We start from the raw sequence: 72,089 nt of genomic DNA on the forward strand, positions 1-72,089 counted from the left end.
AGCCATGAGGTGAAATGTTCCTGAAAACTTTGCCAATTGAGTTTTGATTGTGCCGTTAGTTCTTTCCACCAATCCTGAGGATTGGGAATGTTAAGCGAAGTGGAAATGCTGTATCATTGGCCCAATATTACAAATAGACTAATTATTTGTCCAGTGAAATGAGTTCCCTGGTCACTATGTAACTCAGCAGGAATTCCCCAAACAGAAATTATTCTCTCTAATAGTAATTTACCTACTATTAGAGCCATTGCTCTTCTGCAAGGAAAGGCCTCCACCCAAAGTGAGAACACACAGTCATTACAAGATATATTTATCCTTGAGATGGTGGCATTTGGACAAAGTCCGATTGCTATACCTCAAAGTGTCCCTTAGTAAAGGGAAAGTGGCCTTGTGATTCATGTAGTAGTTTCCTTAGATGATATTTTGGGCATATAACACAATCAGTATAGCTTTATGAGCCGCTGTGGGAGAAGGTTTTTAAAAGCATTGCTCTTCCCACAAAATTATCTTTTCAGGTGCCCAATGGGTTAATTGGTGTATATGCTGGAGCAGTGGCAATTGTGCTCCAATAGGTACTATGGATTTTTTTACTGGGTGCAAACCACATCTGTGAGGGAGTGTCAAAAACTCCCCCTTTTGACTGCTATATCTGTTTCTCTTCTTTCGTGGTGATTTCTTTCAAGCCTGTGGAAAGAAGTCTTTTATTGGGTTAGCAGAGTTAGTAGGTATTAGCAGGTGTGGGAGATCAAGATTTGGCCACCCTGAAATATATCTCTTTACCTCGATTGTTTTCTTTGACCGACATTTGACCTCCCCCAATAACTGCCTAAAGAATTTGACATAGTAACTCTTTCCTGCAACAGATCGTCTATCTGATGGCTGTAATATAATGTAAAATAGATGTTACAATAGGAAAGACACCAACAAGCCCATCTTATCAGAAGTTCTGTCTCTCTGGCCACATTGTCTGGATGGCCCTGCCGAGGAGTTGCCAGACAAACATTTATATTTATAAGGGAAATCTCCATTTGTAAAGGTATCTCTCTCTCTGTATTGGGAAGAGGGGGTATGACCTCATTTCTAGAAACTTATCAATGTGGAAGGCGAGGCCTTAAATCTGCATAATAACCTTACTCTTTTTTACAGAGCTTTAGTGGTGATCTGTAACTGACACCCCCCACCCCCACATCCTCCTCTGTCTTTATGTAAAGACGGTATTTAAGATCAGAATTTCTGCTATTGTGTTGAGAAAAGCAGTGTCCCTGGTTTCTCCCATGTATACATGTTATTATATTTGGTATTATTTTCTCCTGCTAACCTGTCTTGTTAATTATTTGGCCAGCCATAAGAACCTTAAGGGAAAAGGCAGAGGGGGATTCTCCCTCTTCCCCCACACAGGCATTCTCGAGGGTAGAAAGCATATCCAGCTTGGTAATATCTTGCTTATCACTTAAGTAAGACCCATCTGTAAACCAAATTAAATAGAATGCAGTCGTGGTCTTTCCTTTTGTAATGTTGGAAGCAAGATAGCAGTGATAAAATAGTGAGTAATATTTACCTATGCAGTATAACCTAAGAAGTTTTATCATTTCCTTGACAAGGCTGCCCGTGCAATTTAGCATACTTAACAAGTCTAATTAGTTTAGCATCTCCCTCTTTATAGGAAGAGATAAAATTTTCTTGAGAATTGCCCGGGCCCTTTGAAAACTCTCAAAGAAAAAAGTTATTAGACAGACTTTATTTAGGATATGAATTTTGTGGAGATTGCCAAAAATATAGAAGGGTTTTAAACACTTGGTCAGACAAGATCAAGGAGTTGCTGCTCTTGTCGCAGTGAAATCATACTTAGTTAACGAACAGCAGTTATACAGTCAAAAAGACCTTAATAGAGAGACCTCAGTCTTTTGAACATAGTAAATTACCTTAACAAAACAGATTTCTGTTCTTTAGATAAACTTAACTCAAAGGTGAAGAAAAATCTTTTTACCTAATAACCTCTATCAAGAGTAGATTAAGAGTAGAATAGGGCCGGCCCTGTGGCTTAGCAGTTGAGTGCGCATGCTCCACTGCTGGTGGCCCTGGTTCACATCCCAGGCGTGCACCGACGCACTGCTTCTCCAGCCATGCTGAGGCCACGTCCCACATACAGCAACTAGAAGGACGTGCAATTATGACGTACAAGTATCTACTGGGGCTTTGGGGGAAGAAAAAAAAAGAGTAGAATAAAATTATCCTTTTAAAAGGAAGAAGACCAAATTTGAATTTTGTACCAGCTTACTTTTGATATTAAAAATCATTTACTTAATTGGATTTAGTTTAATCTTAGCCAACTTGACAGTGTATAAAACTCCTCTGGGTTTCTCTTCAACAAACCTTCTATAACTTTTTGTTTACATTCAGAATTTGTGCCATGTGCTCCTTTTTTTTTCCTTCTAGTACTTTTCAGGGCAAATTTATCTTTCCTAACCAAACAAAAATATTTCCATTTTTCATATCTTCTTAATGAAAACACACATTTTACTCTCCTTGAATACAAACATATTTTTCTTAATTTTTTAGTAGTTTAATCACATATTAGAAATTTTTAACCCTTAGAAACATTAATTTTTAAGTAAAAACTAAGTAAGCAATTATAAAATTTCTTTTGCCATAGCATAACTTGGCTTGACAAATTTATATGGACACTTTTTATAATTTTTGGAAACATGTTACTTTATAGTACAATCTTTTAAATAAAACACAAGACATGTTTACTAATAGACCCAAAACACCTTTTAGCTTTTCTGTAATAAGCCAAAAGTAGATAAACCTATATTTAGCAATCAATGTCTAATATTTTATCTAATTTGGAAATGACCTAGATACTCAATGAATTTTTTTTTTTCTGAGGAAGATCAGCCCTGAGCTAACTTCCATGCTAATCCTCCTCTTTTTGCTGATGAAGACTGGCTTTGGGCTAACATCTGTGCCCATCTTCCCCCACTTTATATGGGACGCCGCCACAGCATGGCCTGACAAGTGGTGCATCGGTGCACACCCGGGATCTGAACCCGAGCCACCAGCAGCAGAGCGCGCGCACTTAACCGCCAAGCCACGGGGCGGCCCCTCAATAATTATTTAGATTGCCTACAAGACTTTATGAGACATTAGATAATATTAGCCATCATTTACTATTTTTGAGACTCGTTTTGTAATAGAAATAACATCAGTTTATCTGACGAATAAAGGCTGCATATCTGCATTTTATTCAATGCTGAAAACTAACAAGATTAAATAAGCTTTTATTTACCAAAGATTATTTCATATCACGTTAACTGGAAAAATATTTGGATTTAGAAACAACTTTTGTAAGTGCTTACTTCAAGTTAATTGAATAGACCTCTTGATTTTGACCATACCCTCCGGAGGTAAGATATCACGCATATATAACATACATGTAGAGACACACACATAAAGAACAGACAGATGCAACAAAGATTTTATAGCCGCTGTTTTAGAAAATTTATTAGTTTCTATCTGCAGAAAGCTTCTTAACCATTTTTTTTTCTTTCAGTCTTAGGCCCCCTGCTGTCTTAGCACTTGGGCAAGTCTCCTGGGTTCAGAGGCCAGGCCGCCCAGCCGGGAACGGTCCAGCAAACTCAATTTCCCGCTTTTATTTTATTTTGCTACAAAGTCTGAACAATTTCTAGGGACTGTGTAGCGGGTCAGGAGTGTACTGCTTGTGAGTGTTACTCACTAAAGAAAGGTCGTAATGACTCTCTTACGTACCTCGGTTTCTCCCGCCCGCAGTCTAGGTACTGCCGTGGGGGTTTGGAGCTCGGGTGACCAACCCTCCTGTGCGGGTCCCCGGACGAACCTGTGATTAATTAACATGAATGATAGTGGAATTCCCTATAGGAAAGACCGTTACACGTCGTGGTGTTCGCCTCTGACACCCCCGTTGAGATTCTCAGTTGCCTGAGAATGCCCGAAAGGCCGGGAGGAGCAATGTGCCTTTTCTACGGAGCTGAACAGATTCAGTCTCTCATTTCTCTATCAAGCAGTTTTGATCATACTTTATAAACATAATTCTTCCCAATTTTAAGCCATATTAATGTCACCCTGCCCCATTCACTCCAAAAGTTCCCCCTAGGCTCCCCAGGCCTATGAAAGTCCCTTTACATTTCTCTTTCCTAGGAATTCCTCCCTAGGTTCCTCTGACCTAGGGAATGTACCAGCACCCCCTTAAGACTGTGGGAGATCAAGATTTGGCCATCCTAAAATATATCTCTTTACCTTGATTGTTTTCTCTGAGGGACATTTGACCTCCCCCACTAACTGCCTAAAGAATTTGACATGGTGGCTCCTTCCTGGAACAGATCTATCATGATGGCTGTAAAGATAATGTAGGATAGAGGTTATAATAGGGAAGGCACCAAGACTTTTTATCAAAAACTTTGTCTCTCCCTGACCACATTATCTATAGATGACCCTGAAAAGAATTGTCCTCCTGCCCTCTGAAGTCCCAGGCCACTACCCACCCCCAACACGTTCCTCGCCTTTAGCTGCAATACTTAAGCAAGCAGCTTAGACAGAGGGGCGAGCTGCTCATTTCCGATTTCTCCCATGCATACATGTTATTAAACTTGGTATTATTTTCTCCTGCTAACCTGTCTTGTTAATTATTTGGCCAGCCATAGGAACCTTAAGGAAAAGGGCAGAAGGAGATTCTCCCTCTTCCCCCGACAAGACACCTAGCCTTAAGCCTTGAAAACAGCTCGAATAAACCCTGGACTGTCGACTTAAAATAAAGAGGTCTAGGTTTCAGGAGAACTCACTAGTGTCACCTGAAGAATGCAGTAATCTGGAGGACACAATGGGTCCCTATTGGTACCCAATGCCAGTTCAGTGTAGATTCCAGGTGGTCTCTGGTGGGTTTCTCTGAAATCCTGCCATGACTACACCAAGAAATGTCTACGTAAATCATCTGTAACCAATGTACAAATCAAAATTGGGGTGAATTTATTATAAGGCAACTTTTGAGGACCATGGCCCTGGGCCTTCCTTCCATAAGGAAGGAAGGGCACTGAAGAAGTGGAATGTACAGAGCGGTTATGTATCGTCAAAGAGCATGTATCACATAGGATTGTAATGTCCCTTTTACAATAGCCACAAGATCACCCTGCCAGGTTGCCCTGCCAGAATAGCTATTGATGGACACAACAGGGAGCAAGTCTGCTGTCTCCATGGGCGTGGCTGGTGTCAGGTCTGTTGTCTGGAGCTGGGTGGTTACAGGATGAGTGCAGCAGTATAATCCCAGCTTAGGCTGAAATGCTTATGCTTAAGGCAATGCCAATGAGGGGGAAGCTGCACCCTTATCTTAAGGGCATTTACTCTTCTCTTTGAGACATGGCAAAGCAGATACACAATGCAGCTGGCAGGCCCTTTTGGAAAAACAAACTCAGGCTGAATTAGATTTACCTCAAATGGCTTCCTCATATGCTCCAATATATCCTATTGCTTGCCATTTATTTATCAAGCTCAGGGCATGTCTTTCAAACAGAAATCATCGAGAATAGCATGAACTAGTCACTTACCAACAGATGTCACTGTGGCAACAGAATATTAACAAGTGGCCATCAAATATAACCATTTTCCCAAATATTGTATTTCACTGAATTAATCAAAAAGGGATTCTTCTTTCTTATACTCACAAATCTCAACTCTGAACTGAACACTAGAGGTAGCCAATTTTGAATAAAGACCTTTAACATCAAAGCCAGCCAATAGATCTTGTTAAAGAAAATCCAAACTTGGGAACACTTTGTTTTCCGTCACATGCAAATCCTCTCAAACTCAAGATAAGGTCCTGGTTTTGTGCAGATGGAGAAAAGCTTCTCTTCCTCTTTTTCTATTCTGATAGTCCAGGGAAGAGCCCAAAAGATCTCCTGGTGGAACATGAACAGTTCTTTACATTAGAAACGCAGGCAGTGTTTCCTAGCTTCTTTTCTATAGGCCGAGCGAGACCTGCTGACCTGACCAGAGGAGCAAACTTCTGGGCTCCAACAGTAAATAAGACTGTGTGCAGTTTACCACACCAATGAACTACAAAGATATATCAAGAAATATTTTGAACACCCACACCTAAGCTCTCCGTTTCCCTCTGTTTAATTCCATGGCTACCTGAACTGAGTTCATTCTCCATCCCCATCCCTTTCGTGATAGTTTTTATCTCCTTGAATCACCATGTTATAACATCTAAGAGAAATTTATCAAAACACTTTCTTCAAAATAGCTAGCTGAAGTATAAAAGTTGTAGAGGGTCAAGATTTTAAGATGAATGTGATGTACAGAGTAACTGTACTACAAAGTAAAAAAAAACGAATGAGAACAATAAGGAAGAAAAAATTGATAAGGAGAAGGAATATAATAGAGAGTAAAAGTAAGAAAGAGAGAAAAAAGAAGAAAGAAGGTGTAGGAAAGAGAAAGAGTCAGGAGAAGCATGAGAAATGGCAAAAAGGGGCACGAGCAGAGGGAAGACACCATGCTCAGAGCAAATGACAAGACAACTGGCTTCTGAGCAGGGCTCAGGTCTAGAGTCACTGGGCTGCGTTTGAAAACTCCACTCAGTTCTAACATCCAGAGAATGACCACGCCTCATGCAAACTCTGACGACACTGATTACCAGCGCTGTCCTCTCCCGGGACCTGCTGGAGCTTTGAGAACTGCCTCTGTCAGCAGCTCTGGGACTGACAGAGTCCCCACTAAATATTCATCAAACTAGGATGGTGGTTTTTGTTCTGAATTACTTTTTTTTAAATTTTATTTATTTATTTTTTCCCCCAAAGCACCCGTAGATATTTGTGTGTCATAGCTGCACGTCCTTCTAGTTGCTGTATGTGGGATGCAGCCTCAGCATGGCCGGAGAAGCCGTGCATCGGTGCACGCCCGGGATCTGAACCGTGATATTTTAAAAAGAATAGGGCCGGCCACATGGCTTGGCGGTTGGGTGCACCCGCTCCGCTCAGGCGGCCCAGGTTCAGATCCCGGGGACGCCCCTACGCACTGCTTTTCGGGCCATGCTGGGGCCGCGTCCTAAGTGCAACAACAGGAAGGATGTGCAGCTGTGACATACAACTATCTACTGGGGCTTTGGGGGGAAAATAAATAAATAAAAATTAAAAAATAAATAAAAAATAAAATGAATAGACACAGAGGTAAATGAAAAATCATGGAAAGTCCACACATAGACCTCTGCAAATGCAGACAACTTGATCTTGGTCAAGACAATAAATGCACTCCAACATAAAAAATAATAGTTTTTTAAGTCTTTAGTCTTTTAGTCTCTGGTCATCATCAACCATGGTGATGATACAAAAAGATTACCCTATGGAAACAAATGAACAAAGACACCAACTTTGCACCTTAGACATAAGTTTACTCAAAATCACTCATCAACTTAAATATAAAATACAAAACTGTAAAAATCATACTGGGAAACAGGAGAAAATCTTCATGATTTATAGTTTGATGATTAGTTTTCATATACAAGACAAAAAGCACAATCCATGAAGAAACTAATTGATCATGTGGACTTGGTTAAATTTAAACTGTCCAATCTGGGAAAGACAGCATTCACAGAGTGGAAATACAAACTCCTGACTAGGATAATACATTTGTAAAACACATATCTGCAGAAAGACCTGCATGCAAAATATTCAAAGAACCAATCAAATACTGCAACAAGAAAACAAACTCCCCTAATTAAAATAAATAGACCAAAATATGAATAGACAAGTTACCAAAAATATATATATACATGGGAAATAAGCAAATATAAATTGCTCAACAACAAGAAATTATTGGAAAATAAAATCCATTGTGCATTAAGAAAAAGCAAAATTAAAACACCAATGAGATACTCTACTCTTCTAGTAGAATAGCTAAAAACCAAAAACTGACAATACCAATTACTGGTGAGGATGTAGGACAATAGGAAATCTCATTCACTGCTGATGGGAATACACACAGTACAACCTCTTAAGAAGACATCTTGCTAATTCTTGTGAAGCTAAATATAGTGTCACTATATGGTGCACCAATTGTGCAGCAATGTATTTCTCCAACTACTGTGAAAATATACATCCACACACAGACCCCTAAGAACATCTAAAAAGCAGCTTTATTCACAGTGGCCAAAACCTAGAAGGAACCAATATGTCCTTTAACAAGTGAATGACACCCAAGCGTGGGACACTGAGGGAAGACACTTGAGGCACACATGGGCTACAGGCACAGGGTAAGGAAACACACAAGTTCAGACAGGGGCTAGAGGAAGAGTAAATGAAAACACTGGTTGTCTAGATAGGCTGGAGGCACAGAGAATGTAGACAAACACGAGCTGGCATGGGCTGAAGCACAGCGGACAGACACGCTCAGGGATGGAAAGGGATGCAGACACATGGAGTGAGAGAGACATGTGAGGTCTGGTATAAAATGTGGGCACAGGAGATAGAGACACTCGAGGAAAATATATGCGCTGCAGGTAATTGAGAGAACGACATGAGTTGTCTGACATGGGTTTTAGAGAGAGGGGATGGAGACTCAAATGGGTTGGCAAGGGCTACAGGAACAAGGAATGGAGACTTTTGAGAGGTGGTATGGACTGAGGGGAGAGAAAATCTTGACAAAACAAAAGGGCAGACATGGACTGCAGTCATATGAGATGGTGACACTCAACACAAGATATGAGCTTCAGGTAGAGGGATGGAGACACACAAAGGCTGGCTTGGTTGCAGATCATGGGCTGGAGACGCTATGGGGCCGACATGGCTTGCAGCACAGAATTTAGAAATACACTAGGGAAGACAAGAGATACCAGCTACATCTGTGTGTAGCCTTAAATGAATGTATGATTATGGAAGAAAGACAGGAAATCCACAATCTCAGCTTCTGTCTCAAGAATTAAAAGAGAATAACACGGACAAAAATACAGATAGGAAACAATAATAAAGATAAGAATCAATGAAATAGAAAAATACTAAAGAAATAAATCAGGCTAAAAGTTATTTTTAAAATATTAATAATGTTAATAAACCACTAACAAAACTGATTAAGGAAAAGAAAAAGAAATGAAACACAAATGACCAGTATCAGAAATCAAATAAAAAGTATTCTCTACAGAGTGCTTAGATCTTAACGAGATACATCATTTTGTGAAATACTTAGCACTATGAATTTGACAGCAAAGGTCAAAATTCACTTTATAAAAAATCCATATACTGAAACTGACACACAAAAAAACATAAAATAGGAAAACTCACATATCTACTAAATAAATTGAATTGTTAGATGGTCAAACCAACTAACCAACAAGAACAACAAACACTTTCCACAAGCAAAACTCTAGGTCTGGGATTATTAACTATTCCAGACAATAGAGGGAGGATGGAAGGAAAGGTTCAGATTCCAGATTAGACTGAACACAAAACTAATATAGATTTTATTCACATTGAATACAGTACAAAGATGATTCTTTACCACACAGGACCTCTGAAGTCATCTTTCCACTATACTACCCAATAAATTGAACCTAGAGAAGAACTGGAGAAAAAAAGCACAACACTTATAAATATATATATATATTTTTTATAATTTTATTTATTTTTTTCCCCCAAATCCCCAGTAGATAGTTGTATGTCATAGCTGCACATCTTTCTAGTTGCTGTATGTGGGACGAGGCCTCAGCATGGCTGGAGAAGCTGTGCGTCGGTGCGTGCCCAGGATCCGAACCTGGGCCACCAGCAGCGGAGCACACGCACTTAATCGCTAAGCCATGGGGCCGGCCTTATTAAATATTTTTAATACAGTAAAGAAACTGAGGTGATCTAAACAGAAGAGGAAAATGCTAATAGGTGACAATTACCATCTTCAATGTATGAGGAAGTCCAGAGAAGGCTAAATTTAAAAAGTGGATATAAAGTGAAAATTATTTAAATAACACAAAGAAAAATTTTATTATATGGCAAAGTAATATAGCAGACAATCAACCAATCAATAAAAAACCAATTAATTAATGTATATCATTGATTAGTGATATCAGAACTGATTTCTGGAGGTTGTGGAGTTTTTGTCCCTGGAAACTTCTCAGAAACCAACATTAAGCCATTTGTCCTGGATAGACTTTAGACCTTCTCCTGCTGGGGCTCAAGACCCCTTCAAGTTTCTTCTTTAATTTTAATCTCCTGCTAAATTAAATCAGAGAAGGCATGGTGAAGTCAAATATGAGTGTGGTCTGGGGGGTTCATTAGAGGAGCGGTAGAGAAACAGTAAACACACCTGGGATGCCGTAGGGTTCTGAGAAGCAGAGCAATAAGTCTGTGAAGGGCTTGAGACATATTAGGTCCTCAGTAAATAACCATTGTTATCACTAATAATTCGTTTCCAATAGTGTAGATAAAAGAAAGTTGGCTATTCTGTCAAAAAAATCTTCCTCAAAAATGTCTTAATTGACTGAAGATTAAATAATCAAAGCTGGCTTTGTTTTTAATATTCTTTCCTAGCCACATAGGGGTCGAGGGAAGCAAACAAAGTAATTGGGCAACACTTAGGAGAGTCATAAACCTTGAAGTCAGAGTAATCTTTGCTTTAGTCTCTGAAAATTCAGGAGCCTCTAGATCCAAATGCCAACACATTCAAGTTGTTGGTGAATCTTGATTAAGATTTTGATAGTTTTGGCTGTCTGCTCAAGCAAAGCATCCTTTGAAACCTAAGGTTTCTAAGCCGGTGGTTCTCAATGTGTGGCTGGTCAGCAGCATCACCTGGGAAATGGTCAGAGACGTATATTTTCGGGTCCCCCATCCTACTGGATCACAAACTCTGGGATGGGATCAGCATTCTGTGTTGTAGGGGACCTCCACACAGTTCTAATGCACACTGGAGTTCGAGAACCACTGTCTTAGGAGAAGCCAGTCCTAGGTACCACATAGGGTTAGCGTGGATTCCTCTCTCACGAGGGCTTCTCCTGAGGCCCCATGGCCAAAATAAGGATTCTTTTTTTATGGCCATAGGAAGAAGTATCGGCTCAACTCCAGGTAGCCTTCTTCAGGAATTTTTCCAATATGACCAGGAGCTCTGAAATTTGGATTCAAAAAAGAAAAAAATACAAAAAATTGGTTCAACGTTCAAGAAATTTTCCTGCTTCAGATTGAGGGTGGAGAAGTAGCTGAAATAGAGAAAAATTTCCCAGAACACTGATCTATCAGTTCTTGATGGAAACCACTGAGTTCCTTCAGTGGAACTAAACAATGACCAGGAAGGTTATGGTTAGTCTGATGTGTTACAGGAGAAAGAAACACAAAGATAAAGGAAAAAAAAAAAAATAGGAGAGAGGGAGAGTAAGGAAGGGAGATAGAAACAGCGACCATCAGTCAGAGGTGGTGAGAGGAGGGGAAAGGAATAGAAGATGCAGAGGGAGAGAAGCAGCTGCCGCTCGGTAGGAAACATACCTGTTGACACTGTGCACGTGTGGCTTTCATAGAAAGGTGTAAGGTTTCTAAAAAGCAAAGAAAATAAAAACAAATCCATCCAATTTAGTAATTTGTCCTAAATATTAATTGATCAGGTCTGATCACGCTGATGTCTTCCTTCTCCTTTATTCCATCCATGTCTCAAATTCTATGTCCTGCCCTTGTCTAAGGCTTCAGAAACACACCACAATTCAAACTATCACAAGGTGAACCTTTTAAATCATTTCAACTTCTTCTTCCTTGCCCTTCTGCACAAAATAGATGCCCTACGTGTTAGCTTACGCTTCGGTGCCTTTCAAAAAAACTTTATTCTTAAAAGTAGAGTTTGAGATTTACAGATAATTGAACAGAGAGTACATAGAGCTCCATACACTCACCGCACTTCCTCTCCCCTCTCTCCCAAGCCCCATCTCCCCTATTATTAATACCTTTTATTAGTATGATACGTTTGTTATAATGAATGAACAATATTGAAACGTAATGAACTACAGTCCCTAGTTTAAGGGTCACTCTTGGTGTTGTACAGTTTCATGGGTTTTGACTCACATATAGTGACATGTAGCCACCATTATGTACAGAACAGTCTCACTACCCTAAAAATCCTCTGAGCATATTATCAGCTCTTAGTGGCTTTTTAAAATATTAACAGTTGTCAGAAAAACGTAAATTTTTACAATGAAAAATGCTTCACAGGTGCTAAGTTTTGTTAGTCTCCCTCTTATGATCACTATTAGAAATAACGAAAAAAAATGAACTCCTATATAAATAGCAAAAATCATAGAATTTTAAAGATAAAAAAGATCTGGAAGATTAGGAAATCCCACATTCTTCAAGACCCTGCTCTCCAGTCTCTCAGCTTTGTGTGTCATTTATCTGCTGACTCCGCTGACGAGAAAGAAAGAAATCAATAAAGAAAAACAAAGCAAAAAACAAGTTTTGGTTCTAAGTAGTCCTCTTGATCCCGAGTTAATCAAGCATGGATTCTCTATTATTGCCTATTTGCATCAGGAACATAATTATTAGCTAGAGCCTAATTTGAGAACATTCATTATGAATGAAAGATGTCATATCTAAGAACAGAATGGAATTCACTAAGGCTTTATTCTTGGGACATTTGTAGAATTAAGTCAGGACATGCTGTGACAGTGATAAATAAGTTCTATATATTTTTCTTCTCCAAGACCATGGATTTCAGCCACACTTTATACCCATGTACTTTGCAACAATGAAAAACAATTAAACACTGACCTTGAATATTTTGCCCTCAGATTCATTAGTCTTTAAAGTATAAATTGAGCAATTTAAATCTAGATGAGTGAAAGACTATAGAGACTTCTAGAATGTCACGTTAGGTTTTTTAGAAGTGAAGAATTGACTTTATAAAGCATTTCTATTCCTGTCATACCTTGACAATAGTGCTACTGTGACTCTGTTTTAAAGAGGATAATGGCAGGCTTTACTTTAATTTGCACCTTTTTGTTTTAAGCACACTTACTTAATATTTCTCAGTCTCTTGAAAACTTTTATCATTAAGCTCAACCTTCATTTAAATCACCAGACCTATTTGATGAAGGTGACATGAATATTTACTTGCAAACTCCTCAGAAAATTACTAATTTAACCTTACTTCAGATGATCCATTGTAGAACTCAAACTGGATTTCCCAGGCCCTTCAAAACAGCTCATAACTCTGTGTTTGTACATTTATTTGGGAAGATATTATCTAAGGGTAATTAATCTTCCCAAATGCTTTCTTCACCTCAAACAGCAATACTTCCAAAGTTTTAATGAAAATGTGGCCGATTTGGTGAAAACCAAGTGAGTTGTTTGTTTTAGCATGCCAATGAGATTAAGAAATAAGTATTTTAATTATTGTTATTGATTACAAATATCAGAAATTAAGAAAACAAACTTCTTTGTCCAAAGACATTTCTGCAAATGAAATCATCTGAAAAACTGACAGCTAGCCTCCCGTTTTAACCACTAAACCATAAGAAATGTAATACCATGGGCAAACACTTGAGCCTTGTCACCTGCATGAGTCCCCAACGCTGTTGCCCCATCAGGGCCACAGATCAGGGAAAGGAACAGGCAGAGAGGAGACAGCTGTGCTCTCAGTGTCCTTCCTTCCTGGGTCAGAACTCGGTTCCAGCTGCTCGCTGTGTACTCTTCTGGGGGAGCAAAGAATTCTGGGGACACGAGACATCCAGTGTTAAGGATGTCATCATTCTTTTTTAAACAAATGTTAGATCATGTGACGAGCTTCTCAGGACAGGAGGAGCCGCCTCAAGGGAAGGCAGATCTTCTCTAGGAGCTGACGATCATCCAGGGAGAGCAGAGTCAAGGGATGCAGAGCGCCAGCCTGATCCCGCTCTCCCTCTGAGGGACACTTCGATCCCCACCCCCCTCCCAGCGCCCCCCCAACAGTTCCCATTGTATCCTCCGAGGCCCGCGCATGCGCAGGACCAGCGCTCTGAGCGGCAGAGGGGCCGGTGAGCTGGAGAGTGCGGGAGCGCGTGCACTGGAGGCGGGGTCCCTGGTGTGGAAGTGGCTGCCTCAGACGTTTGTGTGGGGGGATTGGCGGTTTCTGGATCCTTCCTCCAGGATTTTCAGTGCTGGGGAGCTCTCCTTTCTGCAGTGTGGAGGAGCGCTGGGCAGGAGGCGGCGCCAAGGTAGGTGGTGGGCGGCGGGCTCGGTGTGGAGATTTCCACCCCAGATGGCGGGAGCGCGGTGTCGGGGGCGGTGGATGGAGTCGGGGGACGGGGTTGCTGGTGGGCTGCCTGAGGCGGGGGAGCCCAACGTCTGTCCCTTGGAGGAGCAGAGGAACGCCGCCTGGCCAGCCGGTCTCTCTGCCTTGGCGGGGCCCCACCCAGCGGAGGTGCTGGGGGCGGCAGGGAGTCGCCTGCCCTCTGTGCGCGCCCTTGAGTTCGCGCTCCCCCAGGACCCCGTCTAGGCCAGGTCGCGACATCCCGGGGTGAACACTTTCCTTCAGAAGACGCCCGTGGTCAGCGCTCCTCTGCCTGACTCCGCGCAGGCTATTGGGCTCCTCACTGCGTTCTTGAAACAAATAAGCGTTCCTACTTCTTTGGGACACTTTTATAGAAAAGCCTAATCCCATTAATGGTTTCTGATAATTGACTCTATATTTGCAAGGCAAATTTGATGCCTGTGAATGGTTGTAAACTGCATTTAATGAAAGGAGCTTTAAACAATCTTTGGTGAAAATTATGTAAGTTCCTAATAATAACTCACCTTCTGTTAACATAGACTGATGACTGATCAATTGAGGATTGAGATGATGTGTACGGAATTTTGGTTTCAGTGGAAAGGTTTTTCTTGGCAGTTGGTGCTAAAATTAAAATCGGATGAGGAGGTTTTTAGAAGTAGTATGTAGTGTGTGTTTTGTCTCCATACTCATTTAGAATTGTAAGAATTTAGATTTGGAAAGCTCATAGAACAAGAATTTTCAAATTTTGATTTGACTGAGAGGGTGAAGGGTCAAAAGGCCAAATACGGTAGGATTTCATTTATATGATAGTCTAGAAAAGATAAGCCATAGGGAAAGACAACAAATCATTAGTTGCCATTAGTTTTAATATTTAGTTAATCATTTAGTTTGATAGTTTAATCATTAGTTTTAATATTTCTGATTTTAATGATAGCATCCTAATTATGCTTTTGGATGATACCAGAATTTAACAACCTATGAAATTCTGCAAGAGGAACAAATGACATGTTGGTTATTGGTGTCTTTGAAGTGTAAGTATTGTTGGTAATGAATCTAAATAAGCTTTTTTGGATTGTGAACTACTGATTTTTTTTACTAGATCCTGTTGGACATGGCATATTACAAGTTTCAAAAGGCTCTTTAAATTATTGTAGCAGGCTGAAGCTATTAAATTATAATGTAAGATCTTTATAGATGAAACAGGCAAAAATACAAAAAGCCATTCATCTTTTTATCTTTGTTAAAATATCAAGTAAATCTTACCATATACATGAATGACTTTTGGCTAGACAGACCTGAACTTGACAAGTTGGACTCATTAGTATGGTGAATTTGTTTTGGAATGTTAAAATGGGAGAGGACATACGTTTTTCCTGAGGGTGACTCAAATCAGTATGGTGGGTTTCGCTGTTTATACGCTGTTTCTGAGTTACGATCTTGATTAAACAGCTTGTCATAGACGTACCAAGAAATTTGGGCCATTTTATGTACCAATATTTTAAGATGTCCAATTTCGCTGATAGTTTCTGATTTCAGGGTGTCTGGGAAAAACAGTTTCTCAACATAGGTACTTTGGAATACAATTTTTGATTGTTGACTTATTGAATCATAGAATTGTGGAGTTGGAAATAATTTCAGTGGTTGTAGAGCCTAATCTCTTCATTTTCCAGGAAATGGAAAGTGCGATACCTCAAGTTGTCATCCATAGTCTGACTGTTACTTTAGTGGCAGAGTTGGAACTAAATGCTCAGATGCTTGTCTCCAGATTCCTAGTACAGTGCTCTCTGTGCTAAGTACTATTAAGTAGACAAACCAATGAGTTACCTTCCCAGATCACATATGTAACCAGCAGGGTTGATTCTTTCCCATATGCATTTTTTCCTTTCTTTTTTAAATAACTACTAACCACAATTAATTCAGTCCCTTACCATGTTTAATGACTATCCTTGTGTGTGTCTCCTTGAACACATGTGGACTCCCTAGAATGGACACCAGCCTGTGAGTGGATTGCTGGGCCAGAGGCCGATGTGCATCTGCAACTTGACGAGCTGCAGCCAAATCATCCTCTGAAGTTTTAACAATTTCCATTCCCGCCAACAGTGTCTGAGTCATCCTTGCCCTGGGAATTGTCGGATCGGCATTGTCAAATTTTTAAAGTTTTGCCAATCTGATGCGTGAGAAATGATGTATTTGTTTTGTCTTTGTACAACTGTTTTGACAAAGCACAGAGCTGTGCAACTACCAAAATCAAGATACAGAATAATTCTAGCACCCAGAACTCCCTTCAGCTGCTCTTTTGTAGTCAACTCCTCCCCCACCCTTAACCCCTGGTGGCTAATGATCTGTTGCCTTTCCCTGTGGTTTGTCTTTTCTAGAATATCATATAAATGGAATCCCACAGTATTGGGCCTTTTGAGTCTGGTTTCTTTCATTTAGCACAATACATTCATTTTAGTGTTCATCCATGTTGTTGCCTGTATCAGCAGTTCCTTCTGTTTTATTGCTGAATGCAGTATGTATTGTATGAATGTACTACAGTTGATCCATCCAGCAGTTGAAGGACATTTGAGTTATTTTCAGTTTTGTCTTTTTTGACTAGCAAAAATCTGATATAAATCTTTGCAAACAAGTTTTTGTGTGAGCATTAGTCTTCTTCTCTTGGGTAAGCACCTAGAAGTGGAATTGCTGGGTCACATGGTATGTGTATGTTTAACTTTATTTGAAAAACTGTTTGTGGTAGCAAAGTCATGGCCCACAAAGATGTCCTAAACCCTGGAACCTGGGAATACATTAGTTTATTTGGCAAAGGTGAATTAAATTTACAGATGGAATTAAGGTTGCTAATCAACTGATTTTAAAATAGGGAGATTATCCTGGATTATCCAGGTGGGCCCAGTGCATCACAAAGGCCCTTAAACGGGAAAGAGAAGCAGTTGAGTAGAAAAAAAGATACAACTAGGGAAGCAGGGCCAGAGAGTTGCAGAGTTCTTGGTCTTGAGGGTGGAGGAGGGGGGCCATAGGCTAAGGAATGTGGTGGTCTCTAGAAACTTGAAAAGGCTAGGAAATGGATTAACTTTTAGAGTCCCCCCAAAAAGAACCTAGCTCTACCAACACCTTGATTTTAGCCCAAGGAGACCCGTGTCAGACTGCTAACCTACAGAACTGTAAAGCAATAAACTGAGTTGTTTTAAGCCATGAAATTTGTGGTAATTTGTTACAGCAGCATAACAAACTCCACTTTAAAACTGTTTCCCAGGGGCCGGCCCCGTGGTTTAGCTGTTAAGTGCTCGTGCTCCGCTACTGGCAGCCGGGGTTCAGATCCCGGGCGTGACCGACACACCGCTTCTCTGGCCATGCTGAGGCCACGTCCCACATACAGCAACTAGAAGGATGTGCAACTATGACATACAACTATCTACTGGGGCTTGGGGAAAAAAAAAAGGAGGAGGATTGGTAATAGATGTTAGCTCAGAGCCAGTCTTCCTCAGAAAAAAGAGGATTAGCATGGATGTTAGCTTAGGGCTGATCTTCCTCACAAAAAATACATAAATAAATAAAACTGTTTTCCAAAGAGGCTGAACCACTCTGTGTTCCCACCAGCAATGTAGGAGTGTTCCAGTTACTTTCCATCCTCATTAACACTTGGTATGGTCAACCTTTTTAGTTCTAGTCATTCTAACAGGTACATAGCAGTATCTCAATGTGGTTTTTATGTGCATTTTTCTCAGCATTAATGATGTTGAGCATCTTTTCATGTGCTTATTTGCCATCTGTGTATCGTCTTTAGTGAAGTGTCCAAATCTGTGCCCATTTTAAACTTGGATTTTCTTATTGCCGAGTTTTGAGAGTTCTTTATAGTCCTGTCAGATATGTGATTGGCAAAAGTCTTCTCCCAGTCTGTGGCTTGCCTTCTCCATCCTCTCACCAGTGTCTTTGGAAGGTCTGTGTAAAGTAAGTCGAGAGGCTCTACATGACCTCACTGGGAAAGAGTGAGTTTGGAGCACCTGAGTCCAATCAGACATTGATCAGAGTTGGGGCCGGGTCTCACTTTTAGTAAACCCAGCCCTTCCGCTTTCGCCTGTTCCTGTTTGCTGTGCTCGCCTCCCCAGCACAGGGGTCTGGTTCTAAGTCTGGTAGATCTCTGTCTCCTCAGGTTTGGGAGCCCACAGAAAATCCAGCTATGGCCTTCAGACATCTCAGCGCAGTTCTCCAACCTCCTACCTTACATCGCTTCACAATATGGCAAATTCCCTGAAGGTCAGACTAGCAGTATGTTTGACTTCGGCCACTTCCACCACTTCTGGAGGTTTCACTTCACGGGTGCTTTGAGGAAGAGCAGTTGTGTGTCTGAAAGCCCTCAGGTTTCCTCTGCCACACCACTCCTGCAGAATCACTACAAGTTTGGCTAGTTTCTCTTTTCCCTAGCCAAGACTCGGACTGAGCAAACCAGATCCTCGGCAAGCACCCAGAATCAGAAAACGCCTGCAGGAGAAAGAAAGATAAAAATCCTTGCTCACATAAAAGACTTTTTCTTCTTTCTGGAATTTTAGTTGGTTGATTCTGAAGTTGTCTGATGCTCTAAAAATATATTTATAATTTATCTGCCTGTGTCCACTTTTGCAGCAAGAGTGCTTTCCTGTCTTAATCTCCTCTAAAACAGAAGTTCCCTTGTCATTAGTTTTTAACTGCGTCAGTTATACATTGTGAATATTATTATTGTTTGGTAAAGTCATGCTTTCAATGATTTATTCAGATGTTTACCCGTTTTTATCCTCACAATCCATTTTTACCTCTTAGCAGTTCTTCTATCAGTTTCTTTCTTCTTAAAGTACATTCTTTTTTACTTTTTAAGTTTTTTCCTTGAGGAAGATTAGCCTGGGTAATATCTGTGCCCATCTTCCTCTATTTTGTATGTGGGTCACCACCATGGCATGGCTGATGAGTGGTGTAGATCTAATCCTGGGATCCAAACCCACAAACTCAGGCCTTGGAAGCAGAGCGTGCTGAACTTAAACCACTACACCAGGTGGCTGGCCCCTTAAAGTACATTCTTCAGAAGTTCCTTAATGAGCATTTGGTGGTGGTAATACTCTTAGTAAATGTTTGCATAAAAATATCTTTAATTCACCCCAGTTCTTGAGATATGGTTTGATTGGGTATACACTGAAAGTTATTTTCTCTCTGTACCTTGAAGATTTAATCCAACTCTCTCTTGCCTTCCATTATTAAGAAATGTATCATAGGTCTAAATGTAAGTCTCTGTAAGTGTTCTGTTCCTCTGTGGGGCTTTGAATATCTTCTTTTGTATTTAGTGTTCTTTGGTTTCACTGGATGGATCTGGCTCTAAATTTTTTTTTTAATTGTGCTTGAGATGTATTCAGCTGCCTGAATCTAGAGTGGAAGTCTTTTATCAATTCTGGAAATTTCTGTTATTATGCCTGAATATTCCTTTAAATCATATATATATCTTTATATTAATTCAAATATATATACACATACTTATACACATTCAATACATATTCATTAAATATATATTTTAAATTATTTAATTCAATATATTATATTATTCAATATAGCGATTTGTATTATTCAAAAAATATACATATATTATTTATATATATAGTTTCCTGTACTTGACCAAACTCAAGCCAGCCTCCTTTGAGCCCTCTTCCTGACTAGGCCTCCATCTTGGCCTATAATAACTACACCCTCTCAGCACAAATGATTTCACCCCCCCACACACATTATAAGACTTAAACACTGACATAGTTTCTAACAGCTCAAATCCACATCTCTAGGATTACCCCTGCCCCCTTAAAGTGCCTGCCTGAGAAAGCTCAAGGCAGCCAAAAGATTTGACTGTTTGTTCTGGCCAACACTCCATCATTGATCCCTGACATCCCTTTCTTAGAGCATTTACCCAAAAGTTCTTACAACTGTGAATCTTTGCTCTGTCCCTTTGAGTTGTATGTGTGTCTCCTATAACTCAGGACTGCACTTCTTTTTTTTTTTTTTTTAAATTTTATGTATGGGCCAGCCCCGTGGCGTAGCGGTTAAGTGCGGGCGCTTCGCTGCTGGCGGCCCGGGTTCGGATCCCGGGCGCACACCGACGCACCGCTTGTCCGGCCACGCTGAGGTCGCGTCCCACATAGAGCAACTAGAAGGATGTGCAGCTACGACATACAACTATCTACTGGGGCTTTGGGGGAAAAAATAAGTTAATTAATTAATAAAAATTTTTTTATTATAATTATAATTTATAATTATATATAAATAATTATAAATTATAATTATAAAAAAATTTTATTAATAAATAAAATTATTTAAAAAATTTATTTATTTATTATTATTATAATTATAATAATATAATTATTATTATTATTTATTAATTAATTAATAAAAATTTTTTTTTATAATTATATATAAATAATTATAAATTATAATTATAAAAAAATTTTATTAATAAATAAAATTATTTAAAAAATTTATTTATTTATTTTTTCCCCCAAAGCCCCAGTAGATAGTTGTATGTCGTAGCTGCACATCCTTCTAGTTGCTCTATGTGGGACGCGACCTCAGCGTGGCCGGACAAGCGGTGCGTCGGTGCGCGCCCGGGATCCGAACCCGGGCCGCCAGCAGCGAAGCGCCCGCACTTAACCGCTACGCCACGGGGCTGGCCCAGGAGTGCACTTCTAAAGGTCCTGACAGCCATTACTTGAGCTGAGGACAGGGTGTCTGTCTCCCAGACTCTGTGAGAGGAGAGAAGTGAAACTTTGATCATTTCCAACCAGCAGACACAACTGGCCAGATCACACTGCACTGACCAACACTCTGTAACTTTTCCCTCCCTGACGCTACTGAGCCCCTGCTCACCCCTCTGCCTGCTCCCTCATTCTCCCTTTCAAATGCCCAGTCATCTCTGTACAAATCAAATTGAGTTCAGTTCACCCTGTTCCCTCTTCCCTAGTGCAGTGGTATATTACTGATTAAAATCTGTCCTGACCACTTTCACTAGAGCCTGGCTTTGTTTATACTCTAGGTTTAACACACATACAGATAATCTCATGCATATGCATAGATACGCATATACCAACATAACCATGGGCCCTCCAGGACCAGTTCAAGTGACCCCATCTTATCAACAGAGTAGCTAAGAGTTTTCTTTCAGGAGCTGAGACCCCTCATCCAGATCAGACCACTTGGGACCACCAACTCATCAACTGGGAGTGCCCAAATGCTTTATAAGTGACCTTTGGACATCAAGGAGCTAAAAACTCCATTCTCTGATCATGGTAACACTGCCAATTTGTGAACATACATCCAATGAAGAGCCACAAAGCTTGACTTTGCTTGTGCAGATCATCAATTACCTCACTTCTCCTTACTTCCAATCATGTACCTCAACACGTCAGACCACCCTGCCCTTCATCCCATAAATTGTGCCCCAAGACCTGGATCAGGGAGACAGATCAGAGACAGACACATGCCCCCTGTCTCCTTGCAGATCAATCTCACAAAATAAAGCTACACATCATTTCCCAAAAGCTGATGCCAGAATAATTGGATTTTTTAATGTGCATTGGGCAAGAGAAACCCAATATTGTGCAGTAACATCAATACATATATATGCACTTACTGATTGTTTTATCTTTTTTATTTTCTTTTCTGAGGAGGATTCACCCTGAGCTAACATCTGTTGCCAATCTTCTTCTTTTTGCTGAGGAATATTCACCCTGAGCTAACATCTGTGCCAATCTTCCTCTATTTTGTATGTGGGTGGCCACCACAGCCTGGCCACTGATGAGTGTTGTAGGTCCACGCCCAGGAACTGAGCCAGGACCACTGAAGTGGAGTTCTCTGAACTTAACTACTAGGCCATGGGACCAGCACATCTCTAAATGTTTTGAAGATGTTACTAGATATGCAAATGAAGTTTCACTATGATCTCTGGATTTCCTTTCTGCTCCTTTAGTCCCTCACTTCAGTGTATGTGTTTCTTGCTCCATCATTCATGCTAGAGGAATTCCTCAAATATCAAGTGGTCCTTGGCTACCTGTTCATATTTCTGTGATGGGAAGAAAACAGCTGAGTAGGATCTCTGCGGGCCCGATGGGGCCTGTGAATGTCTGGACTCAATGTTTCTTCAGGGGTGTTGAGTGTTCAACTGGTAACAGGCAAACAATGTTGGTGTCCACACTGATTAATAACATACTTATTCCACACATTCCCACAATGACAGACATCCTCTGAACACGTGGAAATGCTGACAACACACACCCACATACACACTATTTGCAAATGACCATCAGCATTCAGACTGTAAACTACACCTGATAATGCACACTGATATTCAGAACATACACACAAACTCACACACACATACAGACCACTCACTGTCTCAGAGCCCACAGTGACTTGAACTCTCTAAACACACACACACGTCAACAAAACACACCTTCACATAGATGCCATAATAACCATGCACCCTGTGACCATACAGAATTGCTGAACACACACACATCCACACAACAAGGAACGTGGTCGTGCACGAGTGGGCTTGATCAAGAGGTTTTTCACACCTCAGCATCAACATGGACACCCCAGGGCGAGAGGGAGAGGCAGAGGGCACAGGGAAAAAATGTGGGGAGCTGTCAGGAGGCACTTGCATAAAGCAAATATGATACCTGCAAAGCTGGTTGCTAAATGACATGTGACTCAAGGGTAGGAGGACCCAAGAGGATCTGAAATGGTACAAAGAAGGTGACTGATACAAACCCATCACAAGATATTTAAATATAAGGAACAGTGATATTTTAAAAGGCACTGAAGAGAGTGCATCAAAGCTTAGATATAATTCCAAACAATGAATAACATGGAATTCTGGCCAAAGAACAGCCATTATTGCTGTTAAAATTCCTATTTAAATGTTTCTTATAAAATTATAGAAATATTCCTTGAAAAATGACAAATATTCATTGGTTTAAAATATTTAAAACATTTCAGGATAAAATTACTGCAGGTTCCACTTTTATTGAGTAGCTTTTCTTGGGCAGCTATAAGAGCTTGACAAAGCACACAACAGCTGTTTGGAGGGTTGTAGAACATCCTGTGCAGACAGGACTTGGGGGTCTACAAGCTCTGAGACAAGGAAAGCACAAGATTGTGAGCACCAGCTCCATGCGGCTTCTCTCCTAAGGCATTTGCTATTTCAATGGAGAGAAGAGAGTCTGAGCAGAAAGAGGAGGAAAAATGAACTGAAATTTGGTTCCAGACAAGTCCAGTAATTTCTGCTTTCAGTCAGATGTGGTAAAGGCAGAGCAACAGTTAAACATTGATTTAATAAATACTGTATGTTTGAAAACACCAAAGGGATGTGGAAGCAAACAGGACTAGATGAAATAAAATTTCAAAAAGGAAAGAACCTTTTTAGGTGAGATTGCCAGACATGCCCTCACCCGGGGGAATTTGCTGAATCTGGACTCTGATAATCAGACTTGTCTTACCAGAAGACAATTGTAAGTACAGTCTGTCATAATTGATTTATGTTAGCTTTTAAATAGCACAAGTTTTCTTTGTTAATTTTTACTGCCTCCACTAGGAGACTCTATGAAGGGAAAGATATTGTATCATTTGCCACATGATCTCCAGAACATTCTTCAGTTTGGGCTGTATGACTTCTATAAATATTTGTTAATTGTTGGTTTCATGAATGCTATGGACTGAATGTCTATGTAATCCAATTTCATAAGTTAAAATCGTAATCCCCGACGTGATGGTATTTGGAAGTGGGGCCTTTGGGAGTTAATTAGCTTAGATGAGGCCATGAGTGTGATGCCCCCATGATGGGATTAGTGCCCTTACAAGGAGATGGAGGGCCAGAGCTCTCTCTGCCAGATGAGGGTAGAGCAAGAAGCTGTCCTTCTGCAAAACAGGAAGAGAGCTCTCACCAAAAGCCACTCAGCTTGAACCTAGATCTTGAACATCCCAGTCTTCAGAACTGTGAGGAATGCACTTCTCTTGTTAAGAGTGCCCAGTCTAGGGATGGCCCGGTGGTGCAGTGGCTAAGTGTGCGTGCTCTGCTTCGTGGCCCCAGGGTTCATAGGTTCAGATCCCAGGCATGCACCGATGCACTGCTTCTCAAACCATGATGTGGCAGCGTCCCATATACAAAGTAGAGGAAGATGGGCAAATACGTTAGCCCAGGGCCAATCTTCCTCAGCAAAAAAGAGGAGGATTGGCATCAGATGTTAGCTCAGGGCTGATCTTCCTCACACACACACACACACACACACACACAAAACCCAAAGATGCCCAGTCTAGGGGTCTGCCCCATGACCTAGTGTTTAAGTTCAATGAGCTCCTCTTCAGTGGCCTGAGTTCGGTTCTTGGACACAGACCTATACCACTCATCAGCAGCCATGCTGTGGGCATGACCCATATACAAACTAGAGGAAGACTGGCACGGATGTTAGCTCATGGTGAATCTTCCTCAGAAAAATATAAATAAATAAAGTGCCCAGTCTATGACTAGGACACTGAGTGTGTGAATAAGTTCATTTAGATTGACGATCCTTCTTCTACATGACACGTTATTGTCAATGATTCCTAAATTGGTGTGAGTCAAATTTCCCTTAAGGATCATAAAGATGTTAAGGCCCTTCTCCCTAGTTATGCACATATTGATACACATGAAAACATGTTGCGTCAAGTGCTTTATTGACACCTTAGTCTCACACTAGATCCTATTGGCCTTCAGTTAACCTCAGTGTTACAGTCAGTGTATTCCCCAAAGGGCAATAAAGGAAAGTCCCTGGACTGAAGAGGGGTCGGTGTCCATCGTGCAGCTCCTGCCCTCTGCCCAGCCAGCTCCAGGGCAGGGTCAATTTACAAGATAGGCTTTTCTCCAGGCAGCTCTGTGTTTCTTCCAGCCTGTTCTCATTTAGGATGATCTCATCAGGAGGAATGAGTGGAAATTTGGAGGGAAGAGCTACAGAAGGCGTCTCCCAGGGGAAATTTTTTGTGGTTACATGACCTAGAATATGGACATCTGACTGCTCTAAGGTGTCCTGAAAATGGAACCTTTCTCGTGTCTGCCATATCCTTCCATGTCCTCTTTCCCCTCCATCTCTCTGTTCTTGGTGGAAAAATTCCCTTGGCAACGACAATAAAAAAATGAAGGTAGGGAATGGCCCATTTCCAGTCTCAGAATTCTGTGAAATTTTACTGCCTATCCCCAGTCTCCCAGGACTGACACTCTTTTTATTCTTTTAAGATTAGATTACATTTTAATCTCCTTTAATCAGAGTTTTCTCTCAACCTTGTTATGTATATACATGTTCTAATACATAATATTGAAAACATTATTTTTGGCCCTACAATTTCCAGATTCACTCATAGTTGTTTTCTGATGGATGCATGCCTTTGTAATTATGTTTATAACTCCATTAACTATAGAAATTGACTAAATGATGAGTAGTAATGTAATAATACAGGAAAATGGCCCATTTTTATTCAACATAAAGTTTCATGTTTTCATCAAGACAAATACATGAATACTTAATTGTTCAGCAGAAACTCTTACTGTGTACAAGTGAGCAATTATAAATCTATTGGAGTTGGTTAACCTTGTCGATTATTCCTTGTTTCCGAATTGTGCATTCAGCATTTCCATGAACCCATTAGAATCCTGCATCTTTATCCTACCATTTTATTTTTTTTGTTATAATTTTTATTTATTTATTTTTTCCCCCAAAGCCCCAGTATATAGTTGTATGTCATAGCTGCACATCCTTCTAGTTGCTGTATGTGGGACTTGGCCTCAGCATGGCTGGAGAAGCGGTGTGTTGGTGTGCGCCTAGGATCCGAACCCGGGCCGCCAGCAGCGTAGCTCGCACACTTAACCACTCAGCCACGGGGCCAGCCCTATCCTACCATTTTAAATACTAGGTCATTGACAAAAGTCCACATGACTTGTTCAGTTGTGTGCTAATGGGTCCTCCGTAGGGTGTCTTCCCGGGTATGTTTTCCAATGTGAACTCCAGCTGATGGCCTTGTGACACTGATATAAATACTGATGTCTCCACAGATCATGGGGCCAATGATGTGTGGTCCTTTACATAGTCATATATAACCTAATACTTTTCATCCTATTAGTGTAAGGAATGCTATGGAAGGTAGATTGGTGACAATTAACAAAAGATGATTGATTATGAACATGCTGTTAGGGAGAAAAATTGAACCTCTGGGTATAAAGTTTTACTTTTTATGCAATTAATCAGCCACCCTAACAAACCCCGTTTATAGGCAGGTCTATATATATATATATATATATATATATATATATATATATATATATATATATTAGATTAAGATTATATCATCTATTTGTTTGAATGTGCCTTTGTAAAGTATGCCTTGTTTCTCTTGCCCTTTCGTACTGGGAGAAATATGGAATAGCTAGAAACTGACTGGATTACTCTGGTCTGAACTCAGATCACGTAGGGCTTGAATCGTTTAACAAATGAGCGATTAATGGCGGCTACACCGCTGGGATCTCCTGATCAAACATCGCGGTCATACACCCTATTGTGGATATGGACTGTAGAATAGGACTGTGCTGTTTTCCCGAGGGTAATTTGTTCTGTTGATCAATATTTTGGATCAATAAGTGATAAAATATTTTGACTAGCTGGTCTAGATTTTAATCACTCAGAGGTTATTTTATTCTCTGAAGTCACCCCAACCAAAATTGTTAGTCCATTTAAGTTTTGTTATCCCTTGATTTGGCTTACCTTTGTTTTTTTTTTAATTCATTGAAGCTCCATAGAGTCTTCTCGTCTTACTTTGTCATTCCCGCCTCTTCAGGGAAAGGTCAATTTCACTGATTAAAAGTAAGAGAGAGTAAAATCCTCGAGTGGCCGTTCATACAATTCCTCATTTAGACAACAAATGATGATGCTGCCTTTGCAGGGTCCAGTCACTGTGGCCTTTACACCATGTCACTGGGCAAGCAGTGCCTGTAACACCAGAAATGCCAGAGGAGATGCTTTTGGTAAACAGGTGGGGCCTGTGTTTGCCGAGTTTCTTTTACTTTTTTAAATCTTTCCTTGAATGCCTACTTGTGTTGGGTTAACAGTTAATGTAATAAATAATTGTTGGGTTGAATTTATTTTATTGTTAACTTTCGGTGATGATCTGTTCTAAGATTATGCAAGGAGAAATAATTCTTGTTCCTCATAGTAACAGTAGTACTTTTATGAATTAATAGATTAATGCAGTATTAGATTAGGAGTTAGTTTCTGTGATTGAAATTAAGATAAGTATATTGTTGAACCTGAAGGCTTTCTTAATTGGTGGCTGAATTTAGGCCAACTAGGGTATTGTTTGTACTCCCTCTCTAAGGAAGTTTGTATCCTGTATCTAAAAGGCTGTACCTCTTTAGCGCTGGGTCTGGGGAAGGCAGGAGGCTGGACAAGTGTGGAGCTGGCTCTGGCCCAGAGGGATGAGCAAGAGACACAGGGCACCTCCTGCCACACACAGCCGCAGCAGACATCACCAATCAGTCACGACACGCTGGGCTGCAGAGCCCAGAGAGCCCCCCAGTCCTCAACAAGTTGCACATGGAAGCCACTCCCGGGCAGAGCAGGGGGCTGTGATGAACCCATTTGCCATCCCAGCTCCCCTAAGACGTGCTCCAGGCCTCCTCTCCCCACTTATTCCGCCAGCTCCTCACTGTCCTTGGGACTCAGGCCTTCAAGGCCTGCCAGTAGGCTGCTCCAGCACTTCTCCTTCCTTACCACCGCCTCCCCTCTCTGCTCCCACTCTAGTTCCAGGGCAAGTTACCTGTGGCTCCTGAGTGCTGCTCCTTGGCCTGGAAGGGCCTTCCTTCACCCCATCCACCCTGTGCACTCCTACTTACCGTTCAAGACTCGACTCCAGTGATGCCGCCTCAGGAAGCCGTCCCTGACCCTCCATCTCCCCAGGCCTGCTCTGGGCCACCACTCTGCCTTCTGTCCACGTCCATCACTGCCTGGAACCCTGCTGGGCCCCGTTCTCTGGTCTTCACCTGTACCCCAGCCCCTCAGGTGGGAAGGAAACTCTTAGGCTCAGGGCAGTGGAGCAGATTCCTGGACTGTGGTGACACTGCCAACCTCAGGAGAGGTCATTCTTTGGGCCTCTTCCAGCTGTGGCCCATTGCAGCTCAGCTGGAGCCAGGACACAGGGAGGCTGGCTCTGGGCTCAGTAGATCACAAGGTCGGCCTAGGGAAAAGGCACAGGGGCTACACAGAGGGGCTCGGGACAAAACTCCAAGTCAACGATACCCTCGCTAAGGGCAGCAGGGGCCAAAGGCAGCTGCACAGGCCACAGGAAGTGCTGGCGAGCTTTTCATCTGCTCAGAGAGTCCCAGGGCTGGATAGAAGGAACTCAGGAGGCCCATCTGAGGTGGAGGTCACCTCGGGGGCACGCAAGCAGAAGCTGCGGGTCCCACAGCAAGTGGAATCTGAAGAGGTGACCCTGAAACTCCTTGCGGCTCTAACATCTCCGAGTTGGAAGTCAGTCCCCTCAGTCACAGCCTCTAGCTGCCCCCTCACAGGGCTGTGCCTCTCAAACACTGCTCCCAAGGCGAGAGGAGGCTGAGGGTGAAGGCAACCTCCTATCTGTGAGAACCGCTGTGATCACAGCCTCCCACGAGTGGCTAAGGATGATGAGCAAGGGACAGAGGGACTGACCCACACGACTTCCCCTTGGATGCTGAACATGCTTGTGATTCACAGGGCGAATCAGTATCTGTCCTCCTCCTCCACTCCTCTCTCCCCAAAAGGACATGTCAGTGTTTACTATGACATCCACAGACACATCAAGGGCATCTGGGAAGATGTGTACATCTGGAGAGTCAGGAAATGTGAAAACCAGTAATATCTGCATCCATGTGTGCAGATACCGACATCTACATACGGCTGTCCCATTCCTCCAGCATCCCTGGAATACTCCACAATCATGCTGGCAGGTTTTGGCACAGAGTAGCCAAACCAATTGGTGGTGTCCCTATGTGCCACCACTGCTGGGGTCTACCTTGAGATTCGGGGGAGGCAGGGTGCCATGCCCCATCTCACGAAAGTCTGGCTGGTGTCCAGGAGGGTCTCACAGCCTTCGACAATCATGCCTTCCATGGCTATGTTTTCCTGGATGCTCTCTGTCTCGTTTACTTCATTGTACGTTATCCTGTCGGGACAGAAAATGTCAGAGACAGGCTGCCCCCGTCTCTCAGGGAGAAGGGAATGCCGGGCCTCTGGCCAGACCTAGGAAGAAGGCCTGGCATCCAGGATTCTCAGGTGGAGCCTGTGGTCACAAAGGGGGACAGAGCATGCATATTGAACGCCCGCTCTGCCAGGCACTCTATGGGCATGATCTCACATCATCCTTCTGATAGCCCAAGGAGACAGGTGTTGGAAATGGAAATGGAGATTAATAGCTAGAAAGCAGGTCTGATTTAAAAGTCTGAACCATGTGGAACAGAGATGGCAAAACTGGGAGGACAGGAGTATAGGAAACCTTTCTTCATTACTCTGCCCCCCACACCACTACTGACCTTATCTCCATCCATAGAACTCCACCCACCCATCCTTCCTCAGGGTCTTTGCACTTACTGTCTCCACCTCTCCCCCAATGCACGTTATACAGTTGCTTTCTTAATGTTCAGGCCCTGGAATGGCTTAGTTTTGGAGCACCTGGCAATCCAGCTGGCTCACGGAAAGTCTGACTCCAGTAGGCTCCAGCATGTCTGGGGGGAGCAAGACACACCTTGCCCCTTAATGTGAGAATAAGGGCAACTCTCCTATTTGTCCTGTTATGACTGTCGCAACACCCCTCCTCCAGGAGGTGGCACCATTTAACTGCTTTTTAAAAATAGCATTGGTGGTGGGGCCGGCCCCGTGGCTTAGCGGTTAAGTATGCACGCTCTGCTACTGGCGGCCCAGGTTCGGATCCCGGGCGCGCACCGACACGCCGCTTCTGTGGCCATACTGAGGCCACGTCCCACATACAACAGCTAGAAGGATGTGCAACTATGACATACAACTATCTACTGGGGCTTTGAGGGGAAAAAGGAGGAGGATTGGCAATAGATGTTAGCTCAGGGCTGATCTTCCTCACACACACACACACAAAAATAGCATTGGTGGGAAAAGAGGCCTGTGAGTTGCCAACTTTGCTAAGAGCCTTGGTGGGTTTTCAGAAGTCTTAGGAAGATAGTAATTTTGTGGGGAGAAGCATCTGGAGAAAGTACCCCACTTACTCCAAGAAAAGCACAAACTTCTTATTTGTCTGCTGATGTCTCAAATTCTACAACCATGACCAGATCACCAAGAGGGCTGCTTAATATGCATGGCTTCCAAAGTTCTCTAGTAGACACTGTCCAGTTTAACCCTCCCAGCAATGAGAGATGACACTGGTCAAGCTGGATTGGTGATTAACGACCTCAGCGTGATGAGCAAATTACTGGGCCTCTCTGACCCTCAGTTTGCTCGGTCGGAGTGAGGATGGAAGAGAACGCATTTCACGTGCTGACCTCTGGCCCAGCACACAGCAGGTGCTTGAGTAAAGGGCCGTGATCACTGTTGCTAGTATCACTGGTTGCAAAGGTGTTATTATTCAACTATTATTACCCGTTGTTTTCTGGTTATCAGACTGGAGCATGGAAAGGAGTCTCTTCCTTAGGAGCCTCAGTCCTTCCCTCCCAGCAATGCTCTTCTCAGCAGCCCAGGCCCTAGCCGTCTTCTGGAAGGGACGGGGCACAGGGAAGCACCTTTCAAGGATATGCTGCTAGTTCCCTGGATAGGGATTCGTTTTTGGAAGTTAGCAAAGGTAAGCAGAACCATTTCTTTTGACAAGGGTGGGGGTTTTGCTGAGGAGGGCTGTATTTGCTACAAACAAGGGGGCGATCCCACAGTAGCAACACTAGTTTCACTGTTAGACAAGTGCCAGCTGCAGATGCTCAGGACTCCTGCCAGCCCTGGCTGGGGTTTGTGCTGAGAGCCACACCGTCCACGCAGCTGGGGAGGAGTTCCCAGGGCCGCAGTCTGCCGGGGGAGCTGGAATTGACGACCTGGGTTACAGTGAGCCCAAGAGATGAGGTTCAGGAGAAAAAGCGGGACAAAGGCCAGAGGTAGGAGAGAGTCAGCCCCAGGGGAGGAGTGTTTCTGAGCACAGCCAGGGAGGGTTTATTATCTGATGGCTTCCTGCCTGGCTGGGAGCTTTCCTCAGTCCCCCAAGGGAGGGAGAGAGGAGGATGAAAGGGCTGTTGTCAGGCCGATAGGAAAACCCTCTTCTGTGCCTCTAGGGCTGTGTTCGGGCCAGATGCAGATGATCAGGTGATCAGATGAGTAGGCTTCGGGAAAGGGGATCAGGATCTTAGGATAAAGTCCTTGGCACCCATGTGCCTTCCTTGCAACGGCACGCACTGGGACAGGGCATCCCACAGGGATGAGGAGTCTCGTTGGAGTCCCAAGTCTTCTGCTTGAGGAAGGGTGCAGGATTTGGCTCCTTGGGGCACGAGAGGACTGGGGTCTCCACCCCACAATGCTTTTTGTTAGTCTGCAAACACACTCTGATTACATCTGCTCCCTGAATGAACCTTCACTCCATGGGCTGTGCCCTGCCCTAGTCCAGCCTGGTCCTCCCTCTGCCCAGCTGGGAGACGTGGCCCTACTGGCTGCCTTTTGCTGGACTCGGGAAGCCATTTAGGGCACTGAGTGGTTGGCAGAGCTGGGGACTGGACCTCACACGCTGCAGACCGACCCTCCTTTGCAGCTTCTGGCAGCCCATCATTGAGTATGAGGCTGCTCATCATCTCTTAGACTCCATAAGGTGCAGACCCCAGGGCTTAGCTCTTGGTACGCACCTCGTTCCTGCCTAAACCTACTCCTTTGGTGATCTCACCAGTCTTGTGACTTTAAATATCATCTCTGAGTTGATGGCACCTGAATCGCTCACTCCCTTACACTTCAGACTCAAACGCCCTCCTCCATCTTGTCCCCTCCACCACTGTTGTCCATCTCAAGCTCAACAAGCCCCCAGTCAAGCTCCAGTGAAGCAAGAAAGATTTCCCCTCCACACCTGCCCAGCCTGCCAGTTTTTCCATTTCAGTTAGCAGCAACTCCAACCTTCTGCTTGCTCAGCCAAAAACTCTTGAATCACTCTTGCCTCCCATCTTCTCTCTCCCCACATCTAATGCATCAGAAGCTCCTGTTGGTTCCATCTTCAAAACACACCCCGAATCTGAACCTCCTCCTCACCTCCAGTGCCACCACCTGGTGCAGGCCACCGTCAACTGCTGCCTGGGCTGTTGTAGGCCCCTCCTCCCTGGTCCCTCTGCTTCTGCCCCGGCAGAGGAAGGTTTCCCCTGGGCTTTGGAGACTGAATGAGGGGCAGCAGAGGGGCCTTGACAAGAGGGCTGGGGCCTCTGACACTGGACAAGTCATGGGCTTGTCCACCCGTGACACTCCCTGCTGTGATGCAGCCTTGGGCACATGAAGGCCCGTCACCCAGGACCCCCTCTGGGGCTCCTATACCACAGGTTGTGAGACACTGACACTGGAGAACAGAGGAAGTTGGCAGAGTGCCTGCGAGTCCCTGGGCGGATCCCCACCTGGCAGGTGGACCCACGTGAGTGCCAGGGCCCTTCCTCGAACCCCATCTGTGTCAGGGACAGCACACCACCCACACCATCCCACCAACTGCCCCCTAGGCTTGAGCTGTGAACTCCTCAGATTGCTCCGGGGACCCTGCTTCCAGGTGGAACAGGCTGGGGGTGCCCCAACACCCACCTCTTCGGATCCTAACCTGAACATGAGATTTTAGCATCTGGGGCTCAGGAAACTCCCGCTGGGGAGCATCCTTAGCCCTGGCCTGTCCACTGGTGGGGGCACCCGGGAGCCGGGCTCACTCAGACAGCTCCCCCAGTTTAGCCCTGGCGTCCTCCAGTCTGTTGGCTCTATGTGCTAGTGAAAAGTGGGCCAGGAGTTTGTGCAGTGTCAGAATGTGCCTGGAATCTGCGGCAGGGAGAGGCAGGGAGACAGGGACAGAGGCAAGGATGGGGAAGGTCAGAGGGACAGGGAGACAGAGGCAAGAAGAGAGACAGTGATGAAGTAAGTCTGAGAGAAAACAGCAATGTAGAGAGGGAGAGAGAGTGACCAAGTGGACGGAGAATGGTTCTCTCAGCTCCCAACTCTCCCATGAGCAGGGCTGAGGACGGACACCAACAACACTTCTGATCTCAGACTCTAATGTGGAGGCTCTTCCAGGGTCTTGTCTGGGGCAAGAGCCCAGATCTTAAGGCTGTAAGCCAGCAGGAGAAAGGGCCTGGTGATGGGCTCAGGACCAGGAGCTCCCCCTCACCTTCCCACACTGCCTGCTCTGTGGAGCTGGACAGGCCTGCCATCCGCTGGGTCGGGGGCTGGCTCTAACCCCATTCTCCAGGCAGCCCAGAGCTGGGGCCTGTTAGGGCTTGGGCTCTCCCGGCCATGGCCGCATGGTGCCCGGAGCTGTGGCTTGCTCCCAGCTGGGGCCCTCACTGCCATGGACCCCCAGAAGGCTCCCAAGGTATGTGCCCTCAAGGACAGGGCTAGGTGCCAGCTGGAACATGGGGTCAGTGAGGAAGATCTCCAGAACTCTCTCCTTGCAGTCAGTTTGGCCTCATAGTGCTTCAGTAGCTTGTCAAAGTCACTGTTCTGCTTGCAATGGGCCAGGATCTGCAGGCTGTACTGGTGGCTGGAGACCAACTCCTGATAGGAATTGACCATGGGCAGCAGGATGTCTAATGAGTCTGCACGAGGAGTGGCTCCACAAGCCCTTGGTCACCCAGCCCCACCCACAGAGGTCAAGACCAAGTTCAGAGCTCCCACCCAGAGACACCCTTGCCTTTGGGGATGACTCTGGCACCACTGCCCTATCCAGGGCCAGATAGGTGGCCCCAGGCATCAGGACCACATCAGAGTCACAGATCTTTATAGAGATGGGGCCCCATCTTGTCTGACACCTGTGTATTGGAAGGTCGGAGAGGGCTGTTGCGGGTGCTCTGGTGTGCCTCGCCGCCTGAAGGGTCTGAAAGCCACCCAGCTCCGGAGTTTTGGGGGTTCAGCTGAGGCCTCTGTGGTCACTGAATTGCAGCTCCACATCCCCCTCAGCCCTGGCTCCCCCAAGAGACCTCCCACCCAGAGTGCCCCACCAGTGACAGAAGTGACCCATCCGAGGTCATAAGGTGAGTCAGTAGCTGGCCTGGAACCAGGTCTCCTGAGTCCTCCATTCCAGGGCTTCCCTCCACAAGACATGCCCTCCCGAGTCACGTCCCTTCAGCTGTCTGTCCATTTATCCACTTGTCCCTGTCCTTCCATGCCTCCCCAGGTTCAGCAACTTGGGTCTGCTGCTGGCCCGCTCTGTCCCAACCACTTGGAAACACAATACCCTGCCTTCCAGCCCCCGAAAGCCCAGCCAATCTCCCCAAACCTGCCCTTCAGTACTTGATTGGCAGGGATGGGACCACTGAAACCTCTGCTTGTAAACTCCATTAAAGAAAAACATGCCTCCTTTGCGATAAACTCTAAGTGGGAGCTTACACAGGGCATTCGACTACCCAAGGGATGGCACCTTCAACCACGCAACTACAGGAAGTGCAGACTTCGTCTTTCTAGGGCCGCTTCCCATTGTGACCTTGGGAAAAAGCAGGGCTCTCTGACTTAGGGAAGTGAACAGCAAAATGTCACACTCAGTGTGGGAGAGGCACGATGCAGGGGTCCTGCTGTGCAGCCCTCGGGGCCGTCAGGGCAGTGCAGCCAGCTCGGAGAGCAGTGATGCAGGATGGAAGGAGTGGGAGCCTTGACCGTGCTTCTACCTTTTGTTTCAGTCATTCTACTTTTGGAAATCTGTCCCAAGGAGACGCTTTCTCATATGAACATTTCAGATGCAGAGATGAGTGTTTCTAGTAACAAAAATTTGCAACAACTTTAAGAGCCAATGATGGGAGATGGCTGCATGGATGATGGCATGCTCACAGGTACTGGAGCATCATACAGCCATCGAAAAGCATACTTTCAGCATGAGAAAACACTTGTGCTATAATGTTAAGTAAAAAAACAAACACATCAAGATTCAAATTCAGCATTCATATATGTGACGTTATGTAAATAAAGCGGGGGGAAAAACCCTAAGGTCTGTGCATAGAAAAAAATTTGAAGAAAACACAACAAAGTGTTTACAGTGGTTATCTTTGGAAAGGAGAGCTATGGTTGATATAGCTTTTAACATTTTCTGCTTTTCTAGATTGTCAAATTTTCTCAAATGGGTTCATATATATAATTTTTAAAAGGGAAAAATAGATAAGGAACTAAAAATATATTGCTTCCTCCTAGAAAAACAGCTTTTGCCGACTTGTCTTTTCTCTTCTGCTCCCTCTGAGGGATTCTGTGTGTTTTTAAGGGGCCGCTGTTACACCCCAGGAGGATGGAAGTGCCGCCAGCCTGGAGGAGTGGGCCCTGGAGAGGGACTTCTCAGATGGATTTCAGTGCAGGTGGGTCTGGAGACCTCTGCCAGGGCTGCCTGCTCACCCAGGCCCCAGTGGGCCAGCTGGAGATGCAGGCCTTCAGGCCTTGGTAAAGATCTGGTGCAAACACCAGATGGCCTCACTGACAGAGGAGCCACAGGGTAAGCTCCGGCCATGGAGTTCCTGCCCCTCCAAGGCCTCGCCCAAGTCCATCAGAGCTGAGGGAACTAGGAAGAGGGCAGTGGCTGCCACCACCGGTGGGACTCTAGCAACCTTTCTCAAGTGACACCTTATGTGAAAACCCCATCAGCGGGATAGACTATGTAACTTGTGGCCCAGTGCAGAGAAAATATACAAGACTCCTTAAAAAATGACAAAATTTCAAGATGGTGACAACAGAACACTAAATCAAACATTGATTTTTCTAAACATGGATCACACGCCCCAGAAGCTGGCAGAGGATGGCAGCTGCTCTTGCTGCCAGCCTTCCTGGCACCCTCAGTGTCCACCTGCTGCGGTGACCCCAAGGGATCTTAGAGGAACTCAGGGCTCTGGAGAAATCAGAGGAAATGCCACTGATGATGTGAAAAGAGCTAGGGCTTGAGACCCACGCAGAGCAGGCTCAAATCCACCTTATCCTGCTTCTCAGCTGTGGGACCTCCAGCAAGATGCCTAACATCTCTGAACCTCAGGTCTTCCCTGTAAAATATGAAGGTGAAATGATGTCACCCCTGTAAGTAATGGGACAATTTGAGGGCCTGGTACAGAGAAGTTGCTCAGTAAATGCTAGCTCTCCACCACCCCCTTTTGGGGGGACAACTTAGAAAAGCAAAAACACCCAGATTCTTCCATGCACGTGCCCTGTCACCACCTAAAGAGGCCTGGGGATCATGCCTTCTGACTGGCAGCTTAGCACCAGGTTGAGTAATGGGCCTCTGAGCGCCCCTGGCAGCCACATTTGCTGTGGCTCCCCTCCCAGCATCCTCTTCCCCGCCCATGGTCCCCAGCCAGCCAGCTCCAGAACACAGCCCGAGTCTGCTTTCCCAGGATGAGCTGTAAGGATACCAGAGAGACTTCAGCTACTTCCTGCAGCCCCCTCCCCTCCCAGCTGTACCTCCTCTGTCCTTGTTCATCACCCTCAGCTCCTACCACCCTGGAGACTTGGAAACCACCCCAATGTGTCTGGGGTTTGAGCTGAACGACAGAGGGGAAGCCAAAGGGACTCTGTCATGCACCCCATTTGTGGACAGGAAAACAGGCCCAGAGAGAAAGAGTTAACCCCCCTGGGAGTCATGGCAGCCCCAGCCTAGGAGCCTGTCCTCACATCCCTGCAGTGGTATCTGTCTTTCTCTGCCACATCAGATGCCCCTCCCTACTGCCATTCTCCACGTGTGCTCTCTGCTCCCTCCCTCTGTGATGACCCAGCACTTTGGCTGTTGGAGGTGCCTGGTGCTTTCCTCTTCTGTGAGCTGTCACAGGGGGCTGTCTCCTCTCCTAGGAGTTTGTGCCCTGAGGGCAAACCCCCACCCTGGGGTCTCACTCTCTCAGTACAACAAGAGCAGGGGCGGAACGTGCTGAGTGGACACAGAGACACCCTTGAGCTGTGTGGCACACGTCCAAAGATAGTAGCTCAGGAAATCACAAACATGCCACAGAGCCAGCTCTGCTCCCTTTTCAGGGCATGTGGCTTTGTCCCCTCAAGGCCACTTGCTGAACCACAGGATGAATGTGCTCTGACAATTGAACGAATGGAGCACTTTGAAAGCAAAATGGGACAGTTACCCACTCTCCACTTCCGGGTTGCTAAAACTACCCCGGCCTGTGCTTGAAGAGCGGCTGAAAATATCTAATGGAGAAATATTCAGTGCCAATGCAGGCTTTTCTATTTTTTCCATTCTCTGAAAACCTTGGCACATGAAATAATGGCTGTTCTTGGATCTGAATTCTAAAGAGCTAAGGGACTCACACACAGGCTCATGGAGAGCTCAGAAACATGTGGATGCCCAGTTAGCACCCTCACTGCCCTGATGTCATCACCCCCATGCCAGTCTGCTCTCTTTGCCAGTTCTGGGATTTGCACGTGGTATCCTTTTCTCTTTAGGATTGTGGGGTATGTGTGTGGGAGTGTGTGTGTGGGTAAATGTAGTTTGTATGTAAAACTGATGGCGCTCTTCTCAGAGGCATCTACAGGACACCTACTCCCCAGGGACAAGAGCAAAAACCAGACGCAGTCAGGTGAGATGCTCTGCTCCCTGCACAGGCAACACCGGCGGTCTGGGAGTCTGATTTAAGGATTGTGCTGGGTGGGCAAAGCTCTGGAGAGCTGTGAGCCTGGGGACCCTGCAGAAGCCTTGGGCTACGGCCCACCCCTACTAGGAGCCAATGTCGGGATGGTAGCAGGAACCTCTGAGCTCACAGAGCCAACCTTTCCCTTATCCTGCTGGTCCCTTCTGAGGATGCATTTGCTTTGGATCCAGGTTGGCTTGGCTGACATCCAAGACCTGCTCAGTTGACCCTTGTCAACGATGACAATGGACAGTTGGGAATTTGGCTTATTATCCCAACCTGCCAGCTAGAGTCTAGCTCTGGCTACCCAACCTGGCTCAATGTCTGGCGTCTCAGCTGAGCCCTGCCCACTTGCCACCCCACAGTCTGGCCTTCTTGGCCCATCAGAGGTAAACCCTCATTTGCCACATCCCTTGGCTGCACTACTCATTGGCTCCTGCCCCACTACAGTGCCCTCTCTGGAGACAGTGTCTTTAATCCAGAATGCATTTAGTCAGTGCAGTCATTGATGGAGGAATTAGTCTATGTTTTCTCTCTTTTGTTAGCAGTCAAGGTTTTGCTAAAGATCTCTGTACTTCTTGTTTTTCAAACAGCTGCCACACAACTCAGTTCTCTCTCCTTCCTTCTCCATTCCCTCTGGCCTCTTCCAAGCCTAAGAGATGCCCATCTCTGTCTCCCTTTGTGCCAATGCTGTCAGCATGTCCTGATGGAGTTCGTGTGGTGGGCACCATGCTGGGCATGGGTGAGACACAGCCAGAGGTGGATAAGTCAGATCCCTTCACTGGAGGAGCTTCCAGCCTAAGAAAGGGGTCAGAAACCCACAGAGGTAACTTATACTCCAACAAGGTGAGGCCAGAACAGAGGGGTGCCCCTACTGCAGTGGGAGGGTCTCACCATGGAATCCACAAGCGCTACCCAGAGGTTTTGAAGGACAAAACAGGAGCCCAATTGGTCTGGCCCCATCGTGTGGCAGTTAAGTGCATGAGCTCCGCTGCTAGCGGCCCAGGATCCAAACTGATGCACCGCTTGTCAGGCCATGCTGTGGTTGTGTCCCATATAAAAGTGGAGGAAAATGGGCACAGATATTAGCCCAGGGCCAGTCTTCCTCAGCAAAAAGTGGAGGACTGGCATGGATGTTAGCTCAGGGCTGATCTTCCTCACAAAAAATAAAAAAAAGGAACTCAACATGTGTGCTAGAGTATAGAAGGAATTGGAGCAGAGGGGCTGATGTGAACAAAGATGCAGAGTACAACAGGGTGTTGAGTGCAGGGCAGCAGGGGTGGGGATGGCAGGAGGAACATGGGAAACAAGACTCAAGGCATAGAGTGGGCCCTGCAGAGGGGCTGCCTGGGGAGGGGTCAAAGTGGCCCTCTCTATGTCAAAGTTGGTTTGTAAACCTGATCCCAAGGCTACAGTTTTACGTTAAACTCTGAACTAAAGATCTCTGCAGTTTCTTGCAGAGTCAGCCTTCCAGGATTCTGAGTGCTCCCAAGCCAGGAAAAGACCATGACCATCTCTAAACTCCTACCCTGCCCTTTAGGGCTGCCTAAGCCATTCCAACTTACTTCCAATCATAAATGGGAGAAAAATAGCTATTAAAACAATGAAATGGTGCCAAACTGAGGATTCTAGAGGAGAGGAGGATTCTTCGCAGAAGAGGATGCTCCCTTTGTTTTAGATGGTCCTTGGAGCTTTTTGGTTACAAAAGATGAAGCCCAAGATGGCTGTTTAGATGGGAGAGAAGAGACTGAGCAGAGCTGGATAGTTTTGCTTAATAACTTTGCTTTTGTTTGGGTGTGATCTCCCGTTACCTCTAGGGAGAGTTGGCTGCTGGTGGGGGCTCTGGGTGTAGAGGGTATAGAGGGACTAGAGACAGGGCAGTGTCCTCGATGTCTGACCTGTGCACAGCCTGCTTAGAAGGGCCTAATGCCTGGTTTAAGGCTCTGCTGTTGTTGCCTTGAAATTCTTAAGAGCCCTGCATTTTCAATTTGCACTGGGCCCAGCAAAGTGTTTAGCTGATCCTGAAAAAATATGTAGACAAGGGTATATTGGTAAAGGATTAACTACCAGCTCTCTGAAAGAAAAACTCTGACTGGTAGCACTGGCCAATTTCCATGCTGTAAACATTCCTACCTTGGCCCATTTTAAGCTACCAAAGAGTGAATAACAAGCTTGCAAGATTCTTGAAAATTTCACAACCGACTTGCAAGTTGGTGTGAGCCAGCTCCAGCACATCACTGGATGTAAGGCGAGGGTCTTGGCAGATAAAGGGATTATGAACACCCCCACCACCACCAAAATGACAGTTGGGAGAGTATGGAGAGAGGCCAGCGTGCGGAGAGGAGGTCAGCAAGAAATCCCTGTAGCAGGAAAGGCTGAGTGACAGGAGGGCAAGGATGTCTTCTATTCAGCTTTCAGCTGTTTTCTGTTTCAGTACTGGAAACCCCCTCGAGTGCATCTAAGCCTTTCAGAAAGTCTGGTCCATACTTGGCCCATGTTGAGGGCTTGGGGAGTGAAGGAGGAGCCAGCTGGGTGTCATTAGGGCTTTCCTGGATACTCTGGTTCTCCTCCTGGGTCAGGGCAGGACTGTACTGCCCAGGGCCCTGAAGTCGGGTGCGGTCATGTGACTCGCTGTGTCCAATAAAACTTGAGCAGAGTTGTCAGGCATCATTTGCCACATTCCTTCCCCTGCCCTGGGATTGGTGAATTTCCTGATGGTGGGAGCCCCGTCAGCCTGTGTCCCTGACTCTGAGTGAGAATTTTGTGGAGCAGAACACACAATGGACACACAGTGTGAGAGAGAAAGCAATCTTTGTTGTTTTAAGCCTCTGAGACTTGGGGGCTGTTTGTAATTGCAGCAGAATCTAGCTCCACCTGACGGACACATGGAGCGACCACAAGGGGGCAAGGAGCAGTCAAGACTGAGTGGAGACTGGCACTGTGAGAAGTGATACAAGAAGCCAGGAGAGCAGAATTGGAAGCCAGATGTGGCCAGGAAAATGGAAGACCCTGAGAATCCTCAGGAATACGTGGGATGGGGCTTGAGGAAGTTTTCTGGCTATCAGGTGGACCCTGAGAGCTTGAGGCCAGCCAGGTGACACAGTCGTTCCTGAATATGCACCTTTTATATGGCCCGTCTCCCCAGCAAGGAAGGAATAACGTGTGTGGCAGGCACAGGCCACGGATCTACAGCCAGGAGACCCAAGGTTGAGCCTGGGTTCCAGCGCTGGAAGTGACCTTGGAGTGACCTTGGATAAGTCCTTTCCTCTTCTGTGGACCTCCCAGTTCTCAGTTCCCTCCCAGCTCTGATGTTTTATGACCCTCTGTCTTTGTCACGGGCATCACTCATCACTTATTTGGCTCCTCAGCACCTCCTGCCTACCTGATGGCCTACTTCCTGGGAAATGGGCTCTGTTTCACCTTCCTGGAGCCCCTCCAGAGCACACAGGTGCCCTTGCTCTGCAAGGTGTGTGTGTCTGTGTGTGTGTGTGTGTGAGAGTGAGAGAGAGTGAGGGAGTGAGAGAGAGAGAAAGACTACAGCCAGAAAGGTTTACCAAGCTGATCTTGCAAAGTCTTACTTAGAGGCCGGCCCCATGGCTTAGAGGTTAAGTGCACCCGCTCCGCTACTGGCGGCCTGAGTTCGGATCCCGGGCGCGCACTGACGCACTGTTCGTCCGGCCATGCTGAGGCGGCGTCCCACATACGACAACTAGAAGGATGTGCAACTGTGATATACACTTATTTACTGGGGATTTAGGGAGAAAAAGGAGGACTGGCAATATATGTTAGCTCAGGGCTGGTCTTCCTCAGCAAAAAGAGGAAGATTGGCATGAATGTTAGCTCAGGGCTGATCTTCCTCACACACACACAAAAAAAGTCTCACTTAAAAAATTGTTTTCCCTGGAGAGTAATGTACTCAGTTGGAAACGTTGCTCCAAATTCTCATTACAAAGGCCTCTGCTGCCACGCTGACACACACACACTTTCGCCAAAACTGACCAGTTTTGTGCCCCCGGCACCAGAGAGGGCCCTGCCCTTTGCACCCACCCCTTCTCTTGCCTACCAAACCCCGAAAACTTTCAAGGCCATATGCGACTTGAACCCATACCTTCTTTGGCCATAAAATGACTCATTTTCTACCTGGGTTCACACTGCAAGCTCTATTATGGTGCCAGTCACACTCTACCACAATCAGACTTTAAGGCTAGAAGCTTCCATCTCTTTACTGTCTCCCACAGAACCTGATGTCCATTCATTCATCAAGTCCTTACAGAGTACCTACTATGTGCGAGGCAGAAGGGACAGAGTGATAAAGGACACCCCTGCCCACCAGACCAGGTGAGGGACAGACACCTGTGGAGCCGGCTCTGCCATGGCATGCTGAGGGTGGGAAAGCTGTGGCAGCAGGGGTCATGGAGCACATTCTGGGATGAGAGTCCCCAGGAGGTGGCAGTCGAGCTTGGTAGGATTCCACCAGGCAGAGAAGCGTGGGAGTGGCAGGGCCACTCCAAACAGAAGCCCCAGCATATGCAAAGGCCAAGATGTGCACAGCTCATGACCAGAGAGCACTGGCTGGAGCCCCAAGTGATGAGGGAAGAGGAGCTTGGGGAAGAGGATGAGTAAGTGGTCAGCTGATCTTAAGCAGTTAGTGAACGAGTGAGTGAGTGAATGACACCCTTGATCATGAAGCCACTAACCTGGTACTGGTCCCTAGACCTATTTCTTTGTCCCTAGCAAGGACTCAGCTTGGTTTCAGGGATATGTGTAGGGCTAGGATAGATCTCAGAATGAACCAGATGGTTTAGACACAGGACAAGCCCCCATCCCAGGACCCACTAGTAGTGTGGCAAGACTGGCAAGTAGACATGCAGACCTGGATTCTAGTCCTGGCTCTGCCACCTCCCAGCTGTGTGAGCTTGGGCAGGTGCCTTGAGTTCTCTGAGCCTGCTTCCTCATTCCATCCTATGAGGGTGGTTATGGCGACTGACAAATAAAGCATCTCTGACAGTGCCTGCTGCAGTGTAGAGGAGGTGTGTGGAATCTGAAACTTTTGTTCAAGCTCAAGTTTCAAGCTGATGTGACCATTAGTTTAGGGCTTGGCAGTGGCACCATAAGGTGGAATTGGAAATTTCAGATCGTTGAACATTCCAGGCAGAGCTGGCTTCAAGGGTGTGTGATGGAGTCCTGTGCTCAGAAGGCCCCATGCTTGGGGCTTCAAGTTCTGCAGTTGCAACCTTGAAGTTATTATTTCTCTTTGAATTTGTTTTCATGGGAAACATCTGATGGAACAATGGAGCACACCCCAGGGGCTTGGAACCTCAGCCCTCATGTGTTGCTGCCTCCTGCTGCCTCCCTGGGATGGTTTCTCAGCTGCTCGCTCCCCACACGCCGGCACCCCAGAACCCATGACCTCTTCTATCCTCTGTCTGGGAGCAAATGGGTGGAGTCAGCCAGGAAGTCTCACATTCCACAGTGAGTCACCCTCCACCCTCTGAAGGGACCTTGGGGCAGGTGTAGACAGGACGGGTGCAGTGCACACCCGATGGTGTCTCAGAGCGGGGCAAGGAGACAATGCCTGGTCACTAGGTGGGTGACTCAGCAGGGACATCTTGCCCAACCCTCATCTAGGTACCAAGTGTATCATGGCACAGAGTTGTGAGGAGGTTGGAGGTTGATATTGGGGGGGTCTCCTGTCTGCCATGGGTGGGTTGATGGTCTGTGAGAAGGGGAGATCGACTTCCCCGACTCCACCCAGGGCCTTGCATTTTTCCCTTGCATCAGGCCCTACAAATCATGCAGCCAACCCTGGTTAGAATCTGTTTCCATTTTCCCATCCTCAGCTCAGAGTCCACGGTCCTTATGTGATGTGGCCAAATTGCTCTGAGCATCTGGTGCGCACTGGTGAGATGAGCGGGGAGAGGCAATCAGATCATTCGGCGCTGGGGTAGACAGCTGGTGAGGGGCGTCTAAGGGACAGAGAACCAGCACCTCCCAAGCTTTAATGTAAATGGCAATCGACTGGGATGTTGTGAAAGTGCAAATTCTGATTCCGGAGGTCTGGGCAGGGCCTGAGATTCTGCATCTCTAACATGCTCTTTCTTCATGGAAAACAATTTGAGTAGTGAAGTTCTAGAAGGCTTAACCTAGGAACAGCGTGGCCTCCAGACCGATGCCCGGCGAGCCCCTGTAGGAGCTCTTATGACAGGCAGAGGGAACGACTGCTTAGAACTGAGCCAGCAGCCCACACTATGATGACTTACCAGGAACTCTGTGTCCCCGGACACTTCAGCTGATAATGTGGGAATGCTTAGTCAATGTGGTCATCAGCAGAGTAACTAAAAACTCACCCATAAATAACCTCACTCAATCCTCACAACCTTGTCAGGCAAGTATAAAAAGGCTGCTTTATAGATGAAGGAATGGAGGCACAGAGGATGGGGGGATGTACTCTAGGTTGCAACTGTCAAGTGGCAGAGGTAGGATCTGAACTCAGATCTGACTAAGGCACTTCCCACTCTGCCAGCATCACTAACTTTAAGTTTGGAGGCTGGCCTAGCTGTGACTGGAAGCTGGTCCCCCTGCCCGTCATGTGCCCCCTGGTGCTCCCTGCAGGAGCCCAGAGTGTGAGGTGTTGGCCCTGTGCCTTGGGCACCCTGGCCAGCCTCCTCCGCACCCCTAGCCAGCAGTCACCTCTGCCTTCAGTCACTCGATATTGATCTCCCCATCCTCGATCTGCTGCCGTAGCTGCTTGGCCACTGTCTTCTTGTCTCCACGATCAGCAGCAGGTGCAGGTACTTCTGCATCAGCGTTTCACGCTCCCTGGCCAGGGTCTGGTAGCTGTGGACAGACATAAGTGGCAAGACACTGTCTTCTTGTCCCCCAGAGATCCAAGCAGAAATAGGGCTCCCCCACTGACTGCAATTAGAAGATCCTGACTCCCAGACATGGTGAACAGGGCCTTGACCTGGCTGCAGTGCTGTTACCGACTGCTCTGGCCCCTTCTCCAACTCCTGTCTCACACTCTGACCTCTGGTTCCTCTAACTGATCCTGTTCTCTCCCCTCCCCCTCCAATCCACCCCCTGGGCCTTTGTATAGGCTCACTCTCTTGTTAAGGGTAATGCATCCGGTGACTTTAAGTTAAAGTCAATGCTCAAATTGAACAACAAAGCCTGGATGACAGCACATCTGTTTACAACATGGTTCACTGAATATTTTGAGTCCACTGTTGAGACCTACCACTCAGAGAAAGAGATTCCTTTCAAAATATGACTGCTCACTGGCAAGTGCTGTTGTTCCCATGGAGAGACTGATGCTGGTGTGTGCCCCCCTCCACACACACACTGAAGTTAGGAAAAGTCTTATGACTCACATAATAGAGGTCTCCGAGGAGAGCAGGGCCAGAATCTCAAGCAGCTCTGAAATGGCTTGAGAGAGCAAGGAAAGGAGCCTGGCCTGGTCTTTTATTGTGGTTGGAGGTTTTAAAGAAAAATTATTTAATGACACTTGTCAAAGTCGGTAAGGCATATTTTATTCAGAACCACTGTGATACGCAGAGACCACCGTGATGGGATTCACAGCGGGGGAGAAATGAGATTGGGCTCGACTCTGAATGCAGCATGGTCAAGTGGGAATTCATGGCCAGGCAGCATGGTGGGGGTCAGGGGATGGAAAATTAGTAAGAGAAAAAACAAGTGTTGGGGTTTCTGGCTAACCTGACCTAACAGGATTCTTGCCAAAGAGAGGCCAGAGTGATCAGACACCACCTGAGGGATGGTGGAGGGGGAGGAGGAGCCTGAGCAGATCTCGATGGTGATCAGACATACGGGTGGGGGTTCTGGTTAAACTGACTTAGGAAGGTTCTTGCTAAAACTGGATTTTACAAGGAAGTGCACAGACAGGCCTACAAGAAGGTTCAGGAGCCTGACTAAAGTTTGGTCAAAGCAAGAAATTTTTGCCAGGGCTGAGACCAGGGTAAGAGTTCTGCGTACAGACAGGGATTGTGTGGTTGGATCCGAAGCGAATGCCAGATAAGGGAGACTCTGAACTTGTTCCTCAGCTTGTCCAGGTGTGGAAACGAGGGGAAGAGGGAGAGGAGAGGCGTAAGCTGTCAGCACACATCGAAAAGTGTGGAGAACAAACATGCGTACAAAAATATGCATTCACAATGGCTTGTTTTTATAGAAAGAAACACCAACAGGAAACTCAAGAATGATCAAAACTATGTACTGGGGGTGGTTGGAGTAACAGCGCTGGAGGGGACCCAGAAATGTTGGTAGTGACTCCTCTGAAGTTAGACTTTTCTATTTTACAGATTTATCTAATATAAACAGAAATTTACACATACCATGTTTTCCCTTTCCACAGTCTTTCTTTAATTTTAACTTCTGTACATAGGAAACCATTCTAAGATTTAATTCCTTTAGCACACTAACGGTTACAAAAGAGTAACCATAGGAAATGAAATTTTCATATCTCTCGCTAACTACAAGGACAAGCTGCATCCTAGTTTGTCCTCCACTGTGTCTCACACAGGCAGGATTTTCAGGAGTCAGTGGCATATTATAATGCAAGAGGGGTTTGGGTTTAGCTCCTTAAACATAGTAGGATTAGTTTGATTAGTTTTCTCCACATCAATTAAAATAGAAATTCCACTACTTTAGCTTTTTAAATCTCAATGTATTCTAGGGACATGCACACGCAAACAATGATGTAAAAACGAAAAACACACCTGAAAACTTCAACACATTCATTTCACACCTTGAGATTCTCTTGCATAAAAAGAACAAAAATTCTCTTTAGTTCCACAATTTTCTTGCCTTATTGACATTATATCTCTCCATCAATTCACATTTTTCAGCCCAAGAAACTCAAAATGTTATTTCTCATACAGGAAATAAAATTACAAAGAGCTAAGGGAAACCAGAAATATAGGGCTGCACTGTTCAATCGATACAGGAATCCAAAGCAAAGAAACACAAATATTGGGATCAGCACAGATAAGCAGCCTGCTTCCCACAGGACAGAAGGAAAGCCACATGCAGAAAGTTAAACACATTCTAAAATCTCCTGGTGGAGACAGAAGCCCTGGAGTGGGTCAGTTCATGGTGCAGGAGGGTGGGGACACATGAGCAGCCACAGGAATGCACTCTGGGAGCTCACACACCCTCCTCTGCCTGGGGAGGAAGAGAAGGGCTCCTTCTCTCAGCTTCCACTCTCACAAGTGAGGAGACTCTCGACAGGATGCAGTTTAAGGTTGTGACTCAAATGAACCCTAAATTCATAAACCCTAATCCAGACACAGAACTCCTGACATTCACAGACTTTCTCAATGTGCACAAATTACCCTATGCAGGCACCTACTCTGTGGGTGCAAAACTCCACCCTGTGTGTAGACATAGGCCCAAGGGGAGCACAGGGACAACCTCAGGAAGGGCAGCAACTCCTTCCCCCTGTGCAGGTGCCTTCCCAGCTTTCTAGGGCTCTGTAGCTTCTCTCAGCAGAAAAGCACCTTCTGTGGTAGATATGAGCAGAGAGGACATGCAGGAAGAACGTGTGGGCCTCAAGTACTTCCCTGTGCAGGTTCAAGGGGGGCTTAGCTTAGAGACCCTGACCCCAGGCCTCTGCTCCCAGTCACGCTGCTTTTGGCTACAGTGATCTTGTAAATGGCACAACCCAGTGCTTGAAGAATCCAGCAAATTCACACAAACCTACACTTTAATGGAAAGGAGGGAAGAAAGTTGTAAAGCATTTTTCTAGTTCAAAAAGAAAAGCCACATGTATTTATTACTTTCAGAACATAATGTAAATTAACTGTTGTTTCCATGGCAAGACACTGTTTTATAAACAGTTAAATCATACTTAACACTTGCTGATCAAGTGTAAGCCCTGGAATTCCAGTTGAAAACACTGCATCCCAAAGAAAAGAACAGACCTCAGAATATGACTACCCACGCTCAGGGGATGCAGAAAGGGAAACAAGAATTTTTAACACATTCAATGTAATATTAAAATCTTTAATTTTTTCTGAAGTTTACCTATTTCTTGCCTCTTTGGAAATATTTTATACTGCTTTTCAAGCCCACTGATTACATAAACTTTAACTTTTGACAACCTGAGGCTCAACTAAGTGAGTAAATCTTTTCAAGGTGACAAACCCAGGGAGGAGCAGTGCTGACAGGCCAGAACACCCAAGAAAGTTTGCACAGAGGAACCTCCACTCCAAGACCTTCCTGTAGTATGTCTGTGCCAGGAGAGAGCCTGGGAGGGGCACAGGGACTTCATACGACAGATTCCAGGTGGCCATTCTCTGCTCTCCTCTCGTGGAAAAGAGCCACAGACAAACTATAAATCTCACAGTCAACTCAACCAAAAGGAAACTCCCAACAGCTCCCCACCAAGCAGGACAGCCCCGAGTCTCCCCAGCTGAGTTTCTTATTTCTTAGCTCAGGCCATAAACTCAGCACTGACTTCAACTCCCCCCTCCCCAGCCCTCACCATTTCCCATCTGTACACAGTACTACCGTCTCGATCTCCAAACACACCCAGAATTCAACCTCCTCTCTCCACCCTGACCTAAGCCTCCAAGGCCTCTTGCCTGGCTTCTTGGAACAGCCTCCTAACTGGTCTCCTTGCCTCTGCCCTGGCCCCTCTGTAGTATATTCTCAACAGAACAGCCAGATCAAGTCTGCTAACCTTTTGTCCAACCATCTTACTCCTTCTCTCAAAACCTTCCAAATGGTCACCATCTCATTCAGAATAAACGCCCAAGTCCTCACTATGACCAACAAGACCCCATGATTGGGACCAAGCCACCACTCTGCCTTCAGCTCCTGCTGCCCTCACCGGCTGTGCCCTGGCCACACTGGCCTCCTTACTGCTCCCAGAGCAGGCCACTTGCCCTTTCTCCTACACTGCTTTTGGGCCTTGTTCAAAACCTACCTCTGCAGTGAGACGTTTCCTGGCCCTCCTGGCTACAACACCATCTCTCTCCAGCCTGGCACACATCACTCTCCCACAGGAGTCACACCATTGGTGTCACATCTAGACCGTCACCCAGGGCATGCTTTTTGTGTTTTGTTCACTTCTCTGGCCCCAGGGTCTAGAACAATGCGTGACACAAACCTTGCACTCAATAAGAAATGTAGCTTAACGAATGGATGACTGTAAAAACAACAAGGAACTGCCTAACACTTGGGTAAGGAAGGCCAAATCTGTAAGAACACCAGGGGCCAGGGGAGGCTGGTCCATTAATCAGCCCTAAAAGGACGCACAGCATCATGTTAGAAAGAAAACTCCCCACCACATCCTACAAATACCATACATCTTTTTAGCAGCATCAACAGAGCCCTTCAAATGTAAACACCTTTTCTACTTTGAAGCAGCCTTCTGTGTCCCATTACCGCTCATCATATGCCTACCGCTAACTTTAACATGATAACTTTCAGATCTAATGTAATATGACTGACATTAAACTGTGTTTTCTACCTTACCCAAGTCTCTCTTGGGAATGATTGTAGGTATGTAAGCAGTAATAACCTGAGAACAGATGGAGAAGTAAATAATTCTATTCCTTCCCCCACCCTGTGCCCCCAGCAAACAGTACAACACTGTCTGATTCTTTGTTTTTTTTAAACAAACTTCACCAGAAATACATCTGCTGAACATGCTCCTTTGGAAGTCAGGGCTACTGTTTCCTTCAGACATCTAACGCATTTAAGTGTCCAGATGCCACAAACTATTGAAATATTGCTCACGTGTCTACCGTATAATTCCCAAACTGAGATTTCAGTAAACTTACGTTGCAGCTGCCAGGAAAAGAAAAAGGAAGCAAAAACAATGCCATCCACGATGACAAGTGGAATTAAACCAAATGAAAGTTTTCCTTTACAGATGCAGGGATACTTGAAAGCAAATCACTCCTCACAAGTAGTGAGGGAACTAAAATTGCTGTGGGAAGAAAAAGAGAGCCCGTGTACAAATGCTTTCAAGGCAACTTGCAAAATTCCAAATTATCATGCCAGCAAAGATTAATGAACTGTCTCCTCTGGAGCAGAAGCGTGCTGGCGATGGTGGTCAGGGCAGGCCACTCCAAGATGCACCACTCTGGTATGCGGATTATTTTGAGCTGAAGACAATAAAGAGTCAGGAGACTCAGGAAGAACATTTGCTTTTCCCCTCCAAAACTGCCTAAAGAATTTAACATAGAAGACCTGTTTCAAGAAGGAGCCAATATCATATGATGGCTGTAATATAATGTAAAATAGATGTTACAATAGGATTGGCACCAACAAGCCCATTTTATCAAAATTTCTGTCTCTTCCTGGCCACATTCTCTATAGCTTGCCCTCAAAAGAGTTGTCAGACAAACATTTGTATTTCCATTTCCATGTGAATTGTCTTCTTCCCTGTGAAATCCCAAACCACTACCCCTCCAACACCTTCCATGCCTTTAGCTACAGTACAATACTTAAGCAAGCAGCTTAGACAGAATGACGAGCTGCTCATTTCCGAGTTTCTCAAATGTATACATGTTATTAAACTTGGTATTATTTTCTCCTGCTAACCTGTCTTTTAATCATTTGGGCAGCCATAAGATCTTTAAGGGAAAGGGCAGAGGAGGATTCTCCCTCCTGCCCAACATTAGCATTGACCAAAGCACCAATACCTCACCCCTGCTCCTCCAACACATTGTATTAGGACCCCAAGAAGTTAAGGCCCAACGAGATGGATTGTTTCTCTTTCTCATCACAGAAAAAGAAGTTGGAATGATCTATCAGTCAACAAAAACATGCATGTGTTGTGAGCACTGGAATATGTCCCTCCCCTCCAGCCTACATCATAACTACAGAGGAGTTAGCGACCTTCCACTTCTTAAGTCCTGGCGGGGAAGGAAAAAGCCTCCCAAGAACCATTGCCCCAAACCCACTCAGTGCCCCCCGTCCCCTCCCTGACTCCCTGCTGCCCTTCCCGCCCTAGCAGCCATGGGCTTGTCAGGCCAGCACCGGAGCACCAAGGCTGGATGGAAAGAGCGTCCAGACCCACAGGGACCTGGTTGTCAGATGCACCGGTCTCACTATGGGAGCTCTCCCCACCTGCTCTGCCTGAAGACCCACTCCCCACAACGGCCCCGCCCCAAACTGCACCAGCCAGTCCCAGCTGCTAAGGGCCCAGGCGAGCACAGTCTTCCATGCTGACCGGTGCAGGTGCAGTTACCCGCGTCCCTCTCCCCGCTGCCCAGGAGAATGAGGACAATGTGATGCTCAGCCGCTGAGGCCAATCCAGGTGAGCAACGTGGGTGGGGCCAGAAGTGCGGATGAAAGTGTGTCAGTCGCCATCTTGGCGTCCGGCGGGGCCCCTCTCGGAGGGCCGGCCACATTCTCCCACCCCCTCGGTCTGGGTCATTTGCTATGAATACCGCAGCAGTGACCCATCAGGGCAGCAGAACAGACGCGTTTTGGCAGTGCTCCCCCACGGTGGGTGCATCAGGCAGCAGTTTGCCTAGGCCCACAGACGTGGCCATCTTGCTTTACGGAGGACAGATGGGCACACGCCGCCATCTTGCCATCCTTTGGGGCCTGGGGACCAGCTCCCACTTGCTGCACAGTGTCGCTTTGAGCCCTACTCTTGTGGCAGTCCCACTGTGGGACAGAGAGGAGGGGGCCGGAGCCTGGCAGCATGACAGCCTGAGGCCCGGGATGGTGATCACTGCACTGCCACGAACTGCTCCCACCACTGGGCAACGAGGAGAAACAGCCATCTCCTTCCACAGGTAACCAGATGCTGCCGCCCAGTCAGCCCCCCTGGTGTTCCAGCCCAAGGCAGGCAGCACTCTGTGCTTGGGGCCTTGGGTCCGGTCCAGAAGGTGAGTGAGCGCCAGGCGCTATGTGGCCTTGGTCTGTGCCACTGTCTCTGCTCCAGGCACCTCGGGCCACCGTGGCCATCCTATGGCTACTGGCGTCCACCTTATGGCCTCCACCACACTGTCACCCCCACCCCCTGGCCACTCTGCTCTCCACTGATTCAGGCTGGGGCCAAAAATGTCAAGAAAGAGGGTATTCTGGAAACACTCTTTCTTAGGTCACTATCTTCTTTCATTTGCCGTGACTTTTCTGCTCTTTTGATGGCAGGGAGCCTGCCTTGATCTCTGCGATCAGGAATGTGGCTGAGCAGATGCAGCTTCTACCTCCAAATGGACACGCCTCTCAGATGCTCTGTTGCTAGAAGGGTCCTGGCAGTGCAGGGAAAGGTGGCTCTGCACTGGAGGTGAGTCCTGGAGAGGCGTCTGACTCTGCAGACTCTGCATGTGACAGCATCCTGGGTGGAGGAGGTTGCGGCCCACTCCTCATTGGGAGGCTTACCCTGGGGACTCAGGGAAGGGGCTCCTCTCTTCACTTCTTCCTTGGGATCCCACAGCGGGACGAGGGGTTTGCCTTCCCCTTGGCCTGGCTCCCTTCATGAGGGCTTCTGGAATTCAGCCAGTTGAGTGAGTCCTTTCCTGCGGACTCTGCAATGGAGGTCTCAGAACAGTGCACTGAAGATATTCTACTTTGAAAACCTCCTGGCAGATCCTTTTGTTTCATGTTGCAGGTTGTTATTGAATTTTTAAAGACCTGAATGCCACTTGTTGTCTTTAGTCTTATTCAAAGTTCACAGTGGTTTTTTTAAGTCGGAAGTTGTTACAATCTATCCAAAGAACTAGTAATGTGAGCTTGTTTCAAAGGTCAGACAACATGCTTTCTTGACAGTTTCCTTCAGAGTCTGTGTCCCAAAAGATTTGTTACTGTTTTTGAGAATGATGCAAAGCACTGCAGAGAAGGTTGCTCTTGGCATGTGTCATTGTTTAACATGGTCTGGGGGCAAAGGAGGTGGGGGTCCTTTGGTAACTCGTCACAAAGCATTGAGAAATGTTAGAAGGTCAGGTTGCTTGGAACTCCCTGAGGACCTAGTATCCACCTGGTCTGGTCCACAGTGGCCTCATGGGGGTTAGATGAACTCAGGAGGAGAAGAAAGCCTCGAGAGAGACCCCCTACGTTCCCATGTGCGTAGTTTTCTCTAAATAGAGATTTTACCTTAATGAGGAGAAAAGATTATGAAGTGTCTTGGTCAGTACATTTCAGGGGCTGGTTGCTTGGTACAGGGAGCAGCTTTCCTCCTGATAGTGGAAGGACAGGAGGAACAACGAACCACAGCTCTTGGGGCTGACCTCCTCTTGGCGGCAGTCCCATATCCTCAGCTGCTTGAGTAGAGCTGGGGCCAGGCTCCCTGCTGAGTGCCCGGGAGGCTCTGCTGGCCGACATCTGGCCTGGCTTTGAAATAGGGGGACCAACCCTCCCCATTTTAGCACCCAAAGTCCTGCATCCCAGGGACAGCAGGAGGGTTCGACAACCATGAGCTTCTAGGAACTATTTCTGAGGCTTCCTGAAGCCTTTCCTGTTGCCTTGGTGTCATCCTGTGCTCTCTGCCTGAGCATCTGTGGCCCTACAGGGCACTTACCACAGCCTGGGAGGAGGTCTTCACCTTCCTTCCTTCTCTGCCCTACAGATGGTCAGCTCCTTAAGGTAGACAGTGGGTCTTTCATCTTTCTATTCCAGTAATAACTTGCAAGCAGAGGTGTTCCTTACATCTTTACTAAAGGTTTAAATGGGCAAAGATCCTAAGTATGGGTGTTCCCAAAAACACTTGTTTTGCTTTTATAGTTGATTATTTTAGAGGGAGACATTTAATTCTTTCTTTTTAATTACTTTTTCATGTATCCTTGCAGGCTCTACATAAAGGGCTCAAAACTTCTGGTCCAGTGGCTAAAAGCTGTTCACAGGGATGATTGGCCCCTACTAAGCATTCTTTCATCTGTAGTGAACATTTTACCAAAAAAAACTCTTGGACAGGCTGGAGGATCAGTACTACATGCTCAAGCCCATGGCCTTGCCCTCCAACTTCCACCTGACTGAGAAGGAGGAGCTGAAGGCCGTGGCCACGCAGGAGAAATGACACCAAGATAGCTGCCGGGGTCCTGAGGAACATGCGAGTGAAGCAGATGGGAAAGGAGCTTCAGGTTCATCCTCATCCTTGAGGGAAAACCTGAGGGCCCAGCCAGGGTCCCGCAAGTTGAAGCGAGCCTCTCTGCAGAGCGAACCCGCACCCAGTGCCACCCAGGAAGCCACCAGTCAGGCGCGAGCACAGAGTCTCTGGAAGGAACTCCAGGAGACAGTGTGGCCTCCACAGTGTGTGGCAGCCTGGGAGATGCAAACACGTCTGCTGTAGATGCTGGCGATGAGACCCCCTCTGCCCAGCCAGGGCCTGCTGAGTAAGAGTGGCATTTCCATGGGTGACTTTATCCCTCAGGATCTGAGGCATGCACATTTATTGGCTGGCTTCCTTCTTACAGTTTCTGCTCAGCACACACTCAAGAGAGGCCATCTGTCCCTTGAGAGGCTGTTGACCCAAAGAGGCTGAAGAGAGATGTGGAGCCCAGCTACAGCGGGACCAGCCCTGGGCCTGATGAGAGCTTGGCCCAGAGCCCCCACATTCATCATTCACAATGATGCCTCAGAAACCCTCCCAGAGCCCCTCCACCCTCCAACAGATGTCACCCCCGAGCCAGCCGCAGAAGATGTGCAGGGCGAACACAGCGACACCGGCCCCACGTCCCTCAGCAGGGTCATCTTGTCAGCACTGGGGGCCCAAGAACTCCTCGACTCGCTGTCTCCTACTGCTTCTGCTCCCGGGGGAACCGGAGCACGGGTGCCGCCTGCGGGAGCAGGTGGAGAAGGATAGCGAGCTGAAGAGGGGCAGCTGCCGACAGCCAGGTGCACACGCTGCAGGAGGATATGGACGAGCTGAATGAAGGGGGCTCCCTAACTGAGGAGCATGCTGCCCCCCACCGAGGTCAGTCCCGGTGCTCGGGGCTCCCCCACTGCCTGCTCCTCATGAGGGGTTTCCTGCTCCGCAGCAGACGGCCCCTGAGCACTTCTGTGTGCAGCATGCCTGCTGCTGTCTTGGGAGAAGGCTCTGCTGGTAGCCGCCCCTCGCAGACAGGGAGCCCAGGCTGCAGAGCTCACCCCGCTCGCTCTAGGGCGCTCCAAAGGCAGCATTAGTTGTCAGGGTTTAGCAGGTGGGAAAGGAGGCATTGCAGGTCAGCTGAGAAAGCCACGCCTACCCAATGAATTGTACCTGGATCGTTGGTTTACCACTTGAACAGGAGAAAATCAGCTTCTATTGCATCCCTCACACAAATGTAAATTCCAATGAGTTAGGATCTAAATGTGAAATAAAATCGACATAGTAAACTATTGGAAAAGTTATAGGAGACTCTTAAAGTCATGGGGAGGTTCTTTTCATTTGTGTTTTAATGAATATCCTTGAACTGAAGTCATTTTGAACATTTTAATAATTTCTTTAAAATTTGAAACATCTTTTTGAGTAGAATACATTCTCTTTTGTAAAAATTAAAACACCAGAGAAATATATAAGGTAAGAAGTGGTAAAAACTCCTATTTCTCACCTACCTCCCAACTTTTATTCCTTGTTGGTAGTAAAATTTGGTGTGTAATCTCCTCTACTGTTCCCTGTGCTTTACATACATATTTCTCCACCTGTACAAATTGGTTGGATATATTTTTGGTGTGTTTCTTGGCTATGTTTCTGATAATCCTGCTCTCTTACAGTTTAGTAGTTGTAAACATTGGTTTCTCGATATTCCTTATGTATTGAGGGTACCACCTTTTGCTTGTTATACATCCATGGAAAACATTTTCCTACCACATTGTTCATTTAATCTGGATCAGTGCTTGTCTTCCCAGATGCCAGTAACTCTTCAGGAGAGAAACGGGTCTATGTGACAGGCTATTCAGGATCTCCGGGACCCCCAGGGCAACAACCAGTAGGACAACCCAAAACAAGAAACAAAACCCATCCCTCGTGTTTCCAGATGCATCCTAGGGGAAGGACAGCTCCAGTTGAGGACCACTGATGTCCTGGTCAGAGTTATCCACTATGTTCTCCTATCACGTTAAAGCTGTTTCTGTAGTTTCTCGTACCTGATGGTACAATTTGGTGCCTTTGTCTGTTCCTCTTGGTGCCTTTGTCTGTTCCTCTTGGTGCCTTTGTCTGTTCTTCTTGGTCAGACTGCCCAAGGTTTCTCACTGTTACAGGTCTTTCCAGACAGCCAGCCCTCGACTCCATTGCTCAGGTCTATGTTGTTGTTCCTGCCTGGTGAATTCTCACTTCATTCTGCTGTCTTTGGTTTTATTGTGGTGGTGTTCTTGCTCTTGGAGGGAAGGGCTTAGCTTCTTCATGTACAGGTGATATTCCCTGATACCTGCAGTGGAGGCTGTGCACTTCCTCTGTCCCCTTGTCCCCACGCCATGGATTTGTCTCATGCTGCTCTCATTGCTGTTCATTTCTAAAGAGTTTCTCCTGTCTGTCTGGATTCCCTCTTTAACCTGAGAGATTTAGAAGGGTGTGGACAGATTTTCAAGTGGATAGGTTGGGGGAGGGGTGCCAATATTTTGTGATTACTTGTTACTTTTATTGCTTTAAGTTCCAGTAATATGGTCACTTATAGATTTCTGCTTTTTGGACTCTTTAGAGATTTCATTGTGGCTTAGCACACAGTCCATTGTGGTGACTGTTTCATTGTGGTTTGAGGAGAATGTTCGCTCTCCACTAGCTGCTTACATTGTTGTCCCTGGGGCTGAGGCTAGATCTAGCTTTTTTGTGTTCGTCAGCAGATCTGTTTCCTAACTTACTGTATCACTTGACCTGTGGCTTTTTAAGAAAGGTAAGGTAGGTTTCCCTGTGGAAAGGGAAGGCACCTCCCTTGGGGTGCCTGTGTCTTCTTGTTTGTCCAGTTTTGCTTTATGCTTCAAGACCATATTGTTAGGTGCATAAGTGTTCCTGACAGTTATCAACACAGAGAACCCCTTTTTGTCCCATTTAAAGTCTTATTTCTTTATCTCCTTATTTTCAACCATATTATATCCCTTTATTTTATAACAATATTTTAACTCAACTCGAGAGCCTTCATGTTTTTCTAGAGCAATTTGATCCATTTACAATTGTGATTATTGATAAATTGGAATGTGAGTCTACCATTTAATTTAATTTTTAATTTGTTAGGTTTTCTCATGATTTTTCTCTTCTTTTAGTGGGTGTCTTTCAGTTTTTAGGAACAACCATTTCTGCCTCTCTTTCTGTAAATGCTTAGAGTTGATCAGTTCCTGTGTTCTACACTCCCAACTCATCACCTTCTGGTCCCCAGCTTGAGAATATCGGATCTTAGTTCTGTGTTCTTATTTTCCCCATCAAGCAACCATGATTGGATGTAAGTATAAGTTTTATTGGTTATTTTGTACACAACAGTTTATTGTATCCAAATTTTTCCTCCTTTTGGAAAGATTTGATGTTATTTTGGAACTCATATGACAGTGAAATTTTGAGATGAATCGAGTCTGAGATACTCCTTAGGTGCTGATGCTGGGGACCTAGCACCTAAACTCTTAAAGTTGCATTGGTGTGTCAGCAGAGTCGGGATGAGGTCAGAGATGTTTAAAACCGTGGAATTGAATGAGGTTTCCTGGAGACACTGTAGCTGTAGAAGGGACCAGGGCCCAGCCTAGGAGCAGGCAGTGTTTGCAGAGGTGCAGCTGAAGAGGGTCCAGGAAAGGGGACTGAAATCGTGGAGCATGAAGTTGCAGGAACCATGAGGGGAAAGGGTATTGCAGAAAGGAGGGGTGCTCAGCTGGGTGGGATACAGCTCTGATCAGAATGGAGAAAAGATGGCTGGACTCGGCCATGTGGCATCACTGGTGACCTCAGTCTCCTTGAGAGGGTGGGAATGAAGCTGGGTCTAGAGTGAGTGTAGGGGGTCCATGGGAGGGCAGTATGTATAAGGCACTTTATTTAAGAGGTTTAGCCATGAAGGGGAGTTGGGAAAGTGGACAGTAGCCAAAAGAGAGCCTGGGTCCAAGGGAGAGTTTTGTTTGTAAGGTGGAGATGAGCTAGCAGGTGTCTGTGCTGCAGGTAGGACCAGATGGAGAGGAAGAGTGTGCTGGGCCCTGAGGAGGTGCCGGGCTGGGCTCCTGTTATGAGAGGTTTGGGGATTCAATTGTAGATGTAAAAGAAACTTTCCACTCCAAACAAATGGGTTGAAGGTATATTTTATTATAGAGAGGATGGTAAAGGTGATAGTCCGCAAACAGATCTGAATAGGTCAAATAATAAGAGGGAAAAAACACCAGCTCGACTGGAATGGGAAAACATCCACATCAGCTGAGATAGCGGCACATTTGAATAGGTCATATAATAAGAGGGAAAAACATCAGTTCTATCGGATAGGGAAACACCAGATCGACTGAAGGGAAATGACACAAATCAACCAGAAAGAGAAACGCCAGGTTAACTGAAAAGAGAACACATCAGATCAATTACTTCACAATAAATCAATTACTCACAACATCCACGTCCCACTGCCGGGAGAGTCCTGTCAATTGTTTCGGCTGGGCGGAAATCACACGTCCTGGGCAAGGCGTCCCTTCCACAGGTGGAACTCTCACCGGGTCTCAGTCTCCAGCAATTTATATAAGCAGTTACAGAGTTTACAGAGAAAGCATTCAGTGTTCCCATGCACAAATGGTTATCAGTGGCGTACATGCACTGAGCCCCACACTCTGGCTATCGTCTCAGCCCAGTAGTTGTGTACGTGCATTGTTTACCCTGCTTATCCTCCCAGCCCAGCTCAGATGGCTAGTCTGCCCCAGGCTGCAGTGCCCGAAGGGCCTTGAATTTTTTACACATTGCACCTATCTCCATGGGAGAAGGGCCGGTTCCCACCACGCAGAAAGCAGCTTTTATATTTCTTTTTGTGCTGGTGGCTGTAGGTCAATGGAGCAGCCAAACATGGCTGTACTCATGTCACGACAGCTCTGCTGCCTGGCGCCGTGCAGAGAGAAAGAGGACGAGCTGTGCTCGTGGAAAGGGCGCCCTGTGCCTCTGCTCCTGTATTCCTGGAGCGTGAGGTTGGCAGTGGCTGGGAGTGGAGGGACGATGCAGAAGGTGTTAGGTGAACGACAGGGGGAGGAGGGAGAGGGAGAGAGGACACCCTGGCTTGGTCTTCATGGCTCACACGGAGTTCCCCACTGGGATCTCCGATCACCAGCTCTTGACTCTCTTTGATGTTTTCATCAAAATGTCGGCTCTCTTGATGGTTCCCAAGGCTATTATGAATTTGTTCATCAATGAAGGAAACTTTGGGTCATGTTTAAGGGATTCTATGTCAAAGGGGCTCTACATGTGTTTATTCAGTCCATCATCTTTACCCAATCTCTTTGTTTTTGGACAGGTTCCATACAACAGAGCAGCCGGGCCAGTGGCCTGCAGGTTCCAGGGTTTGGGAGATTTGCCCTCCAGAAAGCCGGTGCTGATTGGCATTCTCACAGGACGTGGTGCTCTGTCCCAGAGCCCGCTCTAATTCTGGGTGTCATGACATTGTAAATCCTGGGGCAGTTCTGTCAGGGCCCATCGTTGGCATTTCTGTGATCAGTGAGGGCAAACATTTTTCTGTGATCATTATTTGTCACTTCCCTGACTGTTTTGTTGCCTGCCTTGCTCACTGAGCTCTGAACCTTCCTGGTGGAACCAGGACGTTCACTCTTTATCCAGTGTGATTGCACGTTCCCTCAGTGTGCCCCTTGAGTACTTGCTTCAAAAATATCTGTTTTCTTTGCATTCTTTGATTCCTTGTACATATAATCTAGATTTAATCTGGAGCTTTAAAAATGTTTTATTGTGGAAAACCTTGAACATACACAAATTAAACAGAGAAGTGCGATAGCCCCCCATGTCTCTATTACCCAGCTTCAACATTTATTAATATTCTGATATTCCTGTTTCGTCCATATTTCTACCCACTCCCTACTTTCCATTGATTATTTTTTAATTAATAGATTTTTTTTAGGAAAGTTTTAGATGAACAGAGAAATTCAGCAGAGAGAGCAGAGCATTTCTCCCTCTTCCCCCACAGTTTCCCCTATGGTTAACATCTTGCGTGACCACCCGTGTTAGTGCGCTTCATTCCTTACAAGTGAGGAGCTGATGCTGCTATAGTGTTCGTAAGCAAGTCCGTAGTTTACATTAAGGTTCATTGTCTTGCTGTCATGTACTTGGATTTTGACAAATGCATAATCTCATGTATCCACCACGACAGTATCCTACGGAAGAGTTGGATTGCCCTAAAATCCCTGTGCTTTACCTCTTCGTCCCTTGCCCCCCAACTCCTGGCAACACTGATCTTTATACTGTTTCTATAGTTTTGCCTTTTCTGGAATGTCGTGTAATTGGAATATATGAAAACTATGGAACAGTGTATATAGCCTTTTCCAGTTGGCTTCCTTCACTTAGCAATATGTGTTTAAGTGTCCACTATGTCTTTTTGTGACTTGATAGCTCATTTCTTTTTTTTTTCTTTTTGTATATTGAGTCATAATATACATAGCAAAAAATGTTTCATCTTAACCATTTTTAAGTGTACACTTCAATGGCGTTAAATACATTTCCACAGTTGTACAGTCATCACCACCATTCATCCCCATAACTCTTATAAATCTGAAACTCTATACCTATCAAACAATAACCCTCCCTTCTCCCCTCCCCCCAGCCCTTGGCAGCCACCATTCTACTTACTGTCTCTATGATTTGACTACTCTCAGTTCATACAGTATTCGTCTTTTTGTGACTGGCTTATTTCAGTTAGCATAATGTCCCCAAGGTTAATCCATGTATAGCGTATTGGAGAATATGCTTAATTTTTAAGGCTGAATAATATTCCATTGTATGGATATACTACATTTTGTGTATCCATTCATGTGTCAATGGACACTTGGGTTGCTTCCACGTTTTAGCTGTTGTAAATAATACCGCTATGAACATGGATGTACAAATATCTCTTCAAGGCTCTGTTTTCAGATCTTTTGGGTGTATATGCAGAAGAGGAATTGCTGGATCACATGATAATTCTATGTTCAATTTTTTGGAGGAACATCAATACTGTTTTCCATAGCAGCTGCATCATTTTACATTCCTATCAACAGTGTACAAGGGTTCCCATTTCGCTGCATCTTGGCCAACACTTGCTGTTTTCTGTCTTTTCAATAACACTCATCTTACTGGGTGTGAGGTGGTGTCTCATTGTGGTTTTGATGTGCATTTCCCTAATGATTAGTGGTGTTGAGCATCTTTTCATGTGCTTATGTGCCATTTCTAAGTCCTCTTTCGCAAAGGAGTCTTCAAGTCCCTGCCCATTTTTGAATTGGCTTGTTTTTAGTTGTTTAATTTAGGACTTCTCTGTATATTCTGGATACCAGTCTCTTGTCAGAAATATGATTTGCGAATATTTTGTCCCATTCTGTGGGTGCCTCTTGATGTATCAACTTATAAAATTTTCGTGGAGTCCAATTTTTCCATTGTTTTTCTTTTGTTACCTGCGCCTTTGGTGTCATATCCAAGAAATCATTGCCAAGTCTGGTGTCATGAATATTTGATCTTATGTTTTCTTCTAAGAGTTTTCTTGTTTGAGGTCTTACATTTATGTCCTTGATCCATTTTGAGTTAATTTTTGTATATAGCGTTGGATGGGGTCCAGCTTCAAGCTTTTGCATGGGGATATCCAGTTTTCCCAGCACCATTTGTTGAAAAGAAACCTTTCTCCATTCCATGGTCTTGGCACCCTTGTCAAAAATTACTTGACCATATATGTGAGGGTTTGTTTCTGGGCTCGCTATTCTATGCCATTGGTCTCTATGTCTGTCTTTATGACAATACCATACTATTGATTACTGTGGCTTTGTAGTAAGTTTTGAAATCAGAAAGTGTGAGTCCTCCAGTTTTGTTCTTCTTTTGCAAGATTCTTTTGGCTATTCTGAGTCCCTTGAGATTCCATGTGAATTTTAGGACGGGTTTTTCTATTTCTGCAAAAAACATCATTAGGATTTGACTAGGGAATACATTGAATCTATAGATTGTTTTGGGTAATACTGACTCTTTAACAATAGTAAGCCTTCCAATCCATGAACATGGGATGTGTGTCCATTTATGAATGTCTTCTTTAATTTCTTTCTGAAATGTTTTGTAGTTTTTATGGTGTAAGCCTTTCATCTCCTTGGTTAAGTTAATTCCTAAGCCTGTTATTCTTTCTGATACTATTATAAATGAATTGTTTTTGTAATTTCCTTTCCAGAGAACTCATGGTTCGTGTCTAGAAATGCTGCTGATTTTTGTGTGTTGATTTTGTATCCTGCTACTTTTCTGAATTCATTTGTTAGATCAAACGGCTTTTTTGTGGAGTCTTTTGGATTTTCTACATACGACATGATATCATCTTCAAACAGAGACCATTTTACTTATTTCTTTCCAATTTAGATGCCTTTTATTTATTTATTTTTATTGCCTCATGGGTCTGGCTTGAACTTTCAATACTGTGTTGAATAGAAGTGGTGAAAGTGGGCATCCTTGCCTTGTTCCTGGTCTTAGAGGAAAAGCTTTCAGTCTTCCATCATTGAGTATTATGTTTGCTGTGTGTTTTTCATATATGGATTTTGTTATGTTGAGGCACTCTCCTTCTATTCCTAGTTTGTTGAGTTTTTTATCATGAAAGGGCATTGAATTTTGTCAAATGGTTTTCTGCATCAATTGAGTTGGTCATTTTTTCCCCTTCATTTTCTTGATGTGGCTTATTACATTGATCAATTTTTGTATATCGAACTCCCCTTGTATACCAGGAATAAATTTCACTTGGTGGTAGAGTATAATTCTTTTAACATGCTGTTGAATTCAGTTTGCTAGTATTTTGTTGAGGATTTTTGCATCCATGTTCATCAGGGATAATGGTCTGTAATTTTATTTTCTTTTAGTGTCCTTGTCTAGTGTTGGTATCAGGGTAATGCTGGCCTCGTAAAGTGAGCTTGGAAGTGTTCCCTCTTTTTCAATATTTGACAGAGTGTAAGAAGTCTTGTTTTTAATACTTATTTATATGTTTGGTAGAATTCACCAGTGCAGTCATCTGGTCCTGGGTTTTACTTTGTTGAGAGATTTTTTTTTTAGATTTCTTTAAATATTGGTGACATATAACATAGATAAGTTTTAGGTGTTCAAGATGATGATTTGTGAAAGGATTACCACAATACGGTGAGTTAACACCTCCATTCCCTCACATAATTAACTTGGTTTTTCTAGTGATCACTTTCAAGATCTACTCTCTTAACAACTTTCAAGTCTATAAGAATATAGTATTGTTAATTATGGTCACCATGCTGTACATTAGATCCCCAAAACTTGTTCATTTTACAGCTAGAAATTTGTGCAATTTGACTCACATCTCCCCATTTCCCCCAACCCCGCGACCCTGGGAAACCCATTTTTGTCTCTATTCCTTTGAGTTGGGCTTTTTTAGATTTCACATATGAGTGAGAATATATAGTATTTGTCTTTCTCCGTCTGACTTATATCATTTAGCGCAATGCCTCAAGGTCCATCCATGTTGTCGCAAAATGCAGGATTTCATTCTCCTGCATGGCTGAATAATATTCCATTATATATTACATGTATACATATATCTCACATTTTCTTTATCTATTTATCCATTGATGGACACCTGGATTGTGTCCATGTTCTCTGTGAATAATGTTGAAATGAACATGGGGGTGCAGATATCTCTTCAGAATAGTGACTTCAATTCCTTTGGGTATACAGCCAGAAGTGGAATTGCTCATTTATATATATTTCTATTTTTATTTTTTTGAGAAAATTCCATATTTTTTCCATAGTGACTGTAGCAATTTACATTCATACCATCGGTGCACAGGGTTCTCTTTTCTACACAGCCTCGCCAACACTTGTTGTCTGTTGTCTCTTTGAGAATAACCATTCTAGCAGGTGTGAGGTGATATCTCATTGTAGTTTTGATTTCATTTCCCTGATGGTGAGTGATTACGAGCATCTTCTCAGGTACCTGTTGACCATTTTTATGTCTTCTTTGAAAAAGTATCTATTCAGGTCCTTTGACCATTTTCATATTGTTTTGTTGGTTTCTTTGCTGTTGAGTTGTAACAGTTTCTTATATACTGTGGATATTAGCCCCTTTAGTTTGCCAATTGTTTCATTTGCTATGCAGAAGCTTTTTAGATTGAAGTCATCACACTTGTTAAGTTTTGCATTTGTTGCTTGCACTTTTGATATTATATCCAAAAAAATCTTTGTCAAGACCAGTTTCATGGGGCTTTTTTCTCTATATTTTCTTCTAGTTGTTTTATATTTGGTGTCTTACATTTAAGTCTTTAATTCAATTTGGGATCATTTCTAGAGTGGTGTAAAATAGGAGTCCAATTTCAGTTTTCTGCATGTGGTTATCCAGTTTTCCCAGCACCATTTGTTGTAGAAACTATCCATTCCCCATGGAGTCTTCTTAGCTGACTTGTCAACTGTTAGCAAACTGTATGTGTGTGGTTTTATTTCTGGATCCTTGATTCTGTTCCATTGGTCTAGGTGTCTCATTTTATACCTGTATCATACTGTTTTTATTACTATAGATTTGTAATAAAGTTTGAAATCAGAAATTGTGATGCCTTCAGCTTTTTCTTTCTCGGGGTTCCTTTGGTTATTGGAGGTCTTTTGTGGATCCACATGAATATTAGGATTATTTGTCCTATTTCTCTGAAAAATGCCATGGGAATTTTAATAGGAATTGCATTGAATCTTGAGATGGCATTGAGTAGCATGAACATTTTCAAAATATTAATTCTTCTGATCCATGATCATAAGATATCTTTTCATTTCTTTGTGTCTTTAAGTTCTTTCATCTGTGTCTTATAGTTGTCAGTTTCTAGATCTTTCACCTTCTTGGTTAAATTTATTCACGAGTATTTTACTGTTTTTGATGGTATTGTAACTAGGATTTTTTTCTTTATATCATTTTTAGATAGTTCATTGTTAGTGTAGAGAAAGGCAACCGATGTCTATATGTTGATTTTGTCTCCTGCAGCTTGAGTGAATTTGTTTATTAGTCCTAACAGTTTGGGGAGGAGTCTTTAGGTATTTCTCTACATAAAATCATATCTGCAAACAGAGACCACTTTGTTCCTTCATTTCCAATTTAGATGCTTTATATTTCTTTCTCTGGCCAAATGTCTCTGGGTGAGACTTACAGCAGTGTGTTGAAGAGTGGTGTTGAGACTGGGCACCCTTGTCTTGTTCTTTGTCTTAGCAAGAAAGCTTTCAACCTTTCACTGTTCAATATGATGTTAGCTGTGGGTTTGTCATGTAAACCTTTTATTATGTTCAGGTATGTTCCTTCTGTAACCCTTTCTTGAGAGTTTTTATCATGAGGTGGCGTTGAATTTTGTCAAACTGCTTTTTCTGCATTGAAAGATTATTTTAGGATTTTTATCTTTCATTCTATCAATGCGGTGTATCACATTCATTGATTTGCATCATGTTGAACTTGATCATGTTGTTTGATCCTTTTTTTTGAGTTTAGATAGTTTTGTTCTAATGTGTCTTGGAGAAGAAAGTTTTAGTTTGAAATTTTAGGGTGACCAATCGGCATCAGGACCTTGGATGTCTACATCTCTCCCCAGATTTGGGAAGGTGTCAGCTGCTACTTTTTTAAGTCAACTTTCTTTTCCTTTCTCCCTGTCTTCTCCTCTGGTACTTTAATAATGCTTATCTATTTCTTTTCAAGGTATCCCATAATTCACACTACCTTTCCCCAATCCTATCCGTTCCTTTTTTTCTTTTTGCTCCTTTGACTGGATGATTTCAAATGACACATCTTCTAGTGCACTAATTATTTCTTGTACATGGTTGAATCTGATTTAGAAGGTCTCTATTGAATTCTTCAGTTCAGTCATTGTGTTCTTCAACTCTAGGATTTCTGTTTGTTTTTCCTTAATGCTTTCTGTTTCTATGTTGAACTTCTCACTTGTTCATGCACTATTTCCTTATTTCATTTAGTAGTCTATCTGTGTTTCCTTAGAGTTTTATGAATTTCTCAAAGAGCATTGTTCTGAAGTCTTTGTCACATAGTTCCTATATCTCCATTTCTTGGTCGGTCATTGGAGTTTTATTCTTTTTCTTTGGTGGTGTCATGGATCTTTGATTATTCATGATCCTTGTGGCCTTCCGTTGGTGTCTGCAAATTTGAGGAAGTAGACACTTCTTCCACTCATTACAGATTGGCTTTAGTAAACCAAAGCCTTCACATTCAGCCCATCTAGGGGTCCTGGGTGGGCCATCTGGTGGTGTCCAGGGGCAGGCTTGCTGCTGGAGCCCTTGAGCAACCTGGTACTGGGGTGAGTGGAAAGCTTGCGTCCACAGTATTGTGTCTGGCCCTGGGCAAAACTGGGACCCTGACATCATGAGTAGCCCCACTGGAGCCTGTTTTGGCAGGTCCTCATTGAGATCCTGTGACCACAGTAGTCATCCAGGGCCATGAGAGTTGGCCAGTGCTGGGATGATCTGAGAGTCTTGGCTCACGGGAGCCTGCCAGGAGCCTGTGCCATGAAAGACAGTTTGTGCTGGTGTAGGCCAGAAGTCTAGATTCCTGGGAACCTGGGGCCACAGGAGCTACCTGAGATTGCAGGAGCCAGCAGGCGCTGGGTCAAGATGGAAGCCTGGGTTCATGGGAACCTGCCGGTGCCTGGTGCCATGGGAGCTGCCTGGGGCCGCCTGAGTCAGCAAGCACCTGGGTGGGCTGGGGGTTTGGTTCTGTAGAAGCCTGTCGGAAGCCTGGTTCCATGAGAGCTGTCTACGGCTGCTGGAACTGGCAGGTGGTGTGGTGAGCCATGGGCCTGTGTTCCTAGTAGCCCCCGGGGAGCATGGAGCCATGGAATCTACCTGGGGTTGTTGGAGCCAGTAAATGCTAGAGTGACCTGGGGTCCTGGGTTTGTGAGAGCCCAATGGGTGCCCTGTTATGGAAGCAGCCTGTGGCTGTGGGTGCTGCCTGTGGCTGCCTGGAGTAGGCAGAAACTTGGGGAAGCCAGGGTCTGAATTCATCAGAGTCCACCAGGAGCCTGGTGCCAATGACACCACTTGTGGTCACAGGAGCCACCTTGGGCTGCTGAAGATCGCAGCCCCTAGGCTGATATGGGGGCCTGGGTTTCCAGGAGCCTGATGGGAACCTGGTGTCAAGGATGCTGCTTGGGGCCGCCAGAGCTGGCATGCTCCAGGGTGAGCCAGGGGCCCGGATTTGCAGAAGCCTGCAGGGAGCCAGCTAGGTCCACAGGAGTCAGCCTGGGGCTGGGGCAGGCTGGCTCAGGGATCTGTGGTGAAGTCGAGCATTCACTTTACTCTCCTTTCGTTGGGAGGTTTTTGATTACTGATTCAGTCTGCTTGTTTGTTACTGGTCTGTTCAAGATTTCTGTTTCTTCATGATTCAGCCTTCATAGGTTGTTTCTAGGAATTTATCTATTTTGTCTAGGTTACCCAATTTGTGAATGTACAGTAGTTCAGAATAGTCTCTTCTGGTCTTTTTCTTTCTGAAGCATCAGTTGTAATGCCTCCTCTTTCATTTCTGATTTACTTTATTTGAGTCATCTCTCTTTTTTTCCCTAGATATTGTATCTAAGGGTTTGTCAATTTTATTTTTTCAAAAAATCAACTCTTACTTTTATTGATATTTCATACTGTCTTTCATTTTTTCCCACTCTCCTCTTGGTGACTTCCATCCTTCTGCTAACTTTGGGTTTCATTTTTTCTTTTTCTAATGCTGTATGTTGTAAATCAGGTTGTTTCTTTGACATCCTTCTTCTCTTATAATGTACAAGTTTATCACTACAAAGTTTCCTCTTAGTACTACTTTTGCTGCATCCTATAAGATTTGGTGTTTTTATTTTTTCTTTTTGTATGTCTTGAGCTATTTTCTAATTTCCCTTTTGATTTCTTCTTTGATCTAGTGGCTGTTTAAGAGTTTGTTGTTGAACTTCCATGTATTATGAATATCCCAGTTTTCCATCTGTTATTGACTTTTGGTTTCATGCCATTGTCTTTGGAAAAGATACTTGGTATGATTTCAGTCTTCTTAATTTACTTAAGACTTGTTTTGTGACCTAACACGTGATCTGTTCTGGAAAATAATGTGTGCCCTTGAGAAAAGACTGCATTTTGTTGCTGTTCAGTAAAATGTTCTGTGTATGTCTGATAAGTCCATTAATGTTTTCATGTCTGCTGTTTCCTAATTTTCTATCTGGATATTCTATCCATTGTTAAAAGTGGGGTACAGAAGTCCCCTACTATTTGCAAGTTATATAACTGAGAATGCTCTAATATTGAGACTATATAAAGATCTCTTAGAACTCAATTATAAAAAACAAAGAAGTTTGAAATGAAACTTCATTCAAAGAAGTTTGAAATGAAACCATTTTCATTGGTTACCCAATGAAAATGGGTAACTAGCTGCAATGGACATGTCTCCAGGAGAAACATAGATGGCCAATAAGCACTAGATAGATGTTCAGTATCATAAATTATTAGGAAAATGTAAATTCAAAGCATAGTGTAATACTATTTCACACTCAAAATGAAGGCTATACTCAACATAATGGAAAGTAACAAGTGTTAGTAAAGATATGGAGAATGGGAAACCCACATACATTACTGGTGGGAAAGTAAAATGATGCAGCCACTGCAGAAAACAGTTTGCCATTTTTAAAAATCTTAAACCTAGAATTCCCATGGACCAGGAGAGTCACAAGGTAGGTATGTCCAAAAGACCATTGGAAACATATGTTCAAAGAAAAACTTTTCCATGGATATTCAAAGCAACATTATTCACAATGGTCCAAAAGTGGAACAAACCCAAATTTCTATCCAGTTATGACTGCATAAACCAAATGTGCTCTATTCATAATATAGGACATTATAGAGCCATAAAAAGGAATAAGCTACTGCTACATGCTCGGCCATGGATGAACCTTGAAACATGTGTGCTCACTGAAGTCGCCCACAAAGGCCACAGATAGCATGATGCCATTTGAATGAACTGTCCAGAATAGGCAAACCAATAGGGAGAGAAAACAGATGAGTTGTTTTCATGGGCTTGGGTTAGGAGAAAATAGTGTGAATGAGTATGGGTTTGTTTGGGGGTGTTGAAAATGTTCTGGAATTAGATAGTGGTGATAACCACACGACATAATCATTGTACTAAATGGCACTGAACTGTATACTTTAAATGCTTACAACAGTGTATTCTGTGTTAAGCAGATTCTCCATAAAATTTTTGAATTTTTTAAATTAATCAGGGTAATGATTAATTTTAATTTAGTTAATTTAAAGTTGGTTGGGATAGTTAATAAGGGTAATTAATAGAGTTATTAGGGGTAGGGCACATTGTAGCCAAGAGAGTAAATATCCGATGATGGCTATAGTAACAGATCCTATAATTGTACAAGCAACAGTCTAAAATCCAGTCTGTTTCCATTGTCCCCAACTTGGAGAGACCAGCCATGAAAATATGTCAGTGATCTCGTGGGCCTTGGGTATCTTTTAAAAGATTTAGGTAACATTACGCAATATTTTAACCTCTTGGGCCATCTGGTGGAGGTAGGTTTGAACTTGTGAGTTGATGTACATTCAGCAAGTGGTTCTAAGAAAGGCAAAAACCCCTCCTTCGTTGGTTGGTATAGACAGTCTAGGGACAGGCCATTCTCTAAAACCATTTAGGCAAGAGACTCATGAGACTGTTCCACAAGGGCTAGGATAGGGTCTTATGGAGTTGTTGTCGATGTTGGGTTAAGGTTTTCGATACTTCTTGGTTGCCTCAGTTACCTGATTTTGTGTGGGTAGGGCCACCGCACCTGTGCCCAGTCCAGTCAGTCAGTCCTAGTAGAAATCAACACCCAGTCCTATAGGACTGACAGTGTCTCTATGGGTTGGTGGTAGCCAGTCAGGGCAGGAACCTCGGGGGACCCGCAACCTGAGGGAAGCAGGCTGAGATAGACACAATGATGCATTGCAGAATATAGCCTGGAGAAATCTGCTCATAGGGCTGGGGAAGAGAGAGCCTCACTGGGTGAGAGCCTTGTGATATCAGCCTACAGTAAAACCCAAAAGTGGATGCTCCTGGTGTGAAATATTCATTAGGGCCCTTGGAAGTAAAACCAGTAATTTGCACCCATTCACTAGTTACCTATGCTATATGATTTCAGGGGGTATGGTTAAAGTGTTTGTTGGCCAAGAGCTGTTTGGGCCTGGGCACAAAATCACCAAGGTGGCCTCGAAGGCTACCCCAAAATGACCCCTCCAGGAGCAGTTGGGGCAGAAAGTGGGGGGAGCATTTTGAAGGAAGCCTGGGGCAAGGATGTTGTGCGATTGAGTTGGGTACAACTGAGTGTCTCCGCAGGGTAAGCCCTTCAGCTGGGGTACAATAGATGATTGGAGGCCAAATGACAGACCCTGTGACTCCTGATTCCCAGTGCACGGGCAGGCCTCTCAGCCCATTGGACATAAATGGTGGTGGTGTTGTGAAGCATCTTGATGGCAGTGTGGAAAGTATAGGGGACATGTGGTGGGAGACGTCATGATAGTGTCGGGAGGAGCTGTGTGTGAGATTACGGTGTTGAAGGGAAAGGACTGGAAGCAGGTGCAGTGGGTGTGTGACCAACAATGGTCAGTGAAGGGACAGCCGGGGTGTAACTGGGGAAAGCAGGGACCAGCAGAAGTCATGTGTTTAAAACAAGACACCAGGCCCAAATGGAGCCGCTTAGGCTATGCCTCACATAAACAAGTCGAGACTTAATTAGACTTTTGGCCCTCCCAGGAATAGAATCTTAAAGCAGTCAATCAGGAATCACCTGATGCGCAGCAGGTAGCTCATCTTCCTGATAGAGCCCTGCCATCCTCTAAGGAAGGTAACCTTGCAGTAACCAACCCGCTTTTTTATCTAGTGTAACTTCCTTGTTCTTGCTCCCTTCTGCCTACAAAATCCTTCATTTTGTAGAACTCCTTGGAGGTCCTTTCTCTCTGCTAGACTGGATGCTGCCTGATTCATGAACTGTTGAATAAAGCCAATAAGATGTTTAAAATTTGCTCAATTTTATTTTGTTTTGTACCAGTTTGGTGGCAGCAGTGGGATCCAAAGGAGACACCTGATGGCTTCGAGGATGAGAAACACAGTCATTGGTACCCTCAAAACCTTTGAGTTCTCCATCTTTTTCATTGTTTCTGAGGGCTGTGGGTAAGTTCCTCTTGGATATGAGATCCACTCTGTTTGCCGTGAGCTCCTGATCTAACTGGCTTTCCAGTCCAGGGTCAGTGGGTCAGTCTAGACTGACAGGATGCTCTAAGAGAGCATCAGTCTTAGCATTTGGTTAGTCAGCAGTGCCAGGCAAAGGCTTAGCGGTTCAGCTTGAGCTGCCAGATGGTTCTGCCAGGAACCCGAGTCCCTGGCCCTTAATTAGTCCACAGTCCCCATTTGTTGGGGTCTGCTGGTTGAGTCTGCAGTCTCCATGTGTTAGGGTCTGCTGCTTCAGTCTGTGGTTCTTGCTAATGGAGAGGAGTGGAAGAAATGTGTGCTCCATGCACACCCAGTCTTTGAAAACTTCCCACGTGCATTTTACATGCATTTTGCCCTCTGTTGACTGTAGATGCGTTCTAAGGAAATGGTGAAGGCACAGTGAGGAGGAACTGTGGGTTTCTGCAAGACTACCTCGAGGAGTGCCGCCCCCTCAACCTGAACAGCCACCTGGCACTAGTAGAAATGAAAGACATCCCATCACCGTGGATAGGAAGACTCCTTATTGTGCCGGTGTCAACATTATCCAAAGAGATCAACAAATGCAGTGTAGTCCTTATCAAAATTCCAAGGGCGTTTTGTGCTGAAATGGAAAAAAACCTAACCTAAGATTCTTATGGAGTCTCAAATAAGCCCAGATACCAAAAATAATCTTGAAAGGAGATACTAAGTTGGAGGACTGATTCTTCCTGATTGAAAACTTACTATAAATCTACAGTATCAAAACAGCATTGTCATGGCATAAAGACAGACATATT

The 72,089-nt window shown here is 44.9% G+C and overlaps 2 long non-coding RNA genes across 3 annotated transcripts in view; both read left to right on the forward strand.

The window, feature by feature from the left end:
- Nucleotides 1-14,034: 14,034 nt before the first annotated feature.
- LOC131402334 (uncharacterized) lies at nt 14,035-54,750 on the forward strand. Of its 2 annotated transcripts, XR_009218556.1 has the most exons (4): nt 14,035-14,179; nt 51,295-51,338; nt 52,184-52,319; nt 53,818-54,750. It is a non-coding gene; the product is annotated as an uncharacterized LOC131402334 (long non-coding RNA). The 2 variants fall into 2 exon arrangements; XR_009218555.1 differs by lacking the exon at nt 14,035-14,179 and having other exon boundaries at nt 51,172-51,338; nt 53,818-54,749.
- A 16,124-nt stretch (nt 54,751-70,874) lies between these two features.
- Nucleotides 70,875-72,089, forward strand: part of LOC131402336 (uncharacterized) — a 7,555-nt gene continuing 6,340 nt past the window's right edge. Inside the window, exons 1-2 of the long non-coding RNA XR_009218560.1 lie at nt 70,875-70,905; nt 71,153-71,274. This is a non-coding gene — a long non-coding RNA (uncharacterized LOC131402336). The remainder of the gene's footprint in view (nt 70,906-71,152; nt 71,275-72,089) is intronic.

This window comes from Diceros bicornis, assembly GCF_020826845.1.
Source record: "Diceros bicornis minor isolate mBicDic1 chromosome 7 unlocalized genomic scaffold, mDicBic1.mat.cur SUPER_7_unloc_3, whole genome shotgun sequence".
NCBI lineage: Eukaryota > Metazoa > Chordata > Mammalia > Perissodactyla > Rhinocerotidae > Diceros > Diceros bicornis.